This window comes from Salminus brasiliensis, chromosome 4 (assembly GCF_030463535.1).
Source record: "Salminus brasiliensis chromosome 4, fSalBra1.hap2, whole genome shotgun sequence".
Lineage (NCBI taxonomy): Eukaryota > Metazoa > Chordata > Actinopteri > Characiformes > Bryconidae > Salminus > Salminus brasiliensis.
The window spans coordinates 46,817,624-46,889,712 of record NC_132881.1 but is presented as its reverse complement, the minus strand read 5'-3'; the positions used below and the strand labels follow the sequence as shown (position 1 = coordinate 46,889,712).

General features: G+C 41.6%; 2 protein-coding genes across 5 annotated transcripts in view; one reads left to right on the top strand and one right to left on the bottom strand.

The window, feature by feature from the left end:
• Positions 1-12,424, top strand: part of asb5b (ankyrin repeat and SOCS box containing 5b) — a 24,877-nt gene extending 12,453 nt beyond the window's left edge. For all 3 annotated transcript variants that reach the window (XM_072678580.1, XM_072678581.1, XM_072678583.1), the window contains 6 exons: positions 4,192-4,271; positions 5,334-5,441; positions 6,706-6,856; positions 7,638-7,772; positions 8,121-8,312; positions 9,258-12,424. In XM_072678580.1, the coding sequence (XP_072534681.1) occupies positions 4,192-4,271; positions 5,334-5,441; positions 6,706-6,856; positions 7,638-7,772; positions 8,121-8,312; positions 9,258-9,385 (794 nt within the window). In that variant the 3' untranslated portion in view covers positions 9,386-12,424. The remainder of the gene's footprint in view (positions 1-4,191; positions 4,272-5,333; positions 5,442-6,705; positions 6,857-7,637; positions 7,773-8,120; positions 8,313-9,257) is intronic.
• Positions 12,425-21,328: 8,904 nt separating this feature from the next.
• wdr17 (WD repeat domain 17) lies at positions 21,329-67,011 on the bottom strand. Of its 2 annotated transcripts, none has more exons than XM_072678579.1 (29): positions 66,924-67,011; positions 53,793-53,921; positions 51,889-52,072; positions 51,165-51,395; positions 49,275-49,526; positions 45,566-45,688; positions 44,264-44,451; positions 43,971-44,139; positions 42,672-42,763; positions 42,497-42,579; positions 42,302-42,388; positions 41,355-41,519; positions 39,817-40,019; positions 38,690-38,839; positions 37,248-37,378; positions 37,027-37,152; positions 35,888-36,043; positions 34,256-34,320; positions 33,939-34,071; positions 32,850-32,941; positions 31,245-31,344; positions 29,365-29,504; positions 26,611-26,722; positions 25,177-25,318; positions 24,607-24,709; positions 23,925-24,026; positions 23,392-23,490; positions 22,927-23,110; positions 21,329-21,911 (listed from the first exon to the last, which is right to left on the bottom strand). In XM_072678579.1, the coding sequence occupies exons 2-29, from the start codon at positions 53,913-53,915 to the stop codon at positions 21,792-21,794; spliced, it is 3,855 nt and encodes a 1,284-aa protein (XP_072534680.1). In that variant the 5' UTR covers positions 53,916-53,921; positions 66,924-67,011; the 3' UTR covers positions 21,329-21,791. The 2 variants fall into 2 exon arrangements, with proteins under 2 accessions (XP_072534680.1, XP_072534679.1); XM_072678578.1 differs by lacking the exon at positions 66,924-67,011 and adding an exon at positions 56,140-56,222.
• Positions 67,012-72,089: the final 5,078 nt, after the last annotated feature.

The following is a 72,089-nucleotide window of genomic DNA, read 5'->3' as shown; positions in this document are numbered from 1 at the left end:
GTGTACATATATATATATCTATATATATATATATATACAGTGAGTCCAAGAAGTATTTGATCCCTTGCTGATTTTCTTCGTTGGCCCACTAATAAAGACATGATCATTCTATACTTTTAATGGTAGATGTATTCTTACATGGAGAGACAGAATATTAAAAAGAAAATCCAGAAAATAAATCTAAGGAATATATATTAATTGATTTGTATTTCATGGAGTGAAATAAGTATTTGATCCCTTAGTATTCATTAGCAGTTCTGGCTTTTACAGACCAGTTAGACACTCCCAATCAACTTGTTACCTGACCTGAAGCCACCTGTTCTCACTAATCACTTGTGTGAAAAACACCTGTCCACAGAATCAGACAGATCACACAGATTTCAAGTCTCCAACATGGGTAAAACCAAAGAGCTGTCACAGGACCTCAGAGTCAGAATTGTTGACCTTCACAAAGCTGGAATGGGCTACAAAAAGATTAGTAAGGTGTTGGATGTGAAAGTAACAACTATTGGTGCAATTATCAGAAAGTTTAAAGAGTATAACATGACAATCAACAGACCTCGGCCCGGTGCTCCAAAGAAGATTTCGCCTCGTGGGGTGGCAATGATGCTGAGAACAGTCAGAAATCGTCCTGCAACCACTCGGCAGGAGTTAGCAAATGACCTGAAGGCAGCTGGGACCACAGTTTGCAAGGAAACAATTGGCAACACTTTGCGCAACAATGGATTCACATCCTGCAGTGCCCGAAAGGTACCCCTGCTGAAGAGAGCACATGTGGAGGCGCGCCTCAAGTATGCCAATGATCATTTGAAAGATGAACCAAGTTATTGGGAGAAGGTTTTGTGGTCAGACGAGACCAAAATTGAACTTTTTGGCCTCAACTCCACCCGCCATGTGTGGAGGAAGAAAAATGCTGCCTATGACCCCAAGAACACTGTGCCCACCGTCAAGCATGGAGGTGGAAGCATAATGTTTTGGGGGTGTTTCTCTGCCAAGGGTACAGGGCTACTTCACCGCATCACTGGGAAGATGGATGGAGCCATGTACCGCACAATCCTGAGGGACAACCTCCTCCCCTCTGCCAGGGATCTGAAAATGGGCCGTGGTTGGGTCTTCCAACATGATAACGACCCTAAACATACAGCAAAGGCAACAAAGGATTGGCTCAAGAAAAATCACATTAAGGTCATGGAGTGGCCCAGCCAGTCGCCAGACCTCAATCCGATCGAAAATCTATGGAGGGAGCTGAAGGTCAGAGTTGCCAAGCGACAGCCCACCAACCTTCATGATTTAGAGAGGATCTGCAAAGAAGAGTGGGCCAAAATTCCCCCTGGTGTGTGTGCTAAACTTGTGGTTAACTACAACAAACGTCTCACCGCTGTGCTTGCAAACAAAGGCTTTGCCACTAAGTATTGAGTGTGTTTGGCAAGAGGGATCAAATACTTATTTTCCTCATTGAAATACAAATTAATTAAAATATATTCTTTAAAATTATATTCTGGATTTTTGTCTTGATATTCTGTCTCTCCATGTTAGAATATATCTACCATTAAAAGTGCAGAAGGATAGTGTCTTTATTAGTGGGCAAACAAAGAAAATCAGCAAGGGATCAAATACTTCTTGGACTCACTGTATATATATATATATATATATATATAAATACACAATTTTATGTGTATTTATAATAATAATTAATAAATAAATTGTATTACATTACATTTGTCTCTTTATACGTCATCAGCTGTATTTGTATTGCTTGTATCGTATCATCTATTATTTATCTTAAACCTTTTTATGTATTTTAGTTTTTAAGCCTATTTTAATATCTTAGATTATGACAGTCACTTACCATTCTAATTAGATTGTTTGCTTGAAAGTTGCTATATAAATAAAGTATGATTTATTGATTGATTGATTAATTTATTTATAGATTGGTTTATTTAGCCCACCCAGTGTAAACTTCAAGTTTAAAAAGAAAAATTTTAAATCAACCCAAAAATAACTGAATCAACTTAAAAAGGTCATTTCTGCATTTCTAAAATAAATACAAAAATAAAAATACATTTAAAAGGGGAACACTTTAATGCACAATTCAATAAAAAAACAGCATTACTGCCATTGAAATCTTGGACCATCCAGTATTCCATCATAAAAGTTCATTAAACAGTTCATAAAAGTATTAAAAATAGTATGCAAATATTTTTTTAATTTAATATAAACAAATATTAATTTATTTAATTGTATTTAATTAGTTTTAATATATATTAAATCAATTAAAATGAAATAAAAACCAGTGAAAAACAATCCAGGTGAAAAGGTACAGCAGTTCAGATGATATTGATCCTTTGAGTGCATCAACTGTTCTCAAATAATCAGGAATTGAAACATAGAGGCATATAAGATTACACAGATCAGCCATAACATTAGTACCTATTAGTATTGAGAAGGTCCCACAGCACCTAACCCTAACCCTAACCCAGTCATTGTCTGGAACATCACAGTTTGGTTCTTGTCAAAGTGTCTCAGATTCTTACGCTCGCCCACTGTAGATAAAGATAATCAACATGTTTACTGGTGGTACTAATGTTATGGCTAGTTGGGCCACAGACAGCACCTTTCAGGTTTTTTTTGTCTTGCTGCGTTTATTATGGGCTGTATGGGCTCTCAGTGTGAATTAGATCTACAGCCAGATTGCTCTGAATGTTAATGGGTGGCAGGCTCTCCTCACTAACACCACTCTCCAGCTCTCCACTCAACAGATGGTAATAAGTAGTGTCAGGACCTGCACTAAAACACAAACACACACAGCACACACACTCTTTTTATCTGCAGGTGTAGAAATGTGGATTCCATTTGCTTGTTATTTTATTTTAATGTGTTTTAAACTGTGGAGACATGCAGAGACTGCTGCTTTATTAATTATAGGTTTAAAAAGCAGTATTAATTTACTTGGTTCGTTATGGATGCCTCGTAGATGTTTACCTGACATTCAGCCAACATTCAGCTGAACATGAATGCAAGTGAAATCTATGTTGAATGTTTAATAAATGTACCCCTGCATCTAACCTTAACCCTAACCCTAACCTTAAATCTAACCCTAACCTTAAATCTTACCCTAACCCTAACCTTAAATCTAACCCTAAATCTTACCCTAACCTTAAATCTAACCCTAACCCTAACCTTAAATCTAACCCTAAATCTTACCCTAACCTTAAATCTAACCCTAAATCTTACCCTAACCTTAAATCTAACCCTAACATTAACCTTAAATCTAACCCTAACATTAACCTTAAATCTAACCCTAACCTTAACCTTAAATCTAACCCTAACCTTAAATCTAACCCTAACCTTAACCTTAAATCTAACCCTAAATCTAACCATAACCCTTAAATATAACCCCAACCTAAACCTAAATATACCCCTAAGCCTTCTTAAACTAACCCTTATATTTAACCCTAACCCTTAAGTATAACCCCAACCTACACCTAAATCTAATCCTAACCCTAATCCTAAACTAACCCTGAAATCTAACCCTAACCTAAACCTAATTCTAATCTTAACCTTACACTTAATGTTTTAGGGATAGATTCAAGGTTAAGGTTAAGCTTATGTTTTGGGTTAGACTTAAGGTCTAGGTCAGGGTTGAGGTTAGGGTTAGATTTAAGTTCTAGGTCAGGATTAAGGTTAGGGTTAGATTTAAGTTCTAGGTCAGGATTAAGGTTAGGGTTAGATTTAAGGTCTAGGTCAGTGTTAGGGTTAAGGTTAGGTTTAGATTTAAGTTCTTTATATTGTTTCGAAATTTTATGATGAATGGACCAATAGAAATGCTCCAAAATTACTTGGAATAAAATATTTTTACTTTGACAGGTTACAAATGTTTTCCCTTCTCCTGTAAAGTTACATTTTTTATATATAGGTATAAGGTTTAATGGGACAGATTTAAGCACACGGACCAGAACAGAAAGTGGCACAGGTCACATGGTCAGTGTGGTCCATCTAATAGGACCTGTTACCTGTTGGCTTACAGTAAAGCTGTGTTTTTTTATACTGTCCTACATATAATGATATATTGCTGTGTTTCTGTGTGTGTGTGTGTGTTTCTGTCTGTGTGTGTGTTTCTGTGTGTGTGTGTTTCTGTCTGTGTGTGTGTTTCTGTCTGTGTGTGTGTTTCTGTCTGTGTGTGTGTTACAGGTTCATGGGCAGATCGATCTCCACTCCATGAAGCTGCAAGCCAGGGACGCCTTTTGGCTCTAAAGACCCTTCTCTCACAGGTCTGCACACACACACACACACACACACACACACACACACAGGAAACAACCTGCAGCTCTCTTGTATCACATCAGAATATTATGACCACGACCTACTGAGAATAACCAGCCTTGGCTAGGATAACACTAGCCAGATGTCGTGGTATAGATGGTATTGGTAGGACAGGTGTTGATTATAGAGGTTAGCTGCTCCACAGTAGAGCGTGGATTGCTGAGGACCACTCGCCAGTCAACATCCCCCTCTGGCATCGATGGCCTTTGGGGCACCACTGTTATACTGCGGCACTCTTATGAGGTTAATGGTTTCTGAGATTCTCCCACCTTTCACTCACCGCCCCAGTCATACCAGAACATTATGACCACCCCTGGTTTGGAAAGAACTCGTCCCAGGACATCACTGCTGCACTAATAAATAAGCGAGCACAGCACTCAGTTGTAGCAGAGCGCAGAACCATTGTCATGATTTAACTAAGGTCCAAAAGGGCATGATAATAAGGCACCGGGCGAAGAGTGGTAGCACCTCAGAGCGTGCAAACTTCATGGGATGTCCTAGAGCCACCATAATGAAGGTGTCTCTTCCCTTAAAAAGACAAGCGTCCAGGCTTTTCTCTGTCCTGCACCGAAGTGGTGGAACGAGCTTCCCCTGGGTGTCCGAACAGCAGAGTCCAACGCTTGCTGTCCTCAAACCCAGACTGAAGACCCTCCTCTTCTGAGAGGACTTGGGTGAAGAGTAGAGTATTATGGTCTCCTTATTGACTTGTGTTTAGTAGAGTCTAAGATTAGAGGATCTGAATTTTAGTCTGTTTAAACTAGCTGAGGTTCTTCTTCAGTAAACAGTGAAGCTCTTTTGTAAGTCACTCTGGATAAATACCCTAAATGTAAATGAGTGCCTCCCAGTGACTTAACAGCGGTGCCCCATGGGCCATTGATGCCAGAGGGGAACGATGACTTCCTCCTCATGTTAAGTTGCGCTTTTACAGTAATCATTAATGTAGCCCTGTGTTCATATTCAACCTTGCCTTAGTTTGTACTGAGAGTATAATGCCTTTCTTCTTCCATTAGGGTTACAATGCAAATATCATCACCATTGATCATGTGACCCCACTGCACGAGGCATGTCTAGGGGATCATGTGGCCTGTGCCAGAGCCCTCATCGAGGCCGGTGCTAACGTAAGTCCCTGGACCTAGAACATCAGATATCTGCTTTTTGCTCAGTGGAGTCATGCATAGATTTAACTTAGAGACTGTCTGCTTCTGTATCTAATGTAAGCACAGGGTAGAGGCTGTGTCCCCATGACTGGGGAACCAAACTCAGAGTGGGTGCAAAGCTTTTTCCACATTCAAACATTAATTTAACTTCACTTCGGGTTAGTCTGTTAGGACTGAGGCTCTCCAGCCATGAGGCCTTCACCTTTCAAGCCACAATGTGGCTAACAGCAACAATTATCCTGTAATTTTTACCTAAAGTAAGACGAGACGAGACACATTAGTCTCGGACAAATTAAAACCACCAGCCTAGTATTGTGTAGGTGCCCCTCGTTGAGGCTCCACAAGACCTCTGAAAGTGTCATCTAGCTTTAAGTCCTGTAATGTGTGATGTGGGACGTCCATGAGTGTCAGTGAGACCTGGGAACCGATGACCTTACTGTCTTTTAATGGACTATTTTTGGTAGGTACTGACCACTGCATACCAGGGAACACCCCACAAGACCTGCCTGATGGCTTGGAGATGCTCTGACCCAGTCATTGTCTAGAACATCACAGTTTGGTTCTTGTCAAAGTGTCTCAGATTCTTACGTTTGTCCATTTTTCCTGCTTCAACACCTTCATCACCTTCAAGAACTGACCATTCACCTGCTGCCTAATATGTAGATCCACCCCCTTGACAGGAGCTGCTGGAACCAGATAATCGTTACCTAGTACAACATGTGAAGATGTAGTTGGCTTTTCACATGCATTTCTGGACAAGCGTACCATATAGGTACCGTATAAAAATCCAGACTGTGTCCATCTGTTTTTCTGCAGACTGTTATCAGCCTCCTTTCACCCTGTTTGTTCTTCAATGCTCAGGACCCCACAGGGCTGACCACCACAGAGCTGACTATAGTATTTGGGTGGTGGGTCATTTTCAGCACTGCAGTGACACTGACTGACATGGTGGTGGTGAGTGTGTTGGTAGTGTGTTGCACTGCTTTTACAAGTGGATTAGACACTGTGTCCACTCACTGTCCACTCCTACCCAGTTGGGACAACTTGTAGATGTAAAATCCAGAGACCAGCCAAGTTTTGTTTGTGTTCGTCATCCTCTAGACCTTTATCTGGACCAGCACAACACACACTAAAGTATGCAGATAAACAGATGGATACACTCTGGACTTATCTAATTGCATTGCATTAAGATTGTAATGTGTGTGTGTGTGTGTGTACGTACTAGGTAAACGCCACCACCATAGACGGAGTGACCCCTCTGTTTAACGCCTGTTCTGCAGGCAGTTCCACTTGTACGGAGGTTCTACTGGAGCACGGTGCCAATCCACAGCCTGAACTATGCCAACCATCACCCATCCACGAGGCCAGCAGCAAAGGTGAGTTACAATGATCTGACCAGATGAAACATCATATGTACTGAAGCAGTTTTTGAGAGTTTTTAAACTGTTCAGAGAGGCGCTGTTGCTCCACACCGGACTAGAGTGTGAGAAAAGATAGATATATCAAAACATTGAGATATTACTGTATCGATCAATCACAGCATTGATTTTTAATGATTGGTGGCAGACAGTGGTTCATTTAGTGTTGTGTTTAAACCCTGACGGCTAGATAGCAGTGCTGTCCCTCAGGCTTAAGCCAAAACCTAGTCATAAAATAATCCTGGTCCTCATCCTAACCCTAAACTCAACCTAAAACCTAATCTGAACCGTCACAGTCTGTCCCGGTCATGCTGCTGGCCATCGGCAGCCGAGGCCGTGAGGGAGCACAATTGGCCTCTCCCCCCCGGCTACACTGCAGTGCCGGCCGTCACTGGCGTCTGCAGGCTGGTGCGTTGGAGCCGGGTATGCGGTGCTTCCCTCCAGGTGCTCTGGTTGCCGGACAATGTTGTTTTGGTGGCAGGTCGAAAAAAGGACCGGGAATGCTGTTGGGGGAATCGCATGCAATGGGGGGAGATAATTGGCGGTCCAAATTAGGGAGGAAATGGGCAAAATCGGATTTAAAAAAAAAAAACACCATCACATTCTGGCTCTAATCCTAAACTCAACCCAAAACCTAATCCTAACCCTTATCCTGTAAAGAATGACTGAATGAAAGAAAGAAAGGCTGGTACGACAGTGGATGAGTGAAAGATGCGTGTGGGTGTTCCTCTGTTGTCAGGGAGAACAGCATGTGTGGAAGCACTCATAGCATGGGGGGCGGATGTGGATTACGATATTCCCCATCTGGGGACTCCGCTCTACATCGCCTGCAGCTCTCGGGAGCTACAGTGCACACGGAAACTTCTAGATGGAGGTGAGTTGGGATGGGATCACTAACCAAGGGAAGTCCTATACCTCTAGTTCAGATGTAGAAAACACCTCTGAATTCAACATCCTGTTCATCCTTAAATCAGCGGCAGTCAGTCAGCTGAACATGCTGCCATATGCATAATTATAAAGACAGTAAGGGTCATCTTATCTAATGGCAGCCTACAAACATGGCTCAGCTGGTCCGAGTCAAGGCCTCTCTGAGACTGCAGGGGTCAACCCACATTCAAAGCTCTGACTGTCACATTTAGGCAACAAAGTCATGTGTCTGCTCAACAAAGTCATTTACTTATCTGATTAATTAATTATCTGATCAATTACCTCCATATCTCAGGTGCCAACGTGCAGAAGGGACGGTTCCTGGAGACCCCCCTGCATGCGGCCGCACAGAAAGACTGTCCGGAGATCATTAGAGTGCTGCTGGAATTCGGTGCCAACATAAACGCCCGCAACCTGGAGCTGCAGAAACCGGTGGAGACAGCGCCCCCTAGCAGCATGGCAGAGGGCATGCTTCTGCTGTATGAAGGTAACAGAAGTAATACAGGCTTCATCGTCCCGTTCATCTTATCCCTCATTCAGTCATGAGTCACTTAGTTGTGATATTGATGTTACCTTTATCACTAAAGTACAGATCACAGGGCTCACAAGGGTCTTAATTTGTCATGGGGAGGTAAAGTACCTTTTAATAACAGTCAGATCTATACTAAATCATTATTGTATGTATATGTGTGTATGTATATATATATATATATATATATATATATATATATATATACACACACTTGTTAATGTACCTTTATTAATTAAATGTTACAGTAAAGTGGAAATTTGATATGAACATAGTTACATAAATAATAAACATAAAACGATACTTCAGTTTTTAATAAGACCAGGCAGTGAAACAACGGTCAATAAGGCACAAACCTTAGCAAGCAAAACAGACTAGGCCATAGCCAGAAGAGTAGTCACACTGGCAAGCCAGGGAGAGGCAGCAACCAGAGAGGCAGCAACAAGCACAGCAAGTAAACCAACCCAAAGGGCAACCCAAGAAAGGGGAGAGCAAGGAGGTAAACAGAGGACAAACAGAGGGCTAATAAGGGACAGGTGACACTGATCAGAACTCTGGGTACTGAGAACGAGTGAACTGCTCATGATTGGTGGAGAGGGGAAACATGGTAGTGATGTCAGACTGTGAGGGATTCTGGGAATTGGAGTTTGTAGAGTCTATGGAGGCACAGGCAAGGCAGAGGGCATGACAATTCTGCATGTTTTCCTTTGTTTGGGTGTGATACATGTTAAAGGTTTAGATTCATTATCTTTAACAAGAGGTGTTGAGCTTGATTCAATTAATTCTGGGTTTTTAAAGTTACTTAAGGGAACTTTTGGAGGTTTGAAATTGTGGAGGGACTTCTTAAGATGCTTTGAGGAACCTTTTCCAATGCTACAGAAGTCCTCTTTCCTGTGTCTGCAGCTACGCCGCCGTCTCTGAACCAGTTGTGTCGATTGAGTATCAGAGAGTATTTGGGACGGACCAGACTGCACCTCATCCCCCAGCTCAGACTCCCCAGCCTGCTCCACAGATTTCTACAGTACAGATAGACCTCCGCTCTCCCCCAACCTCATCTTCTTTCTCTCGTGCTTTTTCTCTTTCTTTACTCTCGTTTATTATCTTCTCTCAAGTGCATTTATTACACTTCCTAGGTAACCTCCAACACTCCAACTCACAGAAACAGCCTAGTTTAGGCCTGAGTTTCCGTCACATGCAGTTATTTACAGTTCATAGAAATATGAATACGAACATGTTTTGCTGTGAAATTCTCACCGAACTTTATTTCTAGATTACTGAAACCAGCAATGCTCAAAATAACATGACTGTCGGAAAACAAAACCTTGTATCTCCAAAAATGTACCTTTTTCTATGCAAAAAGGATTCTATGTAGTGCTGAAAATGTCATTTCCTTTCCATAGTGCCCCCTTTTTTGTGCCGGGTAGGACATTTTTGTACATAGAACCATCTACAAGACGTTTTTCTTGTGCTATTTTTTAACACCGTTTGCTGTTGTTCTACATAGAACCATTGCCTTTACTTTAAATAACCTGTACTTAAAAAACCCTTGTTCTGTAGGTAATTCTGGACTGGTATTTACTGACTGTCCATTGGTTCTTCCATTATGAAATTTTGACACAGTGTTAAGAGCTGCTAGGAATTTCACATTATGTAAAGAAGTCAAAAAATGAGGACTCTAGTGGCGGCCTAACGCGCTGGCACTATGGCCCGGGGATCGCATACTCGAATCCTGAGCCAGGCTGCTTTGCCATCAGCTGCTGGAGTCAGAGAGAGCATAACTGAGCATCAGGGTGGGTAGATGGCACTCTATCCACTTGGCTGGCACGGGCGTCTGTCAGCAGGCGCGGTGGAGATGGGTACCTGGCGCTTTACGCTTTACTGAAACTGGCGTTTCAGCTGCATTGGCGGCAGTTAGAAAAGAGGCGGTGGCTGGCTTTACATGTATCGGAGGAGACGTTTGTGAAGTCCTTACCCTCCTAGTGCTGGGAGCATTGCTAGGACTAGGTGAAACTACGAACTGGTGGGTTAACTGGCAGAACCAAATTGGGAGAAAACTTTATTTAAAAAAATGACTGAAGAACGATTGTCCTGCATCTGAGCAAAAAGGGATCTATATAGGGTTCTTTTTAATAGTGGGACCCATTTTTTTGCTGCTGAATCGGCATCTTTTATAAATGGTTTTATGTAAAAAAACATCTACAAGATTTCTTTTTTCAATAACCAATTTTGGCAGGTAAAGAACTCACTCACACATTCAGAGGTTTTCCTTCTACATTCAACAATGGAACCATTGCATTTATTTTTGAGAACATGCGAAGAACCTTAGTTTTAGGATTTGGATTTTTCTGGTAGGTAAAATTATTTCTATTGGTCCTTTTATTATGAAATTTAGGTACAAAGCTCCAAAAAATTAAAAGAATGTCAATTATGTAAAAAAAAAATGGAGATTCAAGGTTTTGTTTCCGACTGTGATGATATGCATCATTATTGGCCCTCTTTAAATCTTAATATAAGGTTGTTGTGTAAAGCCCTATTCAGACGGGGTTGGTTTTACATGAGGAGTGATTTTATGTGATGCTAGTGTGGAAATCGGGAAGCTCCTCCCATCTCAGTCAATCATGCAGAGATTTCTAATTCTTTAAGAATCGGTCGTAAACTGTCCTGTAACACTGATCCTGTCTGAATGGGGGGAATATATTAGTTATAATAACTAATATAGACATAATCAGAAATGTCAGAGCATCTAAACAGGAGCTATGTTGGGTTGTTTTGACACTGTTTATTATTGCACTGGTTTGGCTGAAAAATGAAATGTTCAGTTGACCACTTAACTGTAAATGTAGTCAATCAGCCGAGATGGTGTTGGGTGTCTGACGTTTTCACTGCGAAAAAGTCATATCTTAACAAGTGGAAGGTTCTTAAATGTAAGAGGATTAGCCGATGCAAACTTCAGACTTCACCAGACCTTCCTGACCTGCTACAGTTTATGTGCTGCATCAGATGGAGCAGTTAAGCTCCTGCTACATACGCAGTCAATTACACTCTACATCCACCCGTGTTTCAGTTCCTACTACACAATCAGTTACGCATCAGGTCCCAAAGTATATATGTGAGTGGATAGGTAACTAAGACTCTCATCTACGCTGTGTGAACAAAAGTATTGGGACACCTGCTTATTCGTTGTTTCCTCCTAAATCAAGGCTATTAAAAAGAGCTGATCCTGCTTTTGTTGGAGTAACTGTAAACTCTACTGTCCAGGGAAGAAGACTTTCTACTAGATTTTGGAGAAGCATTGCTGTTGCTGTGATGTCAGGATGTTGGATGATGTTCGCCACCGCACCTCATCGCCAACTCCCCAACTCAGTATCCCAAAATGATGGAATGATGGAGCACCATCCATCATTCCAGAGAACACAGCTCTTCCACTGCTCCACAGCTCAATGCTGGGGGGCTTCATACCCCTCTAGCCCACACCTGGCATTTACATTTACACTTAAAGCATTCAGGAGACGCTCTTCTCCAGAGCGACTAACAGAAGTGCTTCACTGTTTACTCAGGAAATAGCCTTGGCTAGTTTGTATCGGCTAGGATCCAAAAGACCCCTCTAAGCTTAGATACGACTAAAAACAGAAGTCAGTATGGAGACCATAATACCCCACTCTACACTACTCATAATACCTATTACTCTACACTCTGCACACTAAGTCCTCTCAGAAGAGGAGGGTCTTCAGTCTGGGTTTGAGGACAGCGAGTGTTGGACTCTGCTGTTCGGACACCCAGGGGAAGCTCGTTCCACCACTTCGGTGCAGGACAGTAAAAAGTCTGGACGCTCATCTTCCGTGGATCTTAAAGGATGGCAGGTCGAGCCGAGTCGTACTTAAAGCTGGAGGGGCTTTGTAGGCCTTGTAGGCTTTGCCGCCACATTCTGGAGCAATTGCCTGATGGTACGCATAGAAAGGATGGCATTGTTGGTATTCATGTTTATCTGCTCCAGAGAGTCCTATTCTTTTGGCAGTACTTCTCTACAAGCATGAGACAATCAAATGCACACACACAGCTTGTCTAGTCCCTGTAGAGAAGTACTGCCAATAGAATAGGACTCTCTAGAGCAGATAAACATAGATGAACCTATTGGCGTCATGCTGCCTAATAATGCCAGGCGTGGACTAGAGGGGTATAAAGCCCCCCAGCATTGAGCTGTGGAGCAGTGGAAGAACTGTGGGCTCCTGGAATGATGGATGGTGGAGCTCCATCCAGTACTTTTGGGATACTGAGTTGGGAAGTCCAGGATGAGGTGGGGTGGTGAACATCATCCAACATTCTAACCCCACTGATGCTCTTGCCACTGAATGCAATCAAATCCTCACAGCAATACTCCTCCAAAATCTAGTAGAAAGCCTTCTTCCCTGGACAGTAGAGTTTACAGTTACTCCAACAAAAGCAGGATAAACTACTTTTAACACCCTTGATTTCAGAAGAAACAATGAATGAGTAGGTGTCCCAATACTTTAGTCTATTTAGAATACATAATAACTAGGGGTGTAACGGTGCCTGTTTTCCAAACAAACTGTCACAATATTGCTATGGTAACGGTAGTTTTATTGTCTTTGCCAGCCCCCTGCTCTCTCTCTCTCTCTCTCTCTCTCTCTCTCTCTCTCTCTCTCTCTCTCTTTTTCCAACTTATTTCAACTCATGATATCATGGTGGATTGGATGATTGGGTGGTTGTATGGTGTGTATGCAAAAACACACTACAGGCTGTATCAGCTACCTCAGGGGGGCGCTATACCACACTAGATGGAACAAGCTGTTACTTGAAAGACCGTCTATTCAGAATAAATTAAATTAAATCAAGGTTTTTGCTGCTTTTTTACTCTATACTGAACCATGAGATCCAAACCATGGTGTGATCCAAACTGTGAACCGTTGTGAACCGTTACAGCCCTATGAATTAATTGTGATCTTTGGCAGGTTTAACAGAAATCTCTCAAAGAAGCCATTGAGCAGTATGACCTGAGACACCGGTGGATGCTATTATGCTAAGACTATCAAACAAGACTAATTTAATTATCTCAACACAACTAATAGAACTAATTTTCTCCAAATTCAACACTTTTAATGATGACTGCAGTCTCAGAATTACTCAACCCCCTCATCACAAGCATCTTTAGTACTCAGTAGAACCTTTCTGATTTGCTGCAAACCTGATGCACAGCCAGACTTCAGCTTCTGGCAGCGTTCCTGAGGAACCATAGCCCATTCCTCATGGGCAGCGACCTCCAGTTTTCTAATAGTATAGGGTTTTCTGCTGCTGCAGCCACCTTATTCAAATCCCACCAAGATTTTCAGGCAACTGTGACGGCCACTCCAGAATCTTCCAGGACTTCTTCTAAAACCGAGCCTTGGTGGGCTTTGAGGTATCCTTGGGATCATTGTCCTGTTGCAAGATCCAATGATGCCCAAGCTTCAGCTTCCTCACAGAAGGCATGGTTCAGGGTTAGTTTCTAAAGGTTCCAGTTTTGATGAATCACTGAACCAAACAGAATCCCAAACCTTCTGTGGAGCGATGAAACAAAAGCGTAACTTTTCAGATACGTTTGGGTCAGTGATATATATGTCTGGAGAAGAAAGAATGAAGCATTTCATCCTGTCTACAGTGAAGCATGGCAGTGGCTTGCAATACTAATAGGACTGTGTTGCGTCCACTGGCACTGGAAACCTGTAGCGTGTGGAGGCCTCAATCAAGCCTCATGCCTTCTGTGTGGAAGCTGAAGTTTGGGCATCATTGAATCTTCCAACAGGACATTGGTCGCAAAGTCCACCCAGGCTTAGTTTCAGAAGAAGTCTTGGAAGATTCTGGAGTGGCCGTCACAGTCTCTCGACTTGAACCTCATTGCAGCAAACCCAAGAATAGCAGTGAACTGAAGGTCACTACTAATGAGGAATGGGCTAGGATTCTTCAGGAACGCTGCCAGAAGCTGGTGTCTGGCTACGCTTCACGTTCGCAGCAGGTCAGAACAGCGAAATTAAGATGCTAGCAAACACTTGAGGTCAATAATCATCCAACAGCATTAACCCACTCAAACCACATCTAGGTTTTCCTGAAGGTGGTGCGTACCTGTCAGCTTCCCCTCCACTGACTCCAGCTCACACTTTAACCAGGCTAAGGGTTGGTGCAATGGCTATTTTAGCAGTTAGCTGGGCTGAGGATCGCCAGTGCCATACCCCACGAGATCTTAGGAGCTGTGATAGGTCTGTGCCATACCTTCTGGACTTCTAGGAGGTGCCCAGTGCACCAAGGAGCAGCAAAAGCCTGACGCCTCGCTCCCAAACCATGAGGAGAAGCTCTAACCCAATGGCGCTAGCTTCCAAGCTTTGCTCCTCACGATCGCTGCAGAGTGGGGAATGTGAGCTGGAGTCAGTGGAGGGGAAGCTCTCTTCATGTGCCTCCTTCCTCCTGGGGTGGCTGTTGCATGCAACAAACGTACCGTATAACTTCAGCATTAAAAGTCAAGATTAGTAATTATTTATTTAATTATTTATAGCTGGAAACATCGGAACTAATGAACGTCATGCGAGGCCCAGAATTCGGCACAGCTGCAGTCGAAAGTGGCTAGCGCTCAGGGTTTGTTAAGTCATACTGACCTGACTGTACCACCTTAATGACGACCTGGACATGGTTTCAGTGTGTTGAGAGGAGTGTTAACGTCTTGTGTTTGTTAGCCACATTAGCCTCATAGCTCCAGCTCTCAACAGAAGAAGCAAAATGCGAAGAGCTAGCACGTCTCGGCTGATCTGGGAAAAGTGGGAAATTGGTGAAATTGGATTTTTCCACAAACCGTTCCTTAAATGTGAATGTCAGTATATAAAGGGAATGTTTTTCAATGTGTTTCAACACTCACACTGTTCTCTCTGTAAGATCCCATGTGGACAGCCTGCTGGACTAGCGTAGAATAGTCACACCTGTACAGTACTTTGCAAAAAGCAGAGCATGCTGAGAACATTTAATAAATCTCTATGGAAATAAAGAAAGGACAAATGGGACGTTTGCATCCTCTTCCTGCTTTGTCTTTCAGTAATTATTATTATTATTAGGAAATCTGTTTATTTGATGTATTCATGACTGGCTACTTCATCAGAACCCCCTCTCATGTAGCGCCACCTTGCTAGCGACTGTAGAGAGTTAGAGACTGTAGCCCATCTTCAAATCTGAACCTCGAACCCAGTTTCCAGTCCCGGTAGGTGTGACACTATGTAGTCAATCAGTTACATGGACTGTTTCCTTAATGTCCAGTAAAATCAAAATCCAGGACTGGAAACTGGACTCAGGCTCAGATTTGAAGACCTCTGCTCTAGACCTTACTCAGTGGTCAGTTTCTGAGCACAGAGCTGGCTGGATATTTTTGGATGGTGGTCCCACTCTCAACCTAGCAGTGTCAGTGTGTCAGTGACCATCACCCTGATTATAGGCAGGCTGATGGACTACAGTATGTATTTAGACCTACAGCTGTGTGCAAAAGTAAGAGCGCACCTGAACAAATGACATTTTAAAAAAATTGTGATAAAACTTTCAGAATGAAAATAAACAAAAAGAAAATATTGACTTTGATTAAAAGGGAAAATATTCATATTTTTCATACAAAAATATTTTGTATTTGTTAAATTTAAATAAAAAAATCAGAATAAAAAGAAGTAAAAAAAGTTTTTTTTTATTTTTTAATTTTGTTTAAAATACAAAATACATATTTTAAATATGAAAACAATAATAAATTGTATTATATTGTATAATAGAAATATTGTATGAGTTAAAAGTTGGTATGTTGTAAATCTAGACTGTATTTTTCGTACACTCTGACCTCTTTGCTGTACGCTGCAGTTGTTGCTGCCACCTCTAGAGGGCATGCCGGTCCCTCACTCTAGAGTATGTGATACCAGATTAATACAGGTGGCCCAGAAGCAGCAGAAGCTAGAGAAGAAGACAAAGAGCCGTCTGTGTACTAGACTCCATCATTTTAATAAGAATCATCAGCTTCTGATCACAAACCAACGCTGGCTGCCTGGCCTTGTCCCCTCAGGCTCCTCAGGTCAGCACAGTCCTGGCATCGCTGTGTCTCGTCCACATTCATTCCTTGTCTTACATTTCACAGAGAACAGCATTATAAAAAATAAACAGGTCGTTAAAATGAGACACGTGGTTCTGGATCTTCTGCCCCTACTGCTGTCTATGACCGATGGACGATGAAGGCTACACCCTGTTCAGCTGTGGAGTTCAATCACAGAACTAAACAAATACAAACAAACAAACAAATAAATAAACACGTACATAAATACAGTTCACAGTGCATTTCCATGAAAGTAGTCTCAATCCCTATCTATTTAAAGATTTACCCGCAGCAAATCAATACTACACTCATAAAAATAAAGGTGCTACAAATGGTTCTTTGAGTGATGGTATAGAAGAACCACTTTTGGTTCCATGATGAGCCATTATTTTAGTGGAGATGTGCCAGGAGAGTGTGAAGAAGTTCTTCAAGTCTTTTAAAGCTTCTTCACACTCAAAAAATCTCCATAATAATATTGGTTCTCTATGGAACCGCTTTTGTTTGTAATGGAGATGTGTGAAGAACCCTTAAATTGCTTAGAACATAAAATTGAAGGTTCTTCAGGCCACACTTACACATCTCCATCACGAGCAAATGTGGCTCCATAAAGAGTGTGGTATAGAAGAACCACTTAGTATAGAAGTGATGGTATAGAAGAACCACTTTTGGTTCCGTGATGAGCCATTATTTTAGTGGAGATGTGCCAGGAGAGTGTGAAGAACCCTTAAATTGGTAAGAAAATAAAATGAAAGGTTCTTTAGGCCATTAATAGTTTCTTCACACTCACATATCTTCATTATACGCATGCATGGAACCTTTACATTGGTAAAGGACATCAAGTGAAAGGTTCTTTAAGCCTTTAACGGTTTCTTCACACTCAAAATTCTCCATAATAAGCAAGGTTCCTTATGGGCCCATGTTTGCTTATAATGGAGATGTGTGACAGAAGTGTGAAGAACCTTTAAATTGGTAAAGAACATCAAGTGAATGGTTCTTTAAGCCTTTGAAAGTTTCCCCACATCTTCATTATAACCCTAGTTCTCCACAGAACCACTATTGCATGTAATGAAGATGTGTAAAGAACCTTTAAATTGGTTAGAACATCAAATGGAAGGTTCTTCAGGCCATTAAAAGGTTCCCCACACTTACACATCTCCATTACAAACAAATGCGGCTCCATAAAGAACCAGGCTTGTAATGGATATGTGTCAGGAGCGTGTGAAGAACCTTTAATTGGTAAGAACGTCAAGTGAAAGGTTCTTCAAGTCTTTAAAAGTTTCTTCACACTCAAAAATCTCCATAATAATCTTGGTTCTCTATGGAACCACTATTGTTTGGAATGGAGATGTGTGAAGAACCCTTAAATTGGTTAGAACATAAAATGAAACTCAAAATTCTCCATAATAAGCAAGGTTCCTCATGGGCCCATGTTTGCTTATAATGGAGATGTGTGATAAAAGTGTGAAGAACCTTTAAATTGATAAAGAACATCACATGAAAGGTTCTTCAAGTTTCTTCACATGCTCACATCTTCATTCCAAGCATGGTTCTCTATGCAACCACTATTGCCTGTAGTGAAGAGAGTGTGAAGAACCTTTACATTGGTAAAGAACATGAAGTGCAAAGTTCTTCACACTCACTCTATACAGAACCAGAAGTGGTTCTTCTATGGCATCTTTCACAGAACCCTTGGTAGCACCTTAATGATAGGGGTGTTCTTAGGGGAGTTTTGGAGTTGTTCTAACCCACACAGGACAGCAGATACTACACTCTAGTGTCTGATATTCATGCCTCTAGGGTTCCACGTCATGCTAGTACGGTTACTGTTGTTCAGTGTTAAGGCACACGCTCTAGACACCTGACTATCAGCAGAACTACTGATTCCCTACTAAAACTGTCACGAGTTCCTACACATGAGATCTTTCTTTGAGTTACAGCGTCTTCTCATATTGCCCAAGTTCTCGTCGATTGTATGAAACAGGTTCTGATTGTAATTGAATATTAACCACATTCATTAAATAATAATAATAACAAAAACAGTGTTATACAGGCATACCCTTTGACACTGACCCAGGCCCACTCGTAAATAACCCTACAACAAAAGTCCCTGAATAAGAAGCAGCTGTTTTAAAGGGGGATTCCACCAACTTTTCAAAATGAATGCATAATAAAAATCGCTGGAGTGTAAACACAGGGCACAAAGTCATGCAGCGTGATCTGATTTTACCCAGATAACACACCCATGTGTGGCCTTGCCCACCATGGGATGCCCACCAAGGTCTCACCACAGGTTGTACACTGCAGAAGGGGGCCTAAATGGGACCCATGTGAGATTCGGATGGACTGTAGCGATGAGGCCTGTTTGGGAGGCCCAGCTGGGTTCCAGTAACAACACATGTACAAACCCACTCAAACCCAGCACTGAGGGGTGCTAAGGGGTCTGACCCGACGCTGAGGGGTCTGTTTCTCAAGGGTCGTAACCTGACCTTGGGGGGGGGCTGACCCGGCACTGAGAGGTCTGACACGGCGCTAAGTAGTCTGAACCGGCGCTGAGGAGTCTGACCCGACGCTGAGGGGCTGACCCAGCGCTGAGGGGTCTGTCTCTCAAGGGTGAGGGGTGCTGAGGAGTCTGAAACGGCACTGAAAGGTCTGACCCGGCGCTGAGAGGTCTGACCCGGCGCTAAGGAGTCTGACCCGGCACTGAGGAGTCTGACCCGGTACTGAGGAGTCTGGTCTGAGGACTTTCTCAAGGGTTTTGACCAGACCTTGCTGAAACAGTCTGAATGTTAAATGAATTATCGCTGATCTCGAGTAAATCTGTCCCACCGTTCAGCCCTGCGTTCACTCCCCTTCAGTTTAACCCTCGTTTTATTGGTCGGCTCGTTAAAAATGATGCAAGATGGGCAGAGTTTTCCAGATGGAGATAAACCTGGTTAATCTGAATGGAGTGAAAACTCTGGTCAGTGTGTTTGGGTGAATTATGGGTGTGTTTAGGAAAGGGCAGCAGCCGCAGATATTGATCACAACGCTACTGATTACGTTTCAGCACTGATGAACGCGGAAGTGTGAAAAAGGTCTATAATCGTAATTAGCGATATCAACGTCATCGATTATGGAAATATGCCAATTTGTCGCAAAGATGGCCGCACCCACTGAACACTGAAGGGGCTGTGTTCCAAACCACACACTACCGCACAAGCTAAATAGTATGGGTGTGTTCCAATTGCGTATTAATTACTAATACTAATTCGCTTTTGAGAATGTAGTTCAGATGAAAGTGTCAAAGTTGAGTATACTCAAAAATCATGTGAAAAGATTCACACTCAGAACCGGTTGGTTTTTGAGCGTGGTGACAATGGACACTCTTATCCCACAATGCAATGCAAAAGAGGAAGGGAGGAGCTACTCGTACCTGGAACAATTAGAAAAAAAAAACCAGCCGGATCACGATAGCAAGTGCAGCGAGAACATGCAGTGATGTAACTTCCTGTTAGTACCAAACAAGCTAGTATGCCAATATTGTGTAGACTAACCTGCCAAACCTTCACTACAGGGATTAGTATATAGTCTACACCCTAGTGTGTAGTAGCAATTGGGACGCAGCCGTGTTCAAAAATAGTGCACCACCATTAGAAGTGTGCTCATTAACTGGGATGCACACTCCTATACTTCTCTAGAAAGCAAGCATCTGAGGTGTGGGGGGTAATCCGGCCAGAGACCCAACGATGTACTGCTCTGTAAGCTTTGCAAAGTGGAGATAGCTGCTATGTACGAGCACTTGAAGCACAAGCATCCCGATGCGCTTTGTCTAGATGGCAACATAACAGTACAGCGACTGCCTTGTATTCATCGACCCATGCTTAAAGTCATTTTTGCATTGCTGCTGTCATGGTAACGTAATATTGCACCATGTGTTATATAACACTGTTATTTCATATTAAAAAGATGATTAAAGAAAATGAACAGAAATATAATGTTTTTTTTAAATAATTGGTATGGTTCAATTATTTATTATAAAAGCACACAAACGACTTTAGAATAATCAATAAATTAGTAATTAATATATTAATTTGATCTAAAAATGAATCAGTAGATTACCTGATTTAAAAAATAATAATATTAATTATTTGGTGCATCTTATAGGCATTTTACAATGAAATTCAGCCGTTTGTGACAGTGGATACAAACCCCGAGTGAGAGTTAACCCATTAGACCCTGTATTTAGGCCCACGTATCATACTTAACAGTTTTATAGGCCCTGAACTAGAACCCTGTGGGATTCCATAAGATATCCTGAAGCAAACAGTTACCAAATAATTCACAATCTGTAGTTTCTGCGTAATAAGTGAGTACTAAGCCTAGGGCTCAAGGGGTTCAATGTCTCGTTCAAATACACCTCATCCATGACTGTGGAGAGAGGAGAAAGCTCTGTCCAGGGCATTGAACCACTGACCCTTCTGGTATCAAGCCTGCTAGTACTCTCCACCATTAGAGGCATTAACCTCTTCAGAAAGCTGGGTCCATTTACCACCACTGTCTGAACCAATCCTGGCTCAGTAAGGTTCAGAGCCTCATTTTCTAAAGACGTTCTTTACATCTAATCCATTAAATTATGCAGATTTTTTGAAAAAATAGTGGAATTCCCCAGTTAATCTATTAAAGCTTGTTTTGTGGTTCCACTTAAATAAAAAAAGAAAAGTGCGCGTCTAGAGCTCATCACAGAACAGACACCCAAGCCAAGCCGGCTGAACGCTAAAGTAAAGAAACCCTAAGATTTCTCATCTAAGAACCACACGTAGCGAAAAATCGTCCCCAGGCAGCAAGCAAGCACACGTGCAGAATAGCGCCCCCCACCTCCCCCCACCTCCCCCGATCCCTATTCAGTCCTAAGAGCTGAATCAAGAAAAAAACACTCAAACATTCAGATCCATCCCATGTGTGTCCGTGTTTACACTGTCCAAAACAAACAAAGGAATTAAATAAATAAATAAATAAAAACAAACCTAAAACATCTCCACCATCAAGGCCCACCTGACCTCCAAACCAGGGCTGGTGGCACCCGGTTCCATCTGGATCAATGGTGAAGCTAAATTAGTGGTGCATACACGTTGTGATACACAAAAAGCATCGTCTGAATCACAGTTTATGTCCCTCCTCCGTTCCCCGCAGACGTCCCCGCATTTTCTCCCAGAGAGCCGAGGCACGTAGCCCCCCGGCCCTCCCACCCCCACTTTAAATGCTGTGGTCCTTGTCCTTGACTGGACTGAATACTGGTACACTCCTCTTTTGTGTGAGAGTATGAGAGTGTGTGTGCGTATGTGCAAGTGAATGTGTGCTTAGAAGGGGTTAAGGCGTATCCCGGTTCCCAGTGGAGAGAAAGGGTTCACCTTGGCCCACATCAAGGCATCGTTGAGGGAAATGGATGACTTGCCGTCCTCCAGGAAGAACACCGGACCCTTAACATCGGAGAGAGAAACGTTAGTATAACCCATAGTCAACACTCCACTCAGCGTGCACCTTTAGACATATATATAGGTATAGATATATATATATATATAGTGTATTAAACATATATATATGTGTGTGTGTAATAAGCTATACATTTCTATATATGTGTAATAAGCTCTCTCTATATATATACATATGTGTGTGTGTATGTGTGTGTAATAAGCATATTACATATATGTGTAATAAGCTGTATATATCTATATGCGTAATAAGCTATATATATATATATATATATATATATATATATATATATATAATAAACTATATATGTGTAATAAGCCTTTTCTCCCCCTCTCTCTCTCTATATATATATATATATATATATATATATGTGTGTGTGTGTGTGTGTGTGTGTGTGTGTTTGTGTGTGTAATAAGCTTATTCCACATATATATATATATATAGCTTATTACACATACATAGTTATATATCGCTTATAACACACACACATACACACATTATATATATATATATATATATATATATATATATATATATATATATATATATATATATAGAGAGAGAGAGAGAGAGAGAGAGAGAAAGAGAGGTATATATATATTACACATATATAGTTTATTATATATATATATATATATATATATATATATATATATATATATATATATATATATATTATATATATATAGCTTATTACGCATATAGATATATACAGCTTATTACACATATACAGAGCTTATTACACATAGAAACAAACTTTTAGCCACTATTTACCACCTGTTAGCCTGCTTAGCTACCAGAGTTTACACTGACTGCTTGAGGAACGGCTATTGCCACTATTAATTACAAATGTCATTTATTAGTTCAATACTCAAGTCTCACATTATTTATTGCAGGTTAATTAAATTCTTAAATTCCTGTTCTGGGCACAACCACGTCCTTCAGACTTTTGCCCTTGACTGTTATAAAGACAAAAAGATAAGTGTGTGTGTGTGTGCTTACCTGTATCCTGAGGCCAGTAAAGCAGGAGATTTGTACATCGGAGTGGCTGGGCAGGCTGGAGCCTGTGACGTAGTCCGGCCCCTGCAGGCCCCTCAGAGGCTCCTCCCTCATTCGGCTCAGGAGCCGGCTATATTCAGCTTTCTGCGCCTCCATCGGGGGAGTGTAAGGCGTCTCCTCCTCTCCTCTGGTGGGAGAAATGAAGAACTGAATGCCCAAGCTTTTTGTTCTATTACAGGTCCCACAGTTGCCCATGCTGGTAGACCAGCTAGTCCGTCAACCTCAAATGAGAACATGTGGAACACTATGTTGGTTAAAAGCTAAGAAGCTTAACCTGTTTTCACCCGGATGGCCAAATTTGACCATTAAAAACCAGTTCAAAGCATTTGAAACCAGCTCGGATTTTGACAAACTGAGTGTTTGGTGGGTTAGTGTGTATATGTGTGTGTGTATATGTGTGACACTGACTTGTTGAGCGAGTGTGTGCAGGCTCTCCAGGCTTCCAGCTCCACTGACAGCTGTTCAATCTGCAGGGGAACAGCCACCTCCCTTCTCTTCAGCAACTGGCTGATAGAGAGAGTGTGAGAAAGAGAGATAGAGAGCAAGTAAGAGTAAGAGTGATGAGAGTGACAGATGGAGAGTGAATGTGGGGTTACGTGTCTGAAATGCAGCTCTTACATTTACACCCTAATCCAGAGTGACCTACAGGGTTACTGGTATTACAGAGGTGGGAATGTAGTGTTAGGAGTCTTGCCCAAGGACTCATATTTATGTAGCACAACAACGCAGTCACCCAAACCAGGAATCGAAACCCCAGTCTCCCACGTGGTGTAGTAGCTCACTGGCAGGTAGTGGTTTTATCTGACACACCACACCAGCCACCAACCAGCTCTTCCTCCTCCTCCTCCTCCTCCATCATATATAATGTGTGCTTAAAGACAAGCCTGGGATTAGACCAGGCCTCTTACATTAAAGCTGCAGACTGATACTTTGACCCTTACCTTGTGTACTCATACAGTGCTGGCACTATGCTGGAGTACTGCCTTCCAATGGCCAATAAAGCTCCAATATAGCCACAGAGAATCAGCAGCTCGTTCCGGTCCCTAAGACAACACACATGGATAAACATGAGTGGGGGGGGGGGGGGGGTGTAACAGGCTGGAACCACTCTGCACATGCCTTATTAGGGTCTAAGCAGATTTTCTCTATGGGGAAAATGTATTATACCCACAGAGAATTATAATTTATTAAAATTTCTTATTATGTTTTTGTATTTTTATTATTTTAAATCAAGTGTCATCGTTTGCTCCAAAACTTGGAGCACTTTTGGTAGGTGCTGACTACTGCTTGATGCCTCCACAGGACCTGCCACCTGTCACCTTCAAGCACTGACTGTTCACATGCTGCCCTGTATGCAGCTCCCACCCCTTGACAGGTGCCACTGGAAGCAAATCTTCAATGTTATTCACTTTACCTAAGTGGTACTAATGTTATGGCTGATTGTGCATACTTTATTACTATTTGACAAAGCTTGCTCATTTGTTTGATCGGGAGGGAGGGTTGTTGGTGAGGTTACTCATCTTATGATGTAGCAATATCAATATTTTAATTCAATTCACAGGACCACTTTAACTTTAGAGGTCACCTGGATATACTTTCATGAGGAAGGTTAAACACACTTACTCACTGCACTTGGTCAGAATGAGCCGGTCAGTCCTGATGTAGCTCAGTAGGTCCAGGATGGGATAGACTGAGTCCACGGTCCAATCAGGACAGCTCAACTGTTCTGTGAGGATGGGAACAAAAGCTGCCTTATAGATCAGCCCCCTTTTACCCTATTCATCACTGGTCAGTTTAGGATTACAAGACTGCCCAGATATTATTGGGAGATGGTCCGTTCTCAGCAATGGCAGTGCTCATTGTAGAGTGTATGTTGTGTTGGTCCGAGTGTATCGGGCATGTCAGTGCCACTGCTAGATTGAGAGCTGGTCCACCACCACTGAAAAATATCCAGACTCTGGGGTCAGAAACTGACCACCGATGAAGGGCTAGAGTCTAACACAAACTGTGCATCAATAGATAACAGATCGAATAACCAAACACCAGCAAAATGGTTCTGCAAGAGAGGCGGTTTCTAATAAAGTGGCCATTTAGTATAGTGTAATATATAATACATAGTATAGTATAATATAATAACAGTGGATCCCACCACTACTATACTCACTCACTCATCCCCCACTCACTTACACACACCTTTGACGAATGTGATCCCGATGGGCAGAGCTTTTTCTGGTTCCGGGCTGAGCAGGTAATATTTCACTGCCTGGAGGATTTCCCCCTCGCCCTGTACTGCTTCCGCCAGCTCTCTACACTCCTCCAAGCTCGGCAGGCCGCACTAACGAAACAGCAAGGCAAGAACGCAAGACAAATAAGTTAGATATCTACAGCTGCCAGAAAAGGTAAGCGGTGAACAATTGGAAGTACCTGGAGTATAGAAAAGCCCAATCTAACTAAACTAATAACACACAATCACTTATTGAGCACAACTTGATTTAGGGGCGTGTCGGTGTGTCTTTGCTGTCGCAACAATGAGAGAAGTTCACCTTGCTCGGATTGAAACACTCAAAAGTCATGTACTGAGTCTCTTAATTAATCAGGGTGTGTTTTTTTGGGTGTAACGTGCAGTAATAAACCTAAATAAATCAGTTTGTCTCACGCCCTCCCTTTAAGGGCCAGGTGCGGTCTGGACGTATCAGGATTTCTGCATTGATTGCTAAGAAAATATGATCTTATTGTTTATCTAAGTTACAAGTACAGACAAACTCAGTCTGACTAAAGTAATAACACAAAAACACACCTTTTATTGAGTACATTGACTAAACATCCACAGTGCAGGCTAGAAAAAGTAAGTGAGCCTCTGTGTTAATGACTTCTGCAAGAGCTAATTGGTCAAATTTGTTTCCGTTAAGGACAAGAGACTGGAAGACTAGGTTTGCAGTTGCTCTACACATTCAAACAGACACTAAGCCTGGTTACTGACAAATTTGTTCTTCTCAAATATGACTAGGGTAATTAAACTATGCCTTAGAAGACGTGTCATATTGTTGCTACTCTCGTTATGAAAAGTGAGAAATTAAAGGACCCAAAGGCAGCAACAAAAAACCTACAGAAGAGTCTACAAACTGCAAAAATCTTTGTTTACATGTTTACTGTTAGAAAAACAAACAACAACAATGGCACCCATGGAAGTGCCCCACTGTGGCCCATCTCATTGTGGCCTATCTTGACAAACTTAATGGTTTGCGGCTGCAGCTGCTTTGCTGCCTCAGGGCCTGGACGCCTTACTGTCATTGTGGGAACAATGAATTCCAATGTGTTTAAAACCAAAACAGGAGAATGTATGAGGAGCTAAGAGCAGCTGAAAAAAAAAGATTTGAGGTTTGGAATGGCTCAGTGCCATTCAGTAGAGTTTGACTGCTACTAAAGGGGATCGGCAGGTTAATAATTTAAGGGTTCACTTACTTTTTCTAGCCTGCACTGTGAATGTTTACTCAATGTGCTCAATAAAACACATGAGCGGTACAACTGTGGGTGGTGTTAGTTTCTCTATGTTGTGTTTGTCTATAATTGTGTCTATCATTGTGAGGTTCGGTCAACGCTGTATGCAGAATCATTTGCAGCGGTCACCTTTTCGTGCAGGTCGTTGATTTCAGCTGAGCTGCCCGGGTAGAAGGCACACAGTTTGGCTAAAAGGATCTCATTATCAGGAATCATTTGCAGCAGCCTGACAGCCAGGTCCCTGCGGAGCAGCATGCATGTTAGAAAGTGAGAGAAAACACACACACACACACACACACACACACACACACACACACACACACACACACAGACATCTATACTGTAAGGGACAGAGAGTGTTTAAGCATCAGTGCTGTGTATTGGGACTCATTTATGGAGGGATCTGTAGTAATCCGGTTTAAAGCTGAAAATGGTATATTATATTCAAATATCTTTACATAATTAACCCACTCTCAACTGCATTTAGTAGGAGCAGGGAAAATGATACTGAGCTTGTTCTGGTAAAATGATTCTTAAATGGTCGAACGAGCATTACACTGAACACTCTCTCTTTGAGTTCATATCTTAAATATAAGGTGCTTTTTAGCTACAGCCACAGATCAGTGTGAAGTAGGTAAAGAACCTCTATGTCAAGTGAGGGTTAATTACATCTGTAAAAGGTTCTTCACAACTTCTTCTTTTAATGTAGTATTTAATATAGTATTTAATCATATGTAGGATTTATTATAGCGTTTATATATAGTATATTATAGTAGTATTATAGTATTATAGAAAATATATTAAATAAAGTAAAGTAAAGTATACTATAGTAAGGAACTGGGAGCTATATATATATACACAGAATTATTAGTTCTGTACTATAGTATACTATATAATTTATGCTGTATATATCATGTACGATACTATATCATACAAACAATACTATATATATATATATATAGTGCAGGATGTATACAACATATATAGTATAACAGAATAGTATAGTACAGAACAATATATATATACGGCACATATAGTATAGTCTGGCATAGCACAGTGTTAGTATAGTATAAGATAATATAGGACAGGATGTATAGCATAGCATAGTATAGCATCATATTTACAGCATATATAGTATAGTATAGTATATTATAGTATAGTATAGTATAGTACAGGATCAGCTATATGAAGCAGGTAAAGTATGGTATACTATAGTATAGTATTAGTACTATAGTACTACTATAGTATATCATAGTATAGTACACCGATCAGCCATAACATTAGCACAACCTGACTAATATTGAGTAGGGCCCCGCTTGTGCTGACAAAACAGATCTGAACATTGAAGGAATGAACTCCAGAAGTCCGACTGTTACCTTGCTGCCTAATATATCCACCCTTGACAGATGAAGATGTCACTGTAGATGAAGATATTTAGTGTTTCTCACTTTTTCACCTGTCAGTGGTGCTAATGTTATGGCTTATCGGTGTATAGTCAGTATTTATCTGTTATGAGTTCATTTATTTTCCTAGTAAGTCTATGACCAGTAAATGGTCATTTCACAGTGCTACCAAAAGAGGCCTGTCTGGACGTTTGACTATTAAAACAAAGCTCAAAACAGATGTTGATTGAAGTACCTGAGCATCAATTCACACCTTCTCAGGTCTGAGCATGAGGGCATACCCTGAGTGGCTGTTATCAATCAGCTGATCAACATAATAACAGCATGTCTGATTACAAAATGAAGACGTGCTTGTGAGTAATGTGACAGATATGCAGACTATGATGTTGCTCACAGACACAGAAGCAAAGCTGAAAAGGGTTCTACCTGTTTCCCACAAATGGAAAGCTAGAGATAGATGGAGATGATAAAACAGAACAGGTGAGATTTGAGCCACAGTGTTGATCACACCAAACAGAGAGGATGATGAACACTGAGGGTGTGACGGCTGCAGGTCTACAGGCGGTCGGGAAGCTAGTTTGGGACAAAGCATTCATAAAGGCCTATAGGTTTATGCTAGCTATAACGGAAGTCCAATACATGTCCAAATATATGTGGACACCCCTCAGCTACTTTAAGCTGCACCCATTGTTGGCACAGATACAGACACAGCTTGTCTAGGTCCTGTAGAGAAATTCTGCCATTAGAATAGGACTCTCTAGAGCAGATAAACCAGACAACCCTACTGGCACCATGCTGCCTAATAATGCCAGACATGGGCTAAAGGGGTATAAAGACCCCCAGCATTGAGCTGTGGAGCAGTGGAAGAACTGTGTTCTCTGGAATGATAGTGCTCCATCCAAAGTATTGGATGGGAAATCGAGTTGGGGTGATGGGGATGATGAGTTGGGGTGGTGATCATCCAGCATCCGGACCTCACTAATGCTCATAATGCAATCAAATCCTCACAGCAATGCTGCTCCAAAATCTAGTAGAAAGCCTTCTTCTTCCCTGGACAGTAGGGTTTACAGTAACTCTAACAAAAGCAGGATCAACTCTTTTTAAAGCTGCCTTGAATTGGAAAGAAAAAAGAATGAGCAGGCGTCCCAATACTTTTGTCCATATAGTGTGGATATAATGCTACACTATATCCTTTGTTTTTGGGAAATGATGGAGATGGACTTAAGCAATATGTGGAGTTGCCAGGCTGTTGCTGCGTGGTCAACAGGGTGAACCTGCTTTTGGTAGATGGTTGCTATGGTATATTAGGTGGTTGATATGGTCAGATACTGACCAATAAGGAGGATGGGATGAGTGGGGGGCTGATAATCAGATAAGCTACAGTGATCAGTGAGTGGATGATCAAGGTGTTTCTAATAAAACGGACAGTGCAAATATTAGTCTTAATGATGAAAGCCTGTGTTGAACAGACTGCCCTTACCATGTAGCAGTGGTCATGTACTTCCTGGCCAGAAGTTCCTGGACGTAGTGGGTGGCCTGACTGGCTGATTCTCCAAGCACTGTCCCCACACACACCGCTAGCTCTAGCTCATTGCCTCTGATCAGACTGGCCATCGCCAACTAAACACATATACACACACACACACACAAACAACACTGTTTCAGAGGTATTTTACATCTACTGTATATTTAAATGTATATTTACATCATTTATTTTCTTTTATATTTGCATTTATATTTATATTCAGATTTATATTTTGCATATATATTTACTGGGCATCAGTTTAACGTTCGATAAACTGAAGAATTTCAAGTCTTGAGAAGTCCTGCCCATGCAGAGCTGTGTGCAGGATGCCATGTTTAGTTACAGTAAAGGTAACTACAAGGTAGTACAAGGTAACTTTTAGCACATTTTATTAACAAAATATAACAATATCAATATATAAACATACAAATTATAACACATAAAATATATGACCTTACAGTCTTGCTCAAAATATTAAATATGACTGTACACATAGTTTACATACAGCTCCGGAAACCATAATGAGACCACCCTACATGATCAGATTCTCTGGTTTTACTATTTATAGGCAATGTGTTTAAAGTAAATGCACATTTGCTTGTATTTCATAAACCATGGACAACATTTCCCCTAAATTCCAAATAAAAATATTAATAATTAAAGAATTTATTTATTTGCAGAAATGACAACTGTTTAAAAACAACTTCTCAAATAATGCAAAGAATTGATGATAATAATTATAATGTAAAGAAGTTATTATTCAGATTTAAACACAGTGCTAATATCTGAACTTTGAGAGCATTCAGAAATCACTATGGTGAAATAACCTCGACTGCCAATCACAGCTCTCTTGTCTCTGCTGTTGGGACTTCATGCCATTCATAGTCTGCAGATTCAGCTAACTCAGCTTTGTTTGATGAAATACCTGGAATTAAACGTCTGCCAGACTCGTAGAGATGCACATTCGAGAAAAAAAAAAGTGATCTTATGGGCAAGCATGTAATCCCAATACTGTTTTAGGTAGAATAAGTGACAATACACATCTTTAATAATAAAAATAAATTCAAATAATAAAAAAACAATAATTTGACAAATAAAATGTAATCATTTGGATTTTCTGAAATCAGCAGGGTCCACAAAATACAAACACCACCTCAGATTATTAATTTTGTGGTGCTGAATGTGCCAAAGTATCTTTTAACTTGCCAAGGCCTCCGAATTTCCTGCTAGTGATCATGATTGGCTACAGCTGGTGGCTTCTGTGTACATTGCTGTTTTTTTCTGTTTTGTTTTTTTTTTACCCGTTTTCTTCCCAATTTAAATCGGCAATTACCCAACCTGGTACACCCGACACTAGTGAGGGTGAGACCAGCCAGTTACACCTCTTTTTCGAACTGCCGCTGATGCAACATCAACAGGCAACCAACCAGGTGCCTGGAGGGAAGTCCCGTTTACCCGGCTTTGGCGCACCGGCTAGCAGACGCCAGTGACGGCCGGCGCCGCACTAGAGTGATGTGTGGGGGGGAGCACCATCTACCCACCCTAGAGAGAGCAAGGCCAATTGTGCTCTCTCGAGAGGCCCTGGCTGCCGATGGCTAGCTGTCTGATCGGGATATGAACCAGCGACCCTCTGATCACAATGACAGCGCCTAAGTTCACTGGACCACCCGGGACCTCTGTATGCATTTGTTCTGCCCCAGAATAAGAGCAGTTTAAAGAGATATTATAAGTGAAGTAATAAATATATATATATATATATATATATATATATATATATATATATATATATATATATATATATATATGATATAATATGTAATAAATAGAAATGCTACCTCTGTGTTGTCCACAGCCAGATGGCAACAGGCGGCCAGTACTGCACGTCCATCCTGGAAATACCACTCAGCCAATTCTTTACACACTCCATGCAGCAGCCTAGAGAGAGAGAGAGAGAGATAAAGAGAGGTGTCCAGAATGTTGAACTGAGGTACAGTGGATTCTCCTGGTGAACTCCCTTCACTGCACTCTTTGGATCCAACCCTAATCCACCTTTCCTGATCCTGCTAACAACTGCCTTTAGAAGGTCTTGATTGGCTGAATGGGGAGTGTTAGATTTGGGTTGGAGCTGAATCCTGCATGAAGGCAGCTCTCCAGGAACAGGATTGGAGACCTCTGTTCTAAAGTGACTGCATGAATTTATGAGTTATAATAATAAAACCAATAACATCCTGCGTATTAAAGGAGGCAAATACATCTCGAGACAGATGACATTATATATATATATAGATATATATATATATATATATATATATATATTATAATTACTATTATTAATAGTATTATATTAAAAACATATGGCATATTAATATATATATATATATATATATATATATATATATATATATATATATATATATATATATATATATATAATTTATTTATTTATTTATATTTAAATATGCCATATGTTTTTAATTTAGATGTATTATTTTTTTAATAATATTTGTATATTTTTTACATTTTTATTTTTGGGATTTTATTTTTTTATGTTGGTTTGTTTATTTATTTATATTTTATTTACTGCTGTTGTCGGTGTTGTTATTATCAATATACACATTAATATTGTTCATGTTGTTGTAATGGTTTGACAGTATTGTACAAAACAGCCATTCCAGCTGAACTGAACTCCATCAGCCCTAAGAGCTAATCGAACATATCCAAATGGAGCCTACATCATCTCTCATCATCTCTATCTTCTTAACCTGATTTAGAAGGACTACAGCAACAGTTTTGCAGCTCTGCTCCAGCCTTGCACTTCTCATCTTTGGACTCTTTAACTATCTGCCACTATTAATATCACCACTATTACCCACTCTGACCATCACTGCCATGACTATATTACGTTCTACTACACCATGATTAATATATTATGATTATGAATATGTTGCACACCAGAGCAGTTCAACAGCTTAGGTGGTTCTGTGACTTTACAATAATCAATCATTTATAAATAGTTCTGATCAGAGGAGGACGGGTCGGGTCCCCCTTGTGAGTCTTGGTTCCTCCCAAGGTTTCTTCCTCCAGCTCTGAGGGAGTTTCTCTTTGCCACTGTGGTCTTTGGCTGCTCACTGGGGGTCTTCTTGTCTTCTTATGTTGATGATTTCTTGTGTTGTACTAATTACTGATTGTGGAAAGCTGCTTTGTGACAGAGCTAGAATGATATAAATAGATTTGATGTGATTTGATTTGATCTCTAATAGCCCACCCCTGTTCCTTGTTTTCAGACTCCTGTATGGCTTCACCCATCTACCTCCACTACCCCAGCAGCATTGATCGGAACATGCATTCTGCTGCCACAGCCCTGCAGTTCATTTGGTTTCTGGTGGTGAGGTACCATTGGTTCTTACAGCTCAGCAAGACTGCCTTGTGTGTGTACAAACCCTGTATACGTCTCAATGTTGTCGTTGTCTTGGCCGGCAGAGTGGTTTATAGAGGAAATTTGAGGCCCGTGGATGTTGCCTTCACGGGCTCCCTGATCAACACATCACCACACACACACACACACACACACACACACACACACACACACACACACACACAAATACAATTACCTTAGTAACAGCTTTGAAAGTAAACTTAAATTGTTCTTACTCCTCACATGCCCTATATTGACAAAAGTATTGGGACACCTGCTCATTCCATGATTCTTCTGAAAGAGTGAAGAATATTAAAGAGTATTAAAAAGAGCTGATCCTGCTTTTTTTGGAGTAACTGTAAACTCTACTCTCCAGGGAAAAGGACTTTCTGCTAGATTTTGGAGGAGTATCGCTGTGAGGATTTGATTGCATTAAGCAACAAGAGCATTAGTGAGGTCAGGATGTTGGATGATGCTCATCATCCCATCTCATCATCCCCAACTTGTCCCAAAAGTATTAGATGGAGAACTGTCCATCACTCCAGAGAACACAGTTCTTCCACTGCTCCACAGCTCAATGCTGGGGGGCTTCATACCCCTTTAGCCCATGTCTGGCATTAGGCACGGTGCCAATAGGTTCATGTAGACAAGCTGTGTATGTGTGTGCATGTCTCAGCAATGGGTGCAACTTAAAGCACCTGAATGCACTTATTAGAAGTGTCCACAAATATTTAGAACATATAGTGTATGTTGACCAGTAATTACATTTACACAGTGTTCCTCCAACCCAAAATTCAGATTTGCCAAAGAGCTTTGAGGCTAATGTAGCTAACAGCCAATGGAAGCCTCCAAACATCAATAGCAAGAGCTGTTAAGGCTTGTCTTGTCCCAATTTAGTCCATGTTTATAGAACACAGTGAGTCACACAGTGTCGGAAACCACCTATTAGGAATTACTAAATACCTCCAGAGGGTCTGGAGCCTTTTCTTGTAGCTTTCATTGTAAAACTGAAGACCCAAATGCTGGACACCACACATTTCTTGCAAGATCAACTGCAGGACAAGAGCAATTTTGCTTTTTTAGACTAAGAACGTTTGTGTTTTTGAGTTTGTACCTGCGCCACCAGCAGAGCCTCCTTCAGCTGGCCTCTGGAGGTGAAGAAATTCACCAGCTTCTTCACGTCTCCAGTTGCGATGCAGTATGGGATGACATCATCATTACCCTCCTGCATCAGCTGATCTGCTCTCCTGCATGACGGCAAATGAATGCGATGAGAACAGCCTACGGTATAGCACCACTATCCAGGTGTTTCAGTCAGTCTACAGGTAGAGTCTCTTACTGTACAGCAGCAAGGTGGAGCTACATAGGAGGTGTTAATGATAAAGTGGCTGGTGAGGGTATGGAGTGTGTGCTGGGTTCTGTGGAACACACCTTTGCATCAACTTCTTCCAGTATTTCATGGACACTCCAGGAGCCACAGACAGCGCCTTCTCCCACTGAATCAAAAAGAAAGAAAAAAAAAAAAAGAAAGACCAGAAGATCTGCTGTACCTTCATACCTGCTGTTTCTTAGATCAAAGCACACTGTTCAGATCAAAAGGAGTCTCTGATATCACATCATGGATCTCAAACCTCAGTGCTGGAGGTTGCAAGGACAGATTCACAGTTACAAGACAACCGTCCTTACACAGGAATCAGTAGAACTGGACAGAGTTTGTAGAAACTCAATTTCTATTGGATTATTTCTCTTGTTTCTACATTTTTTACCAAGTAAAAGTCAATAGAAAGAGTTCATTTTGTGCCAGAAGCTTTATTTAAATAATCATAATAGTGATAATCATTACATATTATCATGCAAATGATTTATTATTATTTCTTTTTTTTATAAAATACAAATGGAATGCCTGAGTCTGATCCCCATTGATACTACAATCACCCCTGGATGGGAGACCAATAGCCTAACTCATTGGACGGCCCTCCCTCTCCCCCCTATCCCACTGTGCAATGCTCGCCAGCATGGATGTCTGTTAGCTCATGTAACGAGCTTTGGAGATTCACTCTGAGGAAGTTGTCACGTTCCCGGGTCTGCCTCCAACCTCCAACAAGGACTCCATATCCCAGAGTACCCCTCGTTCCAATATGACAGTCATAGGATATCGAGCAACCAATCAGGGAGAGTTTCCACGGCCTAAGTCACCAGAGTACTAACCTGTCTCACCTGTGTCTATTGTTTTGGTTTTGTATTTAAGCCTAAGTTTTGACATCGATTGCCGTTGCATACCGAGCGTTTATTTACCCGTTCTGTCGTCGGCAACAGGTCTACCGTTTTTCGCTTCTCGTCTACCCCCTTTTGGTTTGGTGTTTGGATACCGCCCTCTCCTGGTTTTGACCTCCACTTTGTTTCCCGATTCTGTCCCTGCCTTTTCCATGCACTCTTCTGGCTCATTGGTTTGGACTTGGATCTTGTTGGACTACTGTTTTTGTGGATTACCCTTTTTCATTATTAAAGAGTCTTGCTTGCTAGCTTTCCCCTTTCCAGGAGATTCAGAAAGCAGAGCAAAACACAAGATTGTAGGAGCAAAGTAAGGATTCCAGAAGCAAATAATGAGTGCAAAAACGATTAACTGAGAAATGGAAGTTAATAATAGCAAAAATTTCATGACTCAGATTAACTCATTTTCATTATTAAGAGTTTACAACATTGTCATTTCTTACTATCTTCACTGTGTTTTTTATTTTTATGCCAGTTCTCCCCAATATTTTGGTATAATATGGACATTTTGCAGAAGAACTTACAAGAACTGAAACTGCAACTCAACTGCGATTACGGTGAACAGATGTGAGCTGTAAAGTATGTAAGATTTTGAAGTACTAAAAGCATAATTTTTGACTTTTGTAACTACAGCACAATCCTTTTGCTGCCATTTTTCAAAAGATGTTCTCCATCAAAGAGACGAACCATTTAACCCTGAACTATTCAAATGGTTCTTTGAGCTGTCAAGGATGACTATAACCACTGCCTTTACTAAAGAGCTGTTAAAGAACTTCTCTTTAAAGGATGTACCTCTCCCAGTTCCACCATCAGTTCACAGTATCTCTGGATCTGGCCTAATCGCAGGTGGATTTCAGCTGCTGCCTTCAGTCTCTCCTCTTTACTGGGTGCTCCAATTCCACCTCCGAACTTGGACATTTTCACTATAGTCAGCTCTTGAGCTTCAGACTAGAGAAGAAAGAGAGTCAACAGAATAATACATACAATAACAAACTCCATATAACATTAGAATAAATAAACATAAAGTCAGTGGTCAGTGAGAGTGTCTACCTGTAATTAACTCTATATAACATTAGTATAAACCCAAATAAACATAAAGTCAGTGGTCAGTGAGAGTGTCTACCTGTAATTAACTCTATATAACATCAGAATAAACCCAAATAAACATAAAGTCATTGGTCAGTGAGAGTGTCTACCTGTAATTAACTCTATATAACATTAGAATAAACCCAGATAAACATGGTCAGTGATCAGTGAGAGTGTCTACCTGTAATTAACTCTATATAACATTAGAATACACTCAAACAAACAAAGCCAGTGGTCAGTAAGAGTGTCTACCTGTAATTAACTCTATATAACATTAGAATAAACCCAAATACACATAAAGTCAGGGGTCAGTGAGAGTGTCTATCTGTAATTAACTCTATATAATATTAGAATAAACCCAGATAAACATAAAGTCAGTGGTCAGTGAGAGTGTCTATCTGTAATTAACTCTATATAACATTAGAATAAACCCAAATAAACATAAAGTCAGTGGTCAGTGAGAGTGTCTACCTGTAATTAACTCCATATAACATTAGAATAAACCCAAATAAATATAAAGTCAGTGATCAGTGAGAGTGTCTACCTGTAATTAACTCTATACAACATTAGAATAAAGCTATATAAAACTTCATATTTTTAAACATACAACATATATTAAATTAATCCATGACGCCGGCACTGTACAACTAATATTTTGTTTATTACAGCTATATATATTACAGTAAAGTTGGATAACAGTGAGAATGAAGTGATGGAGTTGTAGTTGATTTACAGTATAATTACATTTTTTAAACAATATAAACTTCTATCTATTACAGTGATATTATTACAGTATATGATTCAAACATTTGAACAGCAGTCTGTGATTATAACACATTACCCACCGTTTTGAAGCGGACGAGGTGTTTCATGTGCATGATGCCCTGGCCGTAGTTCTGAGGCAGCAGGCTGTCGTCTTGCCCGTTAATCACAGCCACCAAATCCCACAGGTTATGGCTCCCTCCCGGAGGCTGCAAACACATGACATCTCACCAACTCACCCACACACTTTCACAGGAAAGCATCTGTGCTTGGCTCTGGTGTTCAGATACTCTGCTTTACTGACCGAGAAGCACTCAGAGAACCAGCGGAGCTTCTTCATGCGGACGTCACTGGAGAGTTTGTCCAGCTCCTGCTTGATGTCTCTGGACACTTTTCCACAAAGGAGAGGAGGAGCGCCAGGCACCATTGCCCGATCTACACCCAGAGAACCACACACACACACACACACACACACACACACACACACACACACACACACCACTGTAGCTCAGAAGTGAAAAATCTGTTCTTTGCTGAGACTAAAGAGGTTTAACAGAGTTTGAACCTCTTAACAATACCGGTCATACACAGCTTGTGTGTCACTACCTGCCATATTCATATTCTGCACTGGCCAGTTTATGACCAGCTAGCCTGTTTGTTTACATTAGGGGGGTATTAATCACTGTGTCCACCAGACACTTTATGAGAAAACCTTATCTTGGCTTAGGCCGAACAATCTTTTTTTACAGGCTCACTGAGTATGAATTATATATATATATATATCTTATATCTTATAACTTATTTATATTAAAACAAAGCACACACATATATATCTATAATAATAATAATAATATTAATAATAATAATAATTATTATTATTATATAACATATAATAAAAACATAATAAAGCATTATATATATATATATATATATATATGTGTGTGTGTAATATTTCGTACTATACTGAATAATATATATTTAAATATTTATCAAATGTTTCTATTGAACAACAAAAAAAGAATTATTCATTTTAATACTAGTTAATACAATAATACAAAATCAGCTACTTTAAGTTGTAACCATTGCTGACACAGATGTGCAAATGCACACACCCACAGCTTGCTTAGTCCCTGTACAGAAGTACTGCCAATAGAACAGGACTCTTTGGAATAGCACTGAGCTCTGGAATGATGATTGGTGCTCCATCCAATACTTTTGGGATGAATTGGGTCAGAGTTGGGGATGAGGCAGGGTGACCTCACTAATGTTCTTCTTGCTGAGTGCAATCAAGTCCTCACAGCAATGCTCATCTTAAATCTAGTAGTAAGCCTTCTTCCCTGGACAGAAGTGACAGCTAATCCAACAAAAGCAGACTTGATTGATCATTCTGAGCCACATACGATCCAGCTGGGCAGTTATGGCAAATGTATTGTGACCCAGATATAGCAGCAATCTATAATAATATAATATAATATTCATCTTTACATTGGAACTGTGGGCCACATTTGGCTTACAGGCAACCAACCATGTGAAATAATTGTTAAAAGGTAACAATTATATATTAATTATGTATTTTAATATTTGATATTAATTGTTATTATTAACACTAATGCACTTTGTAATTCTTTATTCTATTTGATAATTACATTTTATTTACATAAATCATGTTAAATTAAACTATACAAATAAACCCATCATTCTGCTAGGCTGGTCTTGTCTCTCAGAAAACTTTTCAAAAAAACTCACCAGTGTTTCCTATGATGTCATCCCAGCTGTGGTCAGTGAGGATGTTGACCAGCAGTGGAGCGATTAGAGGCGCGAGGGACCAGAGCCGGACGGTGGAGTCTCTGGAGCAGGAGGCCATGGTGAACGGTCGGCTGGGATGGCAGGTCAGGCCTGTTCGCACAGTGATGGTTTCAGTTATATGCAGTGATAGGTCTGGGGTTTTATAGACCATACTGTAACAGTGAATTTGTAGTGAGCACCATGCTAACTGGTGAGTGACTCCCAAGGTATTACCTAGAAAATATGGTCTGATCGTTACACAGTGTAACTAAACTAGAGTTGTACTCTTTATGTCATTGGATACATTGAGAACATCCACAGTGCCGGTTAGAAAAAGTAATAGAATGAATTCAATACCCAGTAGATCCCACTTTAGGAGCATCACTAACATTTTCTGCAGCTGCAAATACGATTTGCACAATGTTGAGGAGGGATTCTGGACCAATGTGGAGTGGTTTTACTTGTGTGCTCTGGGTCATTGTCATGTTGCATGACCCAACATCTATTCAGCTTACATTCGCCTTCAAAATGTTTTGATACACCTTTGAATTCATTCTTCCCTTATGGAATCCAGGCCCTGAGGCAACAAAGCAGCCCCAAATCAGGGTGCTCTCACAGGCAGGATAAGGTTCTGGTGTTGTCCTAACATTGTTGTTGTGCATTTGCACTAAAATTGCATTTGTACTGGTAATTCCAAAGAGTTCTTGCATCTGTATGTGGATTCAATTATGCCTTAATTATGCGTAGCTCATAACTACAGAGCAAATCTATCCCATATGTCTTCAGCCCTCTGATAATTAATTAAGCTAACCATCACTAAATAACATCTGGAAATTACTACCTGAGATGTTTAATCATCAAAGTCTATGCTGTAAAAACTGAAGGTGCGATCATAGACATTTAGGGAGTGCTTGGTGAACACAATTATTTCTCACTTTATATTATTTTATTTTAAGTGAGAAATTATTATTTTAAATACCTGTGTAACAAACATGGTGAATAAATGATGATCGTTAAGGATAGTATGATGCATGTTTACCAAAAGCCATCACAGACATTAAGAGAATGAACTGTACTCATAGCAGTACCATAAACATCAGCTCCGTGGTCGTAGACAGTGTCTAGACAGGTGCCATCTCTGGTGTCCCACACGCGAATGGTGTAATCCCAGCTTCCCGAGGTCAGCAGGTACGGCACCTCAGAATTCCACATGAGCCCTCGCACAGGGGCTGTGTGACCACTCAGCACATTAATACAGGCGTCCTGGGTGTAGTCCCAAATACGCACCGTCCTGCAGAGCACACACACACTTAATCAGTGACTACAGACTGAAGCAGTGGAGTTTAGCATTGTTGGAGTCTCGTCTTGAGGTTCTGTTCTTGGGCTGAACTTGCTAGCATGGTCTGATCTGGTCATGCTGGTCAGCTGTTCCTCTTGTAGATGATTTAGTGGACAGTGGAACAGCGGCTGATCTTTTTAAACCCCTTCCATCTACAGACTCCTCTGCATCTCCACCCTTCTTTCTGAAGGCCTCAGAGAGCTCTCTGGATCTGGCCATGATGCTGATCTTCTTCACCCCTCACTTCAACCATCAATCAACAGCAGACCAGACTAAACGTCTGAGGTTTAAATAAGACACGACGACTCCTCCAGAATAACCCTTACCAACCATGTTCTGATCATCTGCAGCTGATGTTCTGCTCCTGCTTCTAATTCTACATATTAAAAAAGAGTAATAAATATGGGGGGGGGTCGAACTTTTTTCTCACAGGAAAATTACATTTATATTAATTATATTTTATAAATGATGACTAAAGACATTTGTTCAGGTGTGTGGGTTTAGGCAGATTACCTCCACCTCTCAGTGTTGATCACATGAAGATAAAACCTCCAGATGTTTAAATATAGTAAAAAGGTTTTCATGGGGTGTCCTAATTTTTTACGATTGTTTGTTGTGTCCAGGTGGATTTCTGGGTTGTCCAGCCAAATGACTCTATACCCACACTCTGTGGACTTGGAGCTGAGTGACTCTTGCAGGCCTTTTGGACCATAACCCACTCATAAGAATCGAGTCATGTCACATTGTGATGGGAAAGTGTGTGTGTGTGTGTGTGTCCTTTTTGTTTTGCTATTGTAAAGCATCCTTGGTTTGAGAAAGGCACATTGCTCATGAGCCACATCAGAAATCACATTTTAAATTTTAATAAATAAATAAATAAATAAATAAAAATAATAATAATTATTATTATTATTATTATTATTGTTACTTGTGCACGAGGGGAACACAATGTAGGTGTTTCTAATAAAATTGCTCAGTGAAATCACATCAGAGATATTACATTTTAATTAATAAATTAATTAATTAATTATGACGATGATGATGATTATTATTATAATAATATATATATATAATAATTAATATATTATAATAATAAAGTTACAAAAAAAAGTTACAAAAATCTGATGTGTCTGATTTCAGCCTAATGAGCAATTTTCTGAAAACCTAACATATCATATTTAACGCACATATAAACACCTACATAACCCTAACATAAGTAACCCTCAGAATGGTCACTGCTGATGGACTGCTGTCCTCTGCTGACGAACACTATGGCTACCACCTTACCCATCATCTGAGCCGCTGCAGAGGATGCCCTCTCGGAGAGGAGACCAACGAACATGGAACACTTTGGCTGTGTGACCTGTGAACACCTTCAGAGGCTGATCTGAACTGGTGGCCAAATAATACACTCTTACGTTCTTATCCTCACAGCCTGTCGCGATCATATCTCTGAGAGCGAGAGGATGAGAGAGAGAGGGTGGAGAAAAGAGAGAGAGAGAGAGAGAGAGAGAGACAGGTAGAGCATCATTACAATACGATCAATAATTCAGAAGACTGAACCATAATATAATAATTATTCTAATAAAGCACAAGGTGTTTCTAATAAAGCGGCCAGTGAGTGGAAGCACAATGTAGGTGTTTCTAATTAAGTGGCCAGTTGATGAGCATGCAACGCAGTGGTTTCTAATAAAGTGGCCAGTGGATTGAAGCACAAGAATGTAGGTGTTTCTAATAAGGTGGCCAGTGAGTGGACGCACAAGGTGTTTCTAATAAAGTGGCCAATGAGTGGAAGTACAGGGTAGGTGTTTCTAATAAAATGACCAATGAATGGAGGTAAAGGGTGTGTGTTTCTAATAAAGTGGCCAGTTGGTGAGCATGCAATGCAGTGGTTTCAAACAAAGTGGCCAGTGGATAAAAGCACAAGAATGTAGGTGTTTCTAATAAAGTGGCCAGTAAGTGGAGGCACAAGGTGTTTCTAATAAAATGACCAATGAGTGGAGGTAAAGGGTGTGTGTTTCTAATAAAGTGCCCAGTGGGTGAAAGTACAAGGTATGTGTTTCTAATAAAGTGGCCAGTGAATAGAAGTACAGGGTGTTTCTAATAAAGTGGCCAGTTGATGGGTAGCAACACAGAGGTTTCTAAAAAACTGGCCAGGTTAGCTGGTTAATGGACGTGCAGTGGGGGTGCAGATGTTTAGCACGTTGGCTGCAGAGTTAGGCTGAGATACTCACTTGTTATTCTGACTCCAGTCACATCCAAACACGGCGGCTGGGTGCTTGTATTTATGGAGAACTTTACCGTCTATGGTTCGGATTATACTGGAGCCGTTATGCAAATGAAGAACAGGCAGAGAGATGAGGACATCAGGCCTCACAGAAGGAATAGGAGAATTCAAATAGCTTTAAATTGGATTCACAAGCACTCACCAGAACCCATCTCCGCTACATGTGGCTATCCTTTTTGAATCCTTGTGGCTCCACGCAATGCAGAAGATGCCATTCTTGCCATGCTGCAGGAAAACACAATTACACACGTGTTGCAGTTTTGTAATGTAGGATTAAGATCCATATAAATGGTTTCCCGTGAGTTCCTTTTACTTGCCTCATTAAATCTGGTGATCATTTTCCCTTTTTTCACGTCCCAGATGAACGCCCCGTTCCTGGATGTGGCCCCTGCTATGCAGTTCAGGTCTCCTTTAGGTAACAGGATATAACTCTTAGAAAACAGCTATAACTCTACACACTGGCAAAACAGCAAGGCTTTTAAGCATCTGCCTCGCAGTGGCAGGTGTTTCGGAAAAAGTGGCCAGTTGGAACGCACAAGGTGTTTCTAATAAAGTGGCCAGCTAGTGGAAGCATAAGGTAGGTGTTTCTAATAAAGTGGCCAGTGAGTGGAAGCATAAGGTAGGTGTTTCTAATAAAGTGGCCAGTGAGTGGAAGCATAAGGTAGGTGTTTCTAATAAAGTGGCCAGTGAGTGGAAGCACAAGGGATGGTTTTCTAATAAAGTGGCCAGTGAGTGGAAGCACAAGGTAGGTGTTTCTAATAAAGTGGCCAGTAACTGGAAGCAAAAGGTAGGTATTTCTAATAAAGTGGCCAGTGAGTGGAAGCATAAGGTAGGTGTTTCTAATAAAGTGGCCAGTGAGTTGAAGCACAAGGGAGGGGTTTCTAATAAAGTGGCCAATGCGTAGAAATACAAGGTAGGTGTTTCTAATAAAGTGGCCAGTGAGTGGAAGCATAAGGTAGGTGTTTCTAATAAAGTGGCCAGTGAGTTGAAGCACAAGGGAGGGGTTTCTAATAAAGTGGCCAATGCATAGAAATACAAGGTAGGTGTTTCTAATAAAGTGGACAGTGAGTTGAAGCACAAGGGAGGGGTTTCTAATAAAGTGGCCAATGCGTAGAAATACAAGGTAGGTGTTTCTAATAAAGTGGCCAGCAAGTGGAAGCACATGTAGGTGTTTCTAATAAAGTGACCAGTGCGTGGAAGCACAAGGGATGGTTTTCTAATAAAGTGGCCAGTGAGTGGAAGAACAAGGTAGGTGTTTCTAATAAAGTGGCCAGTAAGTGGAGACATACGGTAGGTGTTTCTAATAAAGAGGCCAGTGAGTGGAAGCACAAGGGATGGGTTTCTAATAAAGTGGCCAGTGAGTGGAAGAACAAGGTAGGTGTTTCTAATAAAGTGGCCAGTGCATGGAAGAACAAGGTAGGTGTTTCTAATAAAGTGGCCAGTGAGTGGAAGCCCAAGCACAATGCTCTATTTTTTTTTTCCCTGCTGGTTTGGAGATACAAGCTTTCCGCATGACAGTGCTGCTATATTGTTATTATGACCATTGTTGCTATTATTATTATGATTATTATTATTATTAGGCGTAGTAGTGGTAGTAGTTGTAGTAGTAGTATTACCAGGAGCCCAGGAGAGGGAGTAGACCACGCCCTCGTTGCCGGGAGACGTGTAAACTGCGGTCAAGGTATTAATGTCCCACACTTTGATTGTCCCGTCAAAGGAAGCTGTGGCGAGCAGGTTAGGGTCGTCTGGCTTGAACTTACAGTCGAATATAGTTTCCACATGACCCTGAAGACGAGGCAAGATCAGACAGTGTTACAACACTGAGGTCGTCATCACTACATACCGCACCGACAAGCGAGGGAACATCTGGAACAGATGCTTTTGCACTTTTGCATGATTGCATTCCTACCAGATCTCGAAGGAAGTCCCATTTCTTCGCCCCCATGTCATACAGGCCAACCCCCCCATCCATGAAGCAGCAGACAGCATGGCCAGGGGGTAGAGAGAAGGCCTGGTTCTGGGACAGAGTGGGAGGGGGAACCGCCTCGCTGGTGGAGGACGTGTAGTGGTTCTTGGATGGGGAAACTGAGCTGAAGGCTAGAGTGAGAGTGGGCCATTAATACCATGCCATAACACACACACACACACACACACACACACACACACAAAAGATTACTCAGAGAAATGCTGTCCTAACGAAGGCACGTTCAGCTTACAATCAGTCTCTAAACCACCTTAATTAAAGTACCATTGGTCAGAGGAGACAGAATCAGAGCAAATGTGGGCCATTCCTTAATAAACACTACCCAACAGTGAAGCATGGGGGTGGTAGCAGCATGCTGTGAGGATGCTTTTCCTTATTTTAGGATTTAAAGGTGATGGGGTGATACTGTAAGGCAACCTGCCTCAGTCCTGCTTCAAAGCTTGGGATAGGCACAAAACACCGGACACCGGAGTGGCTCAACAACACTAGGGTAAATACTGTACCACGGGCAGATCTCAGCCCAATCAAGAATTCCTGGTACTGTTCGGAAAATGTGGACACCATTGATTCAATAGGAGCAACCTGGAGCTCACCCCAACATGCCTAAAGCTGTTACTGCAGCTAAAGGTAGTGGCATCTAGTGCTAAATTACAATATTAAAAGGCATATTATTATTATTATTATTATTATTATTATCATCATCATCATTGTTTTCTTTGATACAAAGGTCAGATAAATAATTCGTCAGCAGATTTAAAATCAGGGGCTACTTACATAAGTATCCAGCCCCTGATTTTAAATCTGCTGACAAATTATTTATCTGAACTTTATATACACAAAAATAAATAAATAAATAAATAAATAAATAATAATGTGCCTTTATTGTAATTTATACAGTACATAATATCAGGGATGCTACAGCACCCCTGGAGCTGAGAGAGGGATAAGGGCCTTGCTTAAGGGCAGATTCTCTGGGTAACCCTGGGTATCAAACCCACAACCCTGTGAGCAATAACCCAGCACTGTAACCACAGAGCCACCACTGATGCCTTTTTAATTTTAGTCTGAATACTTTTGCAAAGTATATTTAACAAACGTGTAAATACTGTACAGCATAAGTGTGTGTATGATGTAAATTCTGCACTATTATAATAATATACACTGTCCAATGACTATGAGCCATGTTTAATATGTAATATTTGTTATTGTTGAAACAGTAAATCTGACCTTTCTTTGCTGGGGGAGAGTTTAACACATGGAGAGCGTGGAACCCTGTCTTCTTCAGCTTGAAATTGTCCAGCGGGGTCGCCCTTGATACGTTCCATACCCTCAGAACACCAACCTGGGAATCTGTACACACGAGGGAATTAGTCTAATTAGTGTAATTTGAGGTCACAGATGTCAATGCAATCAACAGAATAGTCACTCTGATTCACAGTTTAGTGCATACTTCAAAAAAGGACCTTAAAATTCACCCTATACATTTAATTCAGGCAGTCTATGAATTTTAATTTGGGGTCATATAATAGTAATAATATAGGCTGTATTCATCAGTGTATAGCATTATAGCTTTATATACACATAATGTTTCAGTGTTATCATCATTCATTCCCCAATATCCTCCATTACTAGGGAAAGTATATTTTTTATAACTCTAACCCACTTAAACGGCCTAGAACCGCCGGTGGGCCGAAAGTGTTATTACAAAGTGCTAATACCAGAGAATAGCCCCACCAGTTTGTAGTTACTGAATAATCCCTGTAGTTACTGAGCAATACACCTTAGTGTGTAATAAGCCTTTCTGTGTTAAGGAGTTAATATGTAAGAAATTATTGTTTTTGAATTATTATTATTTTAATTACTTTAATATAATCATTTAATGAAATGTCTTTCTCTTTATTAACTTTGTGTAAATTTACTGTACAGATTTCTATTTTAATTCTTATTTATTTCTTATTATCGCTGTATGTCTTTGTTCTTTTATACTTTACTTATTTTAGATATTTTTTTGATAATTAAATAACTACTTTGTTTTCTATCCTGTCATTTCATGTGATGGAACAGCTATCAAAGCATTTCACTGTTAACTGTACTGTGTATAACTCTGTATGTGACCAATAAAACTTTTTACTTGAATATACAATGAAGCTTTTGGTGGGTAATATATACATTCATAAAAATAAAGGCGCTTCCAAGGCTTTAAGTTGCATAAGGAACCTTGTTTATATTAGAAATGAGTGTGGAAGAACCTTTTCTCCATGTAAAATCCTTACCATGTTAAGGGTTCACAGTAACACATCTCCATTATAAACACGGTACTTAATGGAACCAATGGAGGTTCTTCTACACTGTGTGGAGAATTATCAGGCAAATGAGTATTTTGATCACAGGCTTGAAAGCCAACTACCAATCAAGTAAATCAGGTGATGTGCATCTCTGTAATGAGAAGGGGTGTGGTCTAATGACATCAACACCCTATATAAGGTGTGCTTAATTATTAGGCAACTTCCTTTCCTTTGGCAAAATGGGACAGAAGAGAGATTTGACGGACTCTGAAAAGTCAAAAATTGTGAGATGTCTTGCAGAGGGATGCAGCAGTCTTGAAATTGCCAAACTTTTGAAGCGTGATCACCGAACAATCAAGTGTTTCATGGCAAATAGCCAACAGGGTCGCAAGAAATGTGTTGAAAAAAAAAATGTGCAAAATAACTGCCCATGAATTGAGGAAAATCAAGCGTGAAGCTGCCAAGATGCCATTTGCCACCAGGTTTGCCATATTTCAGAGCTGCAACGTTACTGGAGTATCAAAAAGCACCAGGTGTGCGATACTCAGGGGCATGGCCAAGGTAAGGAAGGCTGAAAAATTACCACCTTTGAACAAGAAACATAAGATAAAACGTCCAGACTGGGCCAAGAAATATCTTCTGACTGATTTTTTAAGGTTTTATGGACTGATGAAATGCGAGTGACTCTTGATGGGCCAGATGGATGGGCCCGAGGCTGGATCAGTAAAGGAGAGAGCTCCACTCCGACTCAGACGCCAGCAAGGTGGAGGTGGGGTACTGGTGTGGGCTGGCATCATCAAAGATGAACTTGTGGGACCTTTTCGGGTTGAGGATGGAATGAAGCTCAACTCCCAGACCTACTGCCAGACCTACTGAACCCCATGGAATGAAATGTGAGATCTACAGGGAGGGAAAACAGTCCACCTCTCTGAACAGTGTCTGGGAGGCTGTGGTGTCTGCTGCACGCAATGCTGATCGTAAACAGGAAGGCTTTTGAGGGTCATGGTAAAGAAAGGTGGCTGTATTGGTCACTGATTTGTTTGTGGTTTTGTTTTTAAATGTCAGAAATGTTTATTTCTAAATGTTGTGTTATATTGGTTTACCTGGTGATAATAAACAAGTGAGATGGTATATATTTGTTTTTTATTAAGTTGCCTAATAATTCTGCACAGTAATAGTTACCTGCACAAACAGATATCCTCCTAAGATAGCCAGTTCTAAAAAAAAACAAAAAACACTCCAACTTCCAAAAATATTAAGCTTTGATATTTACGAGTCTTTTGGGTTGATTGAGAACATAGTTGTTGTTCAATAATAAAAAGAATCCTCTCAAATACAACTTGCCTAATAATTCTGCACAAACTGTACAGTGCCGCTCTAAAAACCATTCGAAGCACTATATCTAAGAGAGTACAGTATATAGGTGGTCTGTTGTGGGCTACATTATCAGTCAAAAGTTTTAGAACACTTGAGACGTTTAGGACATTTCAGCACTTCCAGTTCAGTGGATAATCTGAAATGGTACAAAGGTAAGCCGTAAACCTCCAGGGCACTGTGAATATATCTATGGTGGTCTCGAAATGAGGGTGTTTAGGTACATTTCTGGTGTATTACTGTATATCTTGGCAATGGAAAACACAGGAGAAGCACCACTAACTGAAAACAGCCTAGGCAGACGTCAACAGTCAGACGTTCACTGCTATCTTGGCAGTGAATTGTCAACACAGGCGTGTGCCCAACGCGGACCCCACCAAGCCGTTCCAGGCAGGACCAAAGCCAAGTCCACCCCGCATCATGCTGCCCGGAGCGCTGAGCCAAGCTGCTGGTACCTCCTGAGGGGAACACCTGAGCTCATATAGAACCGCCACCTACACGGCAGTCGGGTGTGTAACCTCCTACACGTTCAATGTTTTTTCTCCTTTGAATTCACTGTTAATTCGCAGGTGACCTGGAATAACCTACCTGCCCGCTGCTCTCTCTTTCATACCCTTCGAAGGCCGCCGGGTCCAGTTCACTCTGGCACCCAGCAGGACCCCTACCCTGCCTCTCAATTTTTTTTTGTAAACTTTGAGCTAACCTAATTCCCGGTTTTCTCTGAGGAAATAAAATTCCCCTTCAGGGCTGTTTCAGTTACTCTAGACTGCGCCCCCTGCAGGTCATAGAGCATACAGCCCCGCTTTGTGCCATTGAAATAGCAACCCGCCAAAGTCAGCCCGCACCTGGCTCCTAAAGGGAATGGCGAGACACACGCTGATTGGTTTATTACTGCACGTTACGCCCAAACCAAACACACCCATGATTAATTAAGAGACTTAGCACATGACTTTGATGTTTCCAGCTGCACAAGGCAAACTTTTCCCATAGTTATGATATCAAAGACACACCGACACGCCCCTAAATCGAGCTGCGTGGTACGCGGTTAACGGTCAAATCCACAATAGCTTCACAGTGGCTTGTGTGATAGGCGGCTCACATGACCACACCTTGTAGCTCAGCAGCTTAACACTGGAGCAGGCCTCAGTTTTAGCTGTGCGGAGAAGACGGTGGGTGAAGTGGCAGTGCCAGTCAGTGCTTGCGTGGGCATGCAGAATATTGAGGGTGTTGTAAAACTTTTGACCAGCAGTGTATGTGGTGGGTATGTCCTCTCTCACCCCCTGTAATGAACATGCCCGGTGCAGTGGGAACCCAGGCCAGGCACTGTACGGACGCGGCTGCGCTGGGCAAGCTGAAGGTGGTCACACAACTCAGAGACTCCGAGTCCAGCAGTCGGATGCCATTGTGCATGTTGGCTACCAACAAGTAGTCTGTACTGAGGGGGTCCCACTCCAGCGCAGTGACCGGGTCCTCCTCATCCGTCCCCTCCAGAGACTCTGGACGCAACACGTGCTTCTGGTTCTTTGAGCCTGGAGTGAAGATTTTTATTGTTTAGCCAAAATACAGAACTGAGCAGACGTCTCAGGCATCTCAGGCTTTCTGATAGAGGCAGTACACATTTTTAGCCAATATTAGAATAAACACAAATTAATAAACAGTCAATAAACAGTAGATTGGGAATGTTGTTGAGTATGATATCATGCGTGTCAGCTTGACCATTCCCAGTGCTTTCCTGGGGGCTCAGGATATAAGGATGATAAAGCTTCCATGCAATACCACCATGTCCAAATGTTTGTGGACACCCCTTCTAATCTAATGCATTCAGCTACATTCTGTTGCACCTATTGCCGAGACAGGGGTGAAACTGCAACACACACACAGCTTGTCTAGCCCCTGTAGAGAAATATTGCCAATACAATAGGACTCAATGGAGCAGATAAACATGACCCTATTGGCACCATGCTGCCTAATACTAGGCGTGGGCACAAGGGGTATAAATCCCCCTGATGGTGCTCCATCTAATACTTTTGGGATGAGTTGGGGAGTTAGGGATTGGGCAGGGTGGTGATCATTCAACATTCTGACAACATCCTGAATGCAATCAGTCAAATTCTCACAGCAATGTTCCTCAAAATTCAGTAGAAAGCCTTCTTCCCTGGACAGTAGAGTTTACAGTTACTCCAACAAAAGCACGAGAAACTTTTTTAAGATCCTTGATTTCAGAAGAAACAATGATTGTGCAGGTGTCCCAATACTTTTGTCCAAGTAATAAACTACTTAGCTTTACTGACTTGAATTATGCATAGTGCATTCAGTTAGATTATAGTGCTAACGAGCTAACACTTACTGCTGTACTGTTAACATTAACATCTAATAAGCTCTGTATATCCACTGTATATTGCTGCTGTCCAATGAAAACCATGTATGTCCATTTTTAGTCCATTTTTAATTTTCTTTATGGTTTTAACTTCTGTAAACTGTGTAAATAATCCTGAATGAATAGACCAATATAAATGCTCTAAATGACTTGGAATTCAAATTCTAAGTTCTTCCATTTAAAGCTAAGCATATGTTGAATTTTTGTAAAGTCACTATTTTGGAGATACATGTACTGGATCTACATTAATACATTGAAATGTGATGAGTGATGAGCGATATTAGCACTTAAAAGTGAAGTTAGGATTAAAGGAAAACTTTAGCTATATATCTTGGCATAGTTGAATCAACCATCAGAGCTACGCTAGGCTAAACACACATCAGAAGGGAAACCACCAGCTTAAACCCAGGGAAGTGACTTGGGGGCAAGGCTAAAAGCTAACCGGCTACAATCTCTTCAGCTCGGCTACATCTCTAACATCACACTGCGCTGAGAGGACACAATGAGAGGACAGCAGCACTATCCAGTAAGACTAAGGAATAATCACAGTGTTTTTGTTACAGTGTTGCAACTATGCAATAATATATATGGATTCTGTGAGCTTTTGATGTAAATGAGCCAATCAAAGTTTATATTCGACAAGCCCTCTAAAACAGTAAAATCAACAAAATAACAGCGTGGTAAATAGACTTGATAAAGGACATCTGAGCATTTTTCACCCCAACCAAAGTCAGACCCTTACTATTTATACATCAAACAACAACCTAATGGCTAGTGATTATTACCCCACCTGGCTGAAAGACAGACAGGCTCCCGTCTGTGTGGCCGAACACCACTTTGCCTTTCTTTATTGGGTGCCAGCGGAACAGGCAGATGTCTGACAGGAAGCTATGGGCTTCCTTGTGTACTGTAACCCCCGAGTCTGGCCCAGAAATCGCCCACACGTACAGAGGGCCGCGGTGGGAGACAAAGGCTACACTGTCACCCGTGTTCCAGCACCAGCTTATAGAGGCAGGGATACCTGCAGGGAACAGGACAGCATGACAAAGACATATTAAGATCATTGTATTTTTATTTATAGACATGCCCCCCCCCCCCAACCTCAACCCCCCTCCACACACATACACACACACACACACACACACTTAACATAAACTAAACATACATACATAAATCATATGTAATGTGAATTACCTTAATATAGGACACCTAAGCTTAATAAAATAAAAAATAAAAAAATAATTTAATTAAATAAAATAATTGTAAATAAAATAAAATTTAATTTAATAAAAAAAATAATAAAAAAATAAATTAAATTAAATTAAATTAAATTAAATTAAATTAAATTAAATGGTGACATAGATCATAGATCTTCAAACAAGAAGCATCTGCCCAAAAGCAAAAATGGCCAACATTAGTTTAATTCACCCAATCATAAATCTTAAATGGGCTGTCAACAATTATTTAACAAAATCTCAATATTATATATATATATATAATAGGGAGAGTCGTGCCTTTAGTGTTGTCCAGTCGGGCGACTGCCTTCTGCTCGGCCACATTCCAGATGATGAGCAGGTTGTCTGCGCTGGCGCTGGCGAACACCTCGGGGTTGTGTGGACACCAGCTAATAGCCGTGATGGTTTTCTTGTGCTCAGACATGATCGCCCTCAGCTTAAACTCGTTATATCGGTGATCCAGCTGAACGGTCAGAATTCAGCCGGCAGCATCAGAAAGAGAATTACAGCAGAGAAATGAAGTGGATACATTAAATGGCATTCACTCACATCTACTGCAGCTGAGGATAAGTAACATGGACATCTTCAGAAGACCTGTACTACCTTATCATTCAGGATAGAAACGAGTAAGTCAGCTCAAGTGGACCAGCACAGGTGCCAACCAGCACTAGACCAGTACCAAACCAGCATAAATCAGCATGTATTATGTTTTGAATGTTGGTATGCTGGTCAACCAGCACTAGACCAGTACCAAACCAGCATACACCAGCATGTGAAACAAAGTTTTCACCCTCCACCGGGTTTGATGAAGCCGCCTCAGCATGCTACCGTTCTTCCTCTCACTCCGCTGCTACGCTAGAGCTCTGGAGAAGAGCCACCAGAAGAAACATCTCCATCTTCACCTCCTGCAAATACTCGTATGTGTCCGAATGGCCTGAGATCTTTCAGCTGTAGTTGAGTTTACAGAAAGTGAAGCTCAGGGTTTGAGCTGCTCCTCACTGGTTTTACAGATGAAACTCTTATATGTAGCAGGTTGAGTCAGGTCTGCTCAGCTCTCTCTCTCTCTTTTGGGCGAGAGAGTTTGTTTAGAGAGTGAACTGAAGACTCGTGAAGTTCATGAACTCTGTCTTCTACAGTCCTGTCCTTCTACTACAGCCAGAGGAACTGAGACAGTCCTTAAGTCTGAGCATTTATAATAATATAATCAATGATACTCAAACTTTTGACTGCTTTCTGTAGTACAGAAATGTTGAGTACTTTAGTACTTCCAGTTAATTATGGAGCTTGAAGACACTTCTACTTATACTCGAGTCACTTTTTTGATCAAGCACTTGTAGTTTTCCTCAAGTCTGGGTCTCTAGTACTTTACACGTCTGCTCCATAGACTCGACATACTCCAATTCACCAAATCAACATCAGCACCACGTGTCCCCTCTCCACCAATCACAAGCACTCGTTCTCAGTCCGCAGTTCTGATCAGTATCACCTGTCCCTTATTAGCCCTCTGTTTGTCACTTAGCCAAGTATTGCCAACCTGTCCGTTGCCGTACCGAGCGGGCCCACCTGCGTTGCTTCCTGTGTATCGTGCTTACCTCCTTGCTCTCCCCTTTCTTGGGTTGCCCTTTGGGTTGGTTTGCTTGCTGTGCTTGTTGCTGCCTCTCTGGTGTATCTCCCTGGCTTGTCATTGTGACTACTCTTCTGGCCACGCCCTTGTCTGTTTTGCCTGCTATGGTTTGTGCCTGTGACCAGTGTTTTACGGCCTGGTCTTATTAAAAACTGAAGCATCATGCGAGATTCTGGTTGCTATGCCCGGCATAACAAAACAGCTGATTTATTCGAATAAAAATTGAATGTAAAGGAATGCTTATTATTTATGTAACTATGATTATATCAAATCATGCAATTAATTAATAAATGTACATTAACTCAACAATAAAACAGGACTTCTATCATCATTAGTTATATAGACATAAAGTACCGACTCAAGGATGCAGCTTTTTGAGGGACGGTTTCCTGCTGCGGTGGTCTTTGTCTTACGTACTTGCGATACTTAAGTACGAAAAATGTTGAATACTTTAGTACTTCCACTTAAAGAGTACTTCCTCGTCCACTCAGGTCACATTCTTGGTACTTTTACTCTAGTCTGAGGCTCTAGTACCTCATACATGTCTGATGGCGTTTACCTGGTAGACGTATATAGCGAGCGTAGCGCAGTACGCAAATCTGTCCCCGCTGGCGGCACACACATCCTTATTCCAGGGCTGGCAGCCGGCAGCTAGCAGCCCCACCTGCTTCACCTGCGACATCTTTACCTGGATAGAGAGAAGCAGCACAGTCACTTTCAGCTGCCGTGCTCAGAATCCGTCACGCGGTTCCACTGTGTTCTATATCTGAACAGAGGAAAGAAAGATTAACTCGTAAATGGGGAAGAAAGGAGCGATCTTCATCTGTCAAACATGATGGAGGCACTGTTACTGCATGGGCACCTGACTGTCTCCACCCCAGTGTTCTACCATGCTTTGTGTTTTACCATGTTCTACATTGTTATTGTTATGTTTTGCTTGTTCTATGGCTGCCATCCTGTAAATGTTCTGTCATGTTCCACCGTGTTCTGCATCTACCGTGCTATGTGTGCTCTACCGTGTTCTGCATCTACCATGGTATGTGTTCCACAGTGTTCTACATCTACCATGCTATATGTGTTCCACCATGTTCTGCATCTACCATGCTATTTGTGTTCCACCATGTTCTGCATCTACCATGGTATGTGTTCCACAGTGTTCAACATCTACCATGTTATATGCGTTCCACCATGTTCTGCATCTACCATGCTATTTGTGTTCCACCATGTTCTGCATCTACCATGGTATCTGGGTTCCACCATGTTCTGCATCTACCATGGTATGTGTGTTCCACCGTGTTCTGCATCTACCATGCTATGTGTGCTCTACCGTGTTCTGCATTTACCATGGTATGTGTTCCACAGTGTTCAACATCTACCATGTTATATGTGTTCCACCATGTTCTGCATCTACCATGCTATTTGTGTTCCACCATGTTCTGCATCTACCATGGTATGTGTGTTCCACCATGTTCTACATCTACCATGCTATTTGGGTTCCACCATGTTCTGCATCTACCATGGTATTTGGGTTCCATCGTGTTCTGCATCTACCATGCTATGTGTGCTCTACCGTGTTCTGCATCTACCATGCTATAGGTGTTCCACCATGTTCTGCATCTACCATGCTATTTGTGTTCCACCATGTTCTGCATCTACCATGGTATGTGTTCCACAGTGTTATGCATCTACCATGGTATGTGTGTTCCACCATGTCCTGCATCTACCATGGTATGTGTGTTCCACCATGTCCTGCATCTACCATGGTATCTGGGTTCCACCATGTTCTGCATCTACCATGGTATGTGTGTTCCACCGTGTTCTGCATCTACCATGCTATGTGTGCTCTACCGTGTTCTGCATTTACCATGCTATAGGTGTTCCACCATGTTCTGCATCTACCATGCTATTTGTGTTCCACCATGTTCTGCATCTACCATGGTATCTGGGTTCCACCGTGTTCTGCATCTACCATGCTATGTGTGTTCCACCATGTTCTGCATCTACCATGGTATTTGTGTTCCACCGTGTTCTGCATCTACCATGGTATTTGTGTTCCACCGTGTTCTGCATCTACCATGGTATGTGTGTTCCACCATGTTCTGCATCTACCATGGTATGTGTGTTCCACCATGTTCTGCATCTACCATGGTATGTGTGTTCCACCATGTTCTGCATCTACCATGGTATGTGTTCCACAGTGTTCAACATCTACCATGTTATGTGTTCCATCGTGTTCTACAACCACCCCACCTCATTCTCAACTCATCCCAAAAGTACTGGATGGTGCTCCTCCATCATTCCAGAGAGGGGTTCCACTCTTCCACTGCTCCACAGCTCAATGCTGGGGGGCTAAATACCCCTCTAGCCCACGCCTGGCATTAGGCCATTGGTGCCTAAAGGTTCATGTTGATCTGCTCCAGAGAGTCCTATTCTATTGGCAGTACTTCTCTACAGGGACTAGACAAGCTGTATCTGTGTCAGCAATAATTGCAGCTTAAAACAGCTGAATGCATTCATTAGAAGGGTGTCCATAAACATTTGGACATAATGACTTTCCACCACTGACTTGCTGTTTAGTCCTTAAGGTGGATTTACGGTGGTCTTAATGTGGTCTTTATGTAATCGGCACGAGGTCGATGAGACTGAAACTGAAGAATGACAGTGCAATCACAGCTCCTTCAGTGACCATGACGGAGTCCATCTGCTTTAACATGGTCTAACACATTTTAACACACACACACACACACACACACACACACACACACACACACACACACTCTCTAACATCACGGACCGCAATTGAACCCAACAAATCTTTAACACTGAAAACATCTTAGCATGAACATGCTACACACACACACACACAGACACACTCTCTCTCTCTCTCTCTCCACAGTAGCCCTCACCTTCATTTCATCGTCACTCCTGCAGAACCAGCTGAGTGTCTCCATGTCTGCCCGGCTGGTTCTCCCTCCCTTCACACGCACACCCAAACACACACACACACACACACACACACACACACACACACTCACGCTCACACACTAGACACTACTGACAACGCTCAAGAGGAAGGCAATACCGTGAGTGTATGTGTGTGCCGGTAAGCTTGCTAAGAAAGTGCATGTGTAAGGAATGAGAGAGAGAGAGAGAGAGAGAGAGGCTCATTGACTGGTGCAGGCTGTGTGTGTGTTGGTGTGTTAGCGGCAGCTGTAGAGGACTGATGTACAGCCCCCGTCGGTAGCCAAGCAACAGCAGCCCCCTTCATTAAAATGAGGTGCATTTAAGTCCCTTTCTCAATACCTACCCCCACTGCAAACATACACACACCTACACACACACACACACACACTCTTTATATATATATAATGTCCAAATGTTTGTGGACGCCCCTTCTAATAAATGAATTATGAATGCAGCTGCTTTAAGTTGCACCCCTTGCTTCCCTGTAGATAAGCACTGCCAATAGAATAGGACTCTCTAGAGCAGATAAACTAGATGAACATACTGGCTCCATGCTGCCTAATGCCAGGCATGGGCTAGTAGAGTAATATAAAGCCCCCCAGCAGTGGAAGAACTGTGTTCTCTGGAATGATGGTGGTGGAGCTCCATCCAGTACTTTTGAGGTGAGTTGTGGAGTTAGGAATGATGAGGTGGGGAGGTGATCATCCAACATTCTGACCCTACCGATGCTCTTGCTCAAATCCTCACAGCAATGCTCCTCCTCCAAAATCTAGTAGAAAGTCTTCTTCCCTGGACAGTAGAGACAGTTACTCCAACAAAAGCCGGATCAGCTCTTTTTTATTCAGAAGAAGCAATGAATGAGCAGATGTCCCAATACTTTTGTCCATATAGTCCATTTGTATTTATATATGTGATAATGATATAGCATGTGTTTCTCTTTCTTCTCCATCTCTTTTTCTACTCTCTCTCTCTCTATCTCTCTCTCTTTCACACACACACACACACACACACACACACACACACACACACACACACACACACACACACACAGATGTCCCCATTTCACGCTTCTCCTTCTGTCCAGTAAAATCTGAACGCAGCATGTTCACAAATAGCACACAGACGCCCAAGTGCTCGGTCTGTGCTGTATTACAGACTGACCACATACTCTGTCTGTGCTGTATTACAGACTGGCCATTTGCTCTGTCTGTGCTGTATTACAGACTGGCCATTTGCTCTGTCTGCGCTGTATTACAGACTGGGCATTTGCTTGGTGTGTGCTGTATTACAGTCTGACCAAACCCTCGGTCTGTGGTGTATTATAGACTGGCCACACACTCTCTCTGTGTTGTAATTCAGACTGACCAAATGTTTGGTCTGTGCTGTATTACAGACTGGCCTTTTGCTCGGTGTGTGCTGTAATTCAAATTGACCAAACACTCTGTCTGTGCTGTATTACAGACTGGCCTTTTGCTCTGTCTGTGCTGTATTACAGACTGGCCTTTTGCTCGGTGTGTGCTGTAATTCAAATTGACCAAACACTCTGTCTGTGCTGTATTACAGACTGACCACACACTCTGTCTGTGCTGTATTACAGACTGGCCTTTTGCTCTGTCTGTGCTGTATTACAGACAGCCCAAATGTTCTGTCTGTGCTGTAATACAGACTGACCACTCATGAAGTCTGTGCTGTATTACAAGCTGACCAAACGCTGTCTCTGAAGAATCTAGGACATATTGAAGATTCAACACAGACAGCAATCAAGCACACTTGAGGGAAAGTGTCTGGAGTGTGTGTGTGTGTGTGCAGCCACATTAGCAGTCAGTGATCATATCCTCCAACCCAGAGAGAGAGAGAGAGAGAGAGAGAGAGAGAGAGAGAGAGAGAGAGGACGAGAAGGGGAGAGAGAGAGAGAGAGAGAGAGAGAGAGAGGACGAGAAGGAGAGAGAAGACAACGAGAGAGAGAGGACGAGAAGGGGAGAGAGAGAGAGAGAGAGAGAGAGAGAGAGAGAGAGAGAGGACGAGAAGGAGAGAGAAGACAACGAGAGAGAGAGAGAGAGAGAGAGAGAGAGGACGAGAAGGGGAGAGAGAGAGGACGAGAAGGAGAGAGAGAGAGAGAGAAAGAGAAGATGAGAAAGAAAGAGAGAGAGAAAGAGAGGACGAGAAAGAAAGAGAGAGAGAGAGAGAGAAAGAGAGAGAGAGAGAGGCCACTTGTGGATTTGTGTCCTAGACAATGAAGATAGAAACTCAGAGAGGCGTTTGAGCTGAAGTGGTGTGAGCTTGCTGTGTGTGTGTGTGTGTGTGTGTGTGTGTGTGTTAGAGAGTGTCCTTAAGGAGAATAGCATGTATCTGCTCTCACAGACAGTCTGCAGTCCAGATCAGTGGGCTTGTGTATAGATTTCTGATTGGATGAAGGTCTGGGCACCCTATTTATGTCATGGTGAAACCAAACAGGGTTCCGGTGATTTTCTGAGGGGCAGAACCTGTCTGTCAGGATTGGAAACCACACCTCCAGGGCACGGATCATGAACACAGGGACCTATGCTGCACACCCTGTTGACTCAGCGACACCACTACCACCGAGTTTGCTGATGATACCACTGTCATGGACCCGATGACTGGGGGTGATGAGACGGCCTACAGGATGGAGGTGGAAAGCCTGGTGGCACAGCGTCAGGACAACAACGACTGCAGACTATCGGAGGACGGCAGAGCAGCACAAACCACTGGTTATTAATCAGACGGCAGTAGAGGGAGTTCCTAGGTGTCGTCATCGGTGAAGTTCTTACCTTCACAGACTGCTCAGCGGTCTTTAATCTCCCTCAGGTAGCCAACAGAGGGGCGGGCAACATGTCTGGCAGTCTCTCCAACACGGACGAGAGGCTAGTTTGTCTTCGTCACATCAAACCGATTTTCCAGTCAGTCTATGTCCTCACTCTCTTAAAAGTATACGTTTATTGAGGTACATTTGGATGATCTTCAGTTTGAAACTGTGGAGGAACCTCTTAAGGTGCTTTGAGGAACCTTCAAGAAAAGGGTTTTAGAAGAACAAAGGCTCCTTGAAGGTTCCTCAAAGCACCTTAAGAGGTTCCTCCATAAATTCAAACTGAAGGACCCTCAAACGTTCCTCAGTGAACTTATACTTTTAACAGTGCTTGATGTCAGAGACTGGCAGATCATTGTAGGAAACATCTAACTGAAGTTGGTTGAAAATAAAGAAACAAACTGGAATCTCAAACAATTAAGAGACCACTTTAGCTTTGATGTTTGATGAAATGCCAGGAATGAATCTGTTAACAGATGTTTAATTCCAGGCATTTCATCAAACATCAAAGCTGAGGTACCTGAATTTGCAGACTATAAACAGCATAAAGTCCCAACAGCAATGTGAAAGAATAGTGAAGAGCCTACCAAGACATAAGAGCTGTGATTGGCAGTCAAGGTTATTTCACCACAGTGATTTCTGAGTGCTCTCAAAGTTCAAATATTAGTACTGTGTTGATTAAATTTGAATAATACCTTCTTTGCATGATCATTATTATAATCATTTCTTTGCATTTTTTTGAGCAGTTGTCATTTCTGCAAATAAATAAATGCTCAAAAATTTAGGGGAAATGTTAAAATGCAAAGCAATACAATGCAAATGTTCATTTCATTAAACACACTGCCTATAAATAACAATAAAACTGATCATGTAGGGTGGTCTCTTCAATTTTTCCGGAGCTGTATTAAGAAAAAAATGAAAATCAGAATCACCCAAGAAAATTGCAATTGGTTCCTCTCCACAATATATCACAATATCTATCCAATACTATCGCACAGCCAGGCTCTTGCCAATACACAGCCCTACACAACACAGGTCATCTTTACAGGTAATTGTTCCTAAGGAGGACCTCTTGTCCCAGTTGTCTACACATCAATGGCCAAAACCTCCTTTCGGGAGTTTTTTTCAGGTGCTCACACTGAAGCTGGAAGCTTCACCTTGCTTTTCACTACAGAGCCTTTCTTAGAAGATCAGCTCGCTCTGTCCAGGCGTGTCCAGCTGTGAGCTAATCTCTGTTTATTGAGAGACTGTTTTTGGAGACGAGCTCGGAGAGGTAAAGGTCAGATCAGTGGGAGGAGGTGGACGAATCCAGTCAGGCTCATTTGAGCGTCACTTAATTAAAAAATAAATAAATAAATGACACCCACAGTTCAGACATGCACATCAGCAGCCTCACCAAAGGTGACAGTTTATTAGAAACACCTGTGTTGGCTATTTTATGAGGACATAGCTACCTCACATGCACCCCAACCACCCCTTACCTGACCAAAAACATGGGGTTCAAGTCAGTGCTGGTTAGTGTGAGGTGTGTGTGTGTGTGTGTGGCCTCCCTGCCCAATTCCTAAATCGGATCAGTGAGGATTCCCTGAAAGAGATTAGGAGAATCTGATCTCCCACTGTTTCAGATCTTCTCCAAAGCATGTGTACACACTCATGCCCCTACGAAGCCCCTATTATTACACATTCATTATAATCATCTATCTACATTTAGATGTTTGGATGTATCTAAACCTCAACAGCATCAGAATAACATGCTCTCACCATGGATGAAGGGTGGTCTGTACTGACCCTCTATTGGGAGTCCCTATGAAGGCAGTGCTCCTCAGCAGGTTAAGCTTGGCCTTCGCTCATTATCATCATCACCGCTGGGAAACTGAAAGCTCTGTAAGGAGGACGACCCCTCTGCCCCCAGTGCAGGGGACGCTTCTCACTCACCACCATGTGTGCCACACTACTCCGCAGGTCTGCTAATCCACACACTCACTATAATCCAATTTCACTCCAGTCTGTGAGGCTCTAGCCACTCTGTTAGCTCAGTGCCTCTTTCAGCAATTTGCCTGCTCTGGTTTCAGGGTAGTAAACTCACTCTCTCTCTCTCACACACACACACACACACACACACACACCTTGCATTTCATTGACTTGTAGTGAGCAATATCAAAAATGTTAAATCTACACCATATGGACAAAAGTATTGGGACACCTGCTCATTTATTGATTGGAGTAACTGTCTCTACTGTCCAGGGAAGAAGGCTTTCTACTAGATTAACTCCCCAACTCAGTATCCCAAAATATTTGGACAAAGCACCACAATCATCAGCATACCAGAGAAAACAGCTCTTCCACTGCTCCACAGCTCAATGCTGGGGGGCTTTATACCCCGCTAGCCCACGCCTGGCATTATTAGGCAGCATGGTGCCAATAGCTTCATGTTGATCTGATCCAGAGAGTCCTATTCTATTGGCAGTACTTCTCTACAGGGACTTTTTGGTGTGTGTGTGTGTGTGTGTGTCTATATATAGAGCCAGTATTGATGCATTGGTCATTGCGCACTCTGCATTTTTTTCCTATATGACTGATGGCGTTGTCCTGCCAGAGAGCAGACAGAGTAGCGAGGCTGGATATAATATTGGTGATGTTAATTTACATATACAGTGGTCAATACTGGGGTCAGCAAATGTATTGAGGTTATGTCCATATATTGTACGTTAAGTTGATGTATGTAATTATTATGAAAGGCCTAACGTGGACTTCTATGTGGTTAAACCGGTTCAAGTGGGACATGCTTCTCATATTACCATAGCAACGTCCCTGTCTCTGTCTAAATTCAGACTATATCTGGACAGATATTTCTTCAGCTCCCCCCTAAAGACATGGTAAGTCTGTTTAATGACTGAGTTGTGTGTAGAAGTCAGAACAGCTCACAGTGAGAGCTAGCTAGGTTAAAGAACAGCCTCCAAACATGGAGGAGGTAGTTTCACCAGCAGCCTCCAAACATGGTGGAGGTAGTTTCATCATCAACAGCTCACAGTGAGAGCTAGCCAGGGTACAGTACAGCCTCCAAACATGGTGGAGGTAATTTCATCATCAACAGCTCACAGTGAGAGCTAGCCAGGGTACAGTACAGCCTCCAAACATGGTGGAGGTAGTTTCATCATCAACAGCTCACAGTGAGAGCTAGCCAGGCTAAATTACAGCCTCCAAACATAGTGGAGGTAGTTTCATCATCAACAGCTCACAGTGAGAGCTAGCCAGGGTAAAGTACAGCCTCCAAACATGGTGGAGGTAGTTTCATCATCAACAGCTCACAGTGAGAGCTAGCCAGGCTAAATTACAGCCTCCAAACATAGTGGAGGTAGTTTCATCATCAACAGCTCACAGTGAGAGCTAGCCAGGCTAAAGTACAGCCTCCAAACATGGTGGAGGTAGTTTCATCATCAACAACTCACAGTGAGAGCTAGCCAGGGTAAAGTACAGCCTCCAAACATGGTGGAGGTAGTTTTACTTAGTTTACCACACTGGGAGCAAACCTCTAACAGCTGTAGGTTTTCATTCCACCCAAACAGGAGCGTTCCTGTATTTGTGAAGGAATTTTAAACAGCATTTATTTGTTCATAGTCTTACGTCAAGCCAGACAGAAACGAACACTGTAGGCGTTCATTCAACAATTCAGAGGGGATTTCAGCTAGCAGACTCTGTTCAGTCAGGTAGAAACCGACGCAGCCTGTTTAGACTCACTAACGCGCTGTAATTAGTTTGATGATTGAATGATGCCTCATCACTTGACTGTAAACGCAGGCACTGACTCGCTCCCCCTGCTCCAACGGGCTACACTGCAGCGGCGATGCTGAGGGCCGAGTGTCTTATGGGAACTTAATTCCATTCATCCATATGTGCTGAAAAGCTGCTTTGTTATATCTCAGCCCTGCTCCGCTGGCATCAGCACAAACGCTTCAGAGTGGTTTCCCAGACCCAGATTAACCCATTTCATCCTAATTTTTCTCCCAGCTAATCAAGCACATTCATTTTACACTGAATAAATCATAGTAGATACTGAAGCATTCATAGGAGATTAAATTATCATTCATTGATACTGAACACAGCATGTTAGACAATGAATCACTTACTGTAGATACTGGATACTTACGTTTACATTTACATTTATGGCATTTAGCTGACGCTCTTATCCAGAGCGACTTACAAGGTTACTCATATTACAGAACTGGGCCAATGTAGTGTTGGGAGTCTGGCCCATAGACTCATATTGGTGTAGCACAGCATAGCCACCCAGACCAGGAATCGAACCCCAGTCTCCCACAAGGTGTGATAGCTCAGTGGCAGGTAGTGGTCTATCTGTGGTTATCTGTTACGCCACACCAACCACCAACCACATACTTCATAGTGGTAATGTATAATTCACTGTATATTCAACATAATTTGTAGTAGATACCATTCAAATTCATAGTAAATACTGAATAATTCATAATAGATCATGCATAATTAATAGTATATATGTAATTAATTCACAAATACTGTGTAATTCGCAGAATATACAGAATACTGAATAATTTATTAAGCTTCTAAGTAATTTCTAGCAGATATTAAATGATTTATAATAAATACTGATTAAATCATAGTAGATAATGAATAATTCATAGTAAATCATTGTAAGTACTAAAACATTCACTGTAGATACTAGAGCTGGACAATATGATGATATTTTATCGTATTGTGATCAATTCTGTTATTGTGATAACAGTATTCTTTTCTAAGCATATGGAGGAGACTGTTAGAGCTTAATAAACACTGATCAGCTGCAGGTTTCTAACATTACTAACAGTGTAATTACATGAAAAGCAGCAGATGTTGAGTATAAATGACTATATTCAGTATGGGGAAGGATCTGAATAGTAGTTTAGAAGAATCTGTAACCACTGATGTTTTTAGTCTGTGATTATGTATCGTGATAAATATCATGTATCAAGAAAAAAGACTTTTTTATATCAATATTGTGATATAGAATTTTACCATATCGCCCAGCCCTAGTAGATACTCAATAATAATTTTATAGTCGGTAATAATTAATACTAAAGTGTAAAATGACAAAATCCAGTCCAGCCTATCCCCTTCCCCCATACTCCAATCACTCTCTACATCTTAAGCTCTATCATGGTAGGCACCTTCATATGGTAATTTATGATCCAATCAGCAATGATCCTCAAGCAATTTCCTATTGTTGCACATTTAGCATTTTGAATTGAAACAACACACACAAGATAACAAGATCCTCCTCCACAGTTTAAGATAACAAATAACGTATAGTAGATACTGGACACATTATACTTCAGAATTCATTGTATACACTGGAAATTTTACTGAAGCTATTGAATAATGCACTGTAGATACTAAAGAGTTTATAGTGGATAAATTATAATTCATAGATACTGAACACATCATGGTAGACAATGAATCACTTACTGTAGATACTGGATACTTTACAGTGGTAATGTATAATTCACTGTATATACAGAATAATGTATTGTAGTTTCTGATTCATTTATAGCAGATATTGAATAATTCATAGTAAATATTGAATATTTCATAGTAGATAATGAATAATTCATAGTACATAAATAATGAATTCACAAATATTGTATAATTCACAGTATATACAGAAACGTTTATAGTAGCTACCTAATAATTTATCAAAGTTTGATTCATTTATAGTAGATATTGAATAATTCATAGTAAATATTGAATATTTCATAGTAGATAATGAATAATTCATAGTACATAAATAATAAAAACACAAATACTGTATAATTCACATTATATTCAGAAAATTTTATAGTAGCTACTTAATAATTTAGCAAAGTTTCTGATTCATTTATAGCAGATACTGAATAATTCATAGTAAATATTGAATACTTCATAGTAGATAATGAAAAATTCACAGTACATTCATAATAATTTCACAAATACTGTATAATTTAGCATAATTTGTAGTAGTTACTAAATAACTTATCAAAGTTTCTGATTCATTTCTAGCAGATACTGAATAATTCATAATAGGTACTGAATAATTTCTAGCAGATACTGAGTTTTTTTGGTTCTGTATAGCATGTTTTCTGTTATAGAGAAGAATCCTTTAAACATCTGATGTATAGAACCGTTGCCTTCAGTAAAGAACTCCTGAGGAACCTCCCTACCTCCTTCTTTTAAGACTGTGGGAGTATTACGACCACACCAGCTCCGCACTACAGCCTCAGACAGGATACAGGCCCAGTTTCCCAAAAGCATCTCAGTGTTCAGATCATCCAAACCGGTAGAGAGAGTGTTCTGTGTGATGCTCACTCGACCACTTAGGTCGAGCTTTGTGCCTCAGATCCTCTTCCACCAAATTAATTTAGTTGAAAGGTCAACATCAATCACTTTAAAGTAAATACATCCAATAAAATGTCTTGCAGGACGGCATTAGACTGCATTAAACATCATTAAAAGACCGTCCAACTGTAGAGAGTGCTCCCAATGGGCATATAAACATTAATGATGAAGGTGCTTCGGATTTGCGTGATTGGAAATGAGGCAGGTAGCTGCAAACGAATAACTGAATGAATGTGCTACATCATCAAAGTCAGTGCCAAAACAAGTAAACTTAAGTAAAGCAATTGTGTTGAGGTCGCATATTTTATTTGCTAACACCCTTAAATCACGCAAAATCCAGACCACCGTGCATCGAGACCCTTTGTCATACATGTTTACATGCCCACTAGGAGCACTCGCTACATCTGGTGCAGCTTTTAATGGTGTTAAATGGCTCAAACGATCCCCAGCGGATTGGTTCCATACAGAAAACTACATGTCCAAATATTTGTGGACACCCCTTCTAATGAGTGCATTCGACTACTTTAAGTTGAACCCCACACAGAGCTTGTCTAGGCCCTGTAGAGAAGTACTGCCAATAGAATAGGACTCCCTAAGGCTAGAGGAGTATAAAGCCCCCCCCAGCATTGAGCTGTGGAGCAGTGGAAGAACCATGTTGGTTGTCTGACGTGAACACACGTTTGGGATACGTAGGGAAGTAGGGTTGTTGTTGGATGAGGTGAGGTGGTGATCACCCAACACCCTGACCTCACTAACACTCTTGCCACTGAACGCAATCAAATCCTCACAGCAAAGTTTCTCTGGAATCTAGTAGAAGAAGCCTTCTTCCCTGGACTGTAGAGACAGTTACTCCAACAAAAGGGATGGATCGGCAGGATCATCTTTTTTTGAAGCAACGAATGAGCAGGTGTCCCAATACTTTTGTCCATATAGCGTAAACGTCTGAAGAACCTTTCGAAAGGTTTAAAGAAGTCAGTGCCAGGTTCTTCATACCCTACAGGTCTTCTACAAAAAGCCCACCACGTTAGACCAATGAGAGACCTTGGGCAAGACTCCTAACTCTACGTTCTCCAACCTGTAGAAGATGGTTCTGGATAAGAGCATCAGCCATTAAAACCAGTAAACATCTAAGAACATCTCCTTTAGGGTTAGATCATTTCTGCACTCCGGACTGGTGCCCACACCGAACCAAATGGGTCATTAGGTCTGCAAACATCTCCACAGCATCCAGTGTTGTGGCACCAGAGTCTAGATCTTCTGGCTCTGCTCGGTTTAGACCCAGCAGAAACGCCTGAAGTTCACACACTGTTCTACGTTGCGTCCCTGAGTGCAGTCAGACACCGTGGGTCCAGTCCAGTTCCAGTGTCAGCTGGGCTACAGTCAGCTGGCCACAGGCTCACCGTGGACGAGCCTACTGGCACCTATCAAACCGTAGCTACACAGCAGAGCACACGGCACAGACATACGCAGCGGCACAGTGAGTGAAGATGGAGCAGCTGGAGCTCCGGGGCCTCTTACCTCTCCGGGCAGTCAGTGGACAGCGACGTGGTGCCGAAATCAGGCGTCTCTCTGAGCGGAGACACTGTGCAGCCTCCAGCTTCCCCCGCTGCCTCAACACGATTGGTCCGCTGAGCGCCACGTCACCTCGACGCCACGCTCTTTCGCGCTCCTATTGGTGCTCCTCGTTGTCGATCACCAAACACAAGCCCACACCTTCGTGAAGATAATTGGCTGAAGTCCTAACAATCTAAGACCTGGGGTGGGACTTGGACGCACTGCATGCTGGGAGCTGTAGTCCATAATTTGGGTATTTTGGGGGACTAAAACAAAAGTAGAAACCCAAACATGATTTAAATAATAAATAAATAAATAAATAATAAAAATGAATAAACAATTAATGAATATAAATTAATTAATAAATAAATTAATTAATTAATTATGAATAAAAAAATCATAAAAAATAATAAAAGTCCCAACAATCTGAGTCCTAGGGTGGGGCTTGGACGCACTGCATGCTGGGAGCTGTAGTCCATAATTGGGTATTTTGGGGGACTAAAGAAAAAGTTGAAACCCACACATTATTTAAATAATAAATAAATAAATAAATAAATTAATTAATTAATAATGAATAAAAACAATTAAAAAAATAATAAAAGTCCCAACAATCTGAGTCCTGGGGTGGGGCTTGGACACACTGCATGCTGGGAGCTGTAGTCAATAATAGGGTATTTTGAGGGACTGAAACAAAAGTAGAAACCCACACATTATTTAAATAATAAATAAATAAATAAATAAATAAATAAATAAATATTTGAATTTAAAGATGGGCATGGATGGGTGAAGAGCCATGGATGGAGGTGGAGAGACCTCCAAGAGTTGCTGGAAGCGTTGTTTGCTCTATACAATACATTGATCAGCCATTACATTAGTACCACCGCCTAATATTGAGCAGGCCCCCCTTGTGCCGCCAAATTGAAACAATTAACTCACATTCATTTTAGGGGGCGGAGCTTCTGAAGGAGCACTGAGCACTTTTAGGGCGTTTTCGCACCTGTACATTTTTATAGTCCGCTTAAATTGCACTTGGATGTGGACCGAAATAGTCCTGAGAACAACCCTTGGGTGGAGGTGGTCTTGGTCCGGACCCATTTGAACTCTGGAGCGGTTCGTTTGTGGTGTGAACATGATCATACCTCGACCCGGACCAACTATTAGGTGTACTATGCAAGTTTGAGCTAAAAAGGCAGCGGTGGCTCAGCGATTAGAGCTCCAGGCTATTGATGACAGGGTTGTGGGTTCGATACCCGGGCTCGGCAAGCTGCCACTGTCGGGACCTTGAGCAAGGCCCCTCACCCTCTTTGCTTCCTGGCTGCTGGAGTTGGCTGCCCACCACTCTGGGTGTGTGTGCTCGCTGCCCCTAGTTCACTAGTGTGTGTGTGTGTTCACTACCACTCCCGTAGACGGGCATTAACCTGGTTTACTGCCCAGATCAGGACCGCCCAGACAAGACTGGTCAATAAACTGACAGGCTGTGGTCATGTGATTCACACCTGTGTAAAAACACACCAAACCAAAGCATGGGGAAAAAGCTTCTGCAGCTGCTTCGGGCCGCAGGTGTGAAAACGCCCCCTCAGGTGCAGTCCAGGCTGACACGCTAGTTTTCATGACATATGAAATATAATAATTAATATATGGACTGTCTGGCCTTAAGGTGTGAATGGCACCTTTTGAATCTTCACACATTGTCAAATTATTATTGCTTATAAAAAGGTGGAATATTTGGCTTTCACCCTTTAACGCCTCTAAAAGCTCTCTGGTGTAGTTCGGTTATCACCACAAAGGGTTAGGAATACACTGCCTGGCGCCTGAGACACTGTTTTACCATAGTTGGTACCATACCAAGGTCACTCGTATTACAGAGGTGGGCCAATGTAGTGTTAGGAGTCTTGCCCAGGGACTCTTATTGGTGTAGCGCAGCATAGTCACCCAGACTGGGAATCGAACCCTGGTCTCCCACATGGTGTTGTTGTAATGCAATGGTAGGTGATGGTGTTATCTGTTGCACCACACCAACCACACCAACATTCTTTTTAAGAATCAGTTAATGGTGGATGGATACATGCAGGGTAATCTGAGGTCAAATAGTCCCAAATAAAGTATATGTTTTATATATTTTAGTCCAAGATAAGAGTCTGAATTCGAATGATCTCCACTATTTTACCAGCTTTATATATATATATATATATATATATATATATATATATATATATATAGAAGACCTGTGATGGTGATGGGTTCACTGGTGGGTTTGGATAGGAAATAAAATGATCATTTTTAACAAATTGTGCAAAATAAATGGACACTTTCTTTTCTGTTAAAAAGGGCTTCCATAAACCTGCCAGCAGAGGGCGCCGTCTGTCCTGCAAATCCACCCAATCCCACCGTGTAAAAGGGTGTGTTCTGTGTCTGAATGGATGAATCCTGAGGATGTTGACCACGTCGTGGTGTATATATTCAGATCCAGTCTCAGTCCACCAGTATGATCACGTGACTACTTAGGTCAGTGTAATACTTGACTTAATATATGGCTTGAATATTGACTATTTGTGAAGCTGCATTATTATGCTGTATTACTTAACATAGGTTACAGTGGATTATACAGTATATTATACTAGACCACTAAAACCCAGACCACCTATATCCCACTACAGACTCCTCCAGGAACTGGGTTTATGGATCTCTGCTGGACAAATCCACTTGAATCAGTGCAAAATAACCCTTACACATTCAACAGAACCGAGTCAGTTGTGTTTTTAGAGTAAATCGATTCACTTTACTGTGTGAAAGCTATGACAAATACACATAATCCATAATTCCAGACCTATATAATTGGAAACAGCCTCAGTGGGGAGAGATCTGTCTCCTCTAGAGAGCAGCGATTCGCCATGGAATCATTCTCAATGAACGATTCACTTAAACATCCGAACGAATCGATTCAGTAGAGTGCGTTTCTCCTCCTCCTCCTCCTCCTCCTCCTCCTTCTAATTCTCCCTCTACTGGTACATTGGCGTCTCCTGGTCCTCGCATCAGCCTCCTGAAGAGTGGAACTGTGGACTACCAGCAGATTTCAGCTGAACTTTGCAGTAAAACGTCTCGAAATGGGTGAGTAAAACTTCTCGGTTCATAGAAGTGGACTAAGGTGTTCACGAACTTCCAGCCTCTTCAACTCCAGATGTTTTGCTCCTCGAACTCCACCTTTCTGGCTCTGTTGACTAACTTAGGCTTTTCTGCAGGCTAGAAGTTCGTGGTAGGCACAGGGATGGACCTGTTCCCCAGTTTCTAATCCGAATCGTCTGGTATCTGAAGCAGATAATCCGAATTCAGACTCGGATCTTGGACTGAATCAGATTGAGCTGTTCATTTCTGAACTTGAACTCTGTGAAAGTTGTAGAACTGAATTTACTGCACTTCTCTTCAAGGCACTCAAACACTACCCCCCAAACACACACACACACACACACACACACACACACACATACTTACACACAAAAGACAAGTGGTCAATAACTTAACATAATAGTGAAACACCTGAAAATTTTATTTTCACTTTTACCTGTGTGTGTGTGTGTGTGTGTGTGTGTGTGTGTGTGTGTGTGTGGTATCGATGCCTTTTCCTGCTGTCTGTTGACATGTGGTAGACAGGTAAGTAACTTAAAGCTGCTCTAATCAGATGATCTGGGCTGTCTGCTGATTATTGTATAGTGTACCCTCGGTCACTTCACACACTCTCACACACTCGCTTCGTGTGGTACAGAGTGACCGACAGCTGCCTGCAGTTAGATATAGAGGTACTACACTGTCACTAGCATTGATAAGCCGTCATCTGTGCGTCTGTCTGTCTGTCTATCTAGCCGCCTGTCGATCTGCCCATCTGTCTGTCTGTCTGTCCATTTGTCTTTTGTTCTTGTATCTGTCTGGACATTCAGTGGTCTGTGGTTGGGTCAGAGGATGTCCAGTGTTATGTAGTTGGGTCAGAAGGTATTCAGTTGTCTGTAGTTGGGTCAGAAGGTATTCAGTAGCTTGTAGTTGGGTCAGAGGATGTTCAGTGGTCTGTAGTTGGGTCAGAGGGTATTCATTGGTCTGTAGTTGGGTCAGAGAATGTTCAGGTGGTCTATAGTTGGGTCAGAGGATGTTCAGTGGTCTGTAGTTGGGTCAGAAAATGTCCAGTGTTATGTAGTTGGGTCAGAAGATGGGTCAGAGGATGTTCAGTGGTCTGTAGTTGGGTCAGAGGGTATTCATTAGTCTGTAGTTGGGTCAGAGAATGTTCAGTGGTCTATAGTTGGGTCAGAGGATATTCATTAGTCTGTAGTTGGGTCAGAGGATATTCATTAGTCTGTAGTTGGGTCAGAGAATGTTCAGTGGTCTATAGTTGGGTCAGAGGATATTCATTAGTCTGTAGTTGGGTCAGAGAATGTTCAGTGGTCTATAGTTGGGTCAGAGGATGTTCAGTGGTCTATAGTTGGGTCAGAGGATGTTCAGTGGTCTGTAGTTGGGTCAGAGGATGTTCAGTGGTCTGTAGTTGGGTCAGAAAATGTCCAGTGTTATGTAGTTGGATCAGAGGATGTTCAATGGTCTGTAGTTGGGTCAGAAAATGTCCAGTGTTATGTAGTTGGATCAGAGGATGTTCAATGGTCTGTAGTTGGGTCAGAGGATGTTCAGTAGCCTATAGTTAAGTCAGAGGATGTTCAGTGGTCCGTAGTTGGGTCAGAGAATGTTCAATGGTCTGTAGTTGGGTCAGATGTTTCTCTTTATGGATGATTTACTGCAGTGTGCCGTGGACCAGCGTTATCAGTACTGATTAGAAAGGAGAACAGAGGGAAGTCGATGTCCACTGGCACAGCAGGGGCTTTAGCTGAGCTCAGGTAGTCGAACATTAGCAGATGGTGTGAAACTGATAACGCTGAGTGTGTGTATATGTGTGGTCCCTGTCCCATTAGTGTTCTACGGATAGTAAACAAACAGGCCTGAGGAAGAGAGAGCGTGCTGAGAGGAAAACTGATCTGGACTGAACTCAAACAGTTTGAAGAGATTACAGTGTGATGGAGGCCAAACTTCTCAGTTGACTGAATGCTCAGAGAGATCACTGCATACGGAGCTGTGTAAGTGTAAGTAGCCTAAACTCAC

Bases quoted from the DNA above. Each gene is read 5' to 3' on its own strand.
- wdr17 (XM_072678578.1), bottom strand. From the start codon at position 56,184: ATGGAGACACTCAGCTGGTTCTGCAGGAGTGACGATGAAATGAAG. The intron at 34,072-34,255 runs GTGTGTTCCACA...GCCGTCATGCAG, and splicing joins TGGAAGAAGTTGATGCAAAG to GAGAGCAGATCAGCTGATGC. The intron at 26,723-29,364 runs GTAAGGGCAGTC...GCTGCTCCGCAG, and splicing joins TACATGACCACTGCTACATG to GGACCTGGCTGTCAGGCTGC.